A 72,089-nucleotide genomic window follows, 5' to 3' on the forward strand; every position below is an offset into this window, starting at 1 on the left:
GATGGTCCCCTTATGACCCGACATCTTGAGCTGTAGATAGACATAACACGGCCTTGCCATGAATTTAGCATAAACTGGGCCGTCCAAACAGGACAAGGTACGGACTTCTAATTTTAACCACTTCAAAGGTCACCGTTTTTTATCTTGAATCATGATCATCACCAAACACCACCTCCAGAGCTATCTTACCAACTGGGTAAGCCGATTTACCACGCACCACACCGTGAAAAACGTTGTTGGACGGTTTAAGATTCTTATCTGTTAACCCCATGCGCCGGAAGGTTTCATAATATAAGATATTGATATTGCTCCCTCCGTCCATGAGCACCTTGGTGAACTTATAACCTCCGACCTGTGGTGCAACCACCAAAGCTAGGTGGCCCGGATTGTCAACCCGGGACGGATGATCCTCCCGACTCCAAACAATAGGCTGTTACGACCAGCACAGATAACGGGGCACTGCCGGCTCAACAGAGTTTACTGCCCTTTTGTGGAGCTTCTGATCGCACTTGCACAGACTAGTAGTGAAAACATGATACTGTCCACCATTTAACTACTTCGGGTTGCTCTGATAACTCGACTGCTGCTGATTGCCCTGATTACTCTGCTGATTGTGACCACCTTGGTTGTTCTGGTTGCCCTGATTATTCTGAAATCCTGAGTTTGAACCGCCGCCACCATAACCCAGCCCGTGAGACCCTGGACCAAAAATGCCGGATGGACCCTGATCATACCGGAAGAGATCAGAGTTTTTGAATTCCCTCATGATGAAACAATCCTTCCAAAGGTGCATGGCTGGAACCTCCTTTGTCCCGTGCTTTGGGCAGGGCTGGTTCAACAAGCGATCCAGATTCATGCCTCCACCGTGCTGGGGTGGTTTACCCTTACGGCGCTGCATATTGCCCTGCATATTGGTGTTAGCCACAAAATCTGAATTGTCCGCTTTACGCTTACCATTGTTCCCGTGGCTCGCCTGGTTATGTTGTCCTTTTGTACCGGCATTCTTCTTTCCCTTTTCCTGCTTTTCTTCATCAGAATCAGGATCCTTGGTATTATCAGAAACAACATACTTAACCAGAGCTGCCATGAGTGTCCCCATGCCATTGCAGTGACGCTTGAGCCGTCCCAACTTCATCTTCAGTGACTTAAACCGGCAATTACCTTCCAAGGTCACGATTGCCGTATCAAGATTGATGCGGCCTGATGAATGCAGGATCTCCGAAACCCGGCGCACCCAATGAGTTGTTGATTCGTTCTCTCCTAGGACACAAACAACTAGATCCACAATGGACATGGGTTGTTTGCACGTATCCTTAAAGTTTGCAATAAACCGGGCCTTCAACTCGTCCCATGAACTGATCGAGTTAACGGGCAGGCTCTTCAGCCAGGTATGAGCCGTTCCTTCTAACATCATGGTGAAGTATTTTGCACACGCTGCTTCATCCACATCTAGCATCTCCATTGCCATCTCATAACTTTCAACCCACGCCTCGGGGGGTTGATTGGCAGTATAATTAGGCACTTTATGCGGACCCTTGAAATCTTTGGGCAGCCGCACATTACGTAGAGCCGGGGTGAGGCACGGTACACCCCAAGAGCTAAAGGCCAACCCACGCTCAACTGATGCCGCTAGCTGAACCGGACCGGGTTGATTCGCATACTGTGCCGCTAATTGTGCTGCTAACTCTGCTTCTCTTCATGCTCTACTATTGTTCACCACATCCTATGCATTCATACCGCCGTGTGCCGGATTAGGCCCGCGAGGGGCGTCACGGTGCCGTGCACTACTTGACACAGCCGGTTCGTCCATGTGCCTGCTATAACTCTTGCTCGGACGGGGGGTTGAATGTATTCTGTCTCGGCTATAGGAATAAGCCTGCTGCTGCACAACAGCGGTTTGAAGAAGATCCCTGGCCCGTCGTGTCTCAACCGCCACCAGTGAGTCACCCTCCATCAGAATAGCCGCCAAAAGCGATGCTGCAGCAATCATGTTATCCAAAGGGCTAGAGAAGTGACCTAGTGGCGTTGTTACATATTGCGGCGGGTTGTCCGTCCGTCGAGGCGGGTCCATCACCCAGTGGCTGATCTGGCACCGCCCCAGGTGCCTCGGTCCGGTTTACTACTGCCGGATTACTAGGCCCGGCTCCTGGCGTATTGAAGAGATTCATTCCTTTGTAAACCGGCGGCAGACAAGACCAGTACTTCCTCCTCATTACTTTGTTTGATGCGTTCTGATCCAACATAAGCCAGTAATTCTGCGCCTGGATCTGCTGTGATTGGGCATCTAAAGCGGCCCGCTCTTCAGTCATCCTGACCTCCTCAGCCGCCATGTCCGCCTTGGCCTGAGTTATCTGATCCTTTAGTTTTGTAAGATCCGCATTATGCTGATCTTGGGTCTCTGGGCTGACTGCCGTGGTCAACAATGTCGTCAAAGCATCCAGCAAACCGGCAAGAACTTAAGCCGGCCGACGTGCAGAGCCTCCTGCCGCGGCTGCCGATCCGGAGATCATTGCTACTTTAGATGAAGATTGCACGGTGGGTTGCGTACCGGCCATGAAGATTGCAACCCGGTTTAGCGGTTCAAAGGGGCCTGGAATACTGTCGCCATCGGAATATCCCCCAATCCGGCCATCTTGCAATTGGTACAGCGACTCGGTTTTGCTAGTGGATGATTCACCATCTAAGTAGATGGCCGTCTCACCGTCGGACACCGGTTCAGATTCCGCACCATGGATGAACCCTACGAACGCACACTTCATGGCAGGCTGAATCCGGGCAGGACTTGCACGCTAAGCCGTTTCAACGAGGTCGGTGGAGATGTCCGGCTCAGGGCCCGGTTCGCCGATCTTGCCGATGAAGACGTGAATTCCGCCAAATGGGAGCCAGTACCCGTACTCGACTGAGCCGGCCTCGGGGACCCAGCCTGTGTCATCGGTGTAGAGCTTGCCGCGACGACTCTTGGTCATCCGGCCAACCGCGTACCCTTTGAGACCTTCAAAGTTGCCCTTTAAGAACTCGAAACCGTCGTGCGATAGCCCCACGGTGGGTGCCAACTGTCGTGGAATTAACACGTCAGATGTCCTAGCAGAGGGACTTAGTCGTGGAGCCATCGCAACGTGATTAGCTTAAAGGGGTTAAACCGGAACAAAGGACACGGGAAGTTTATACTGGTTCGGCCCCTTACGGTGAAGGTAAAAGCCTACTCCAGTTGTTGTGGGATTGATTGATCTCGATGAGCAGGGAGCGAATCCTCTTTACCTATCTCTCGAGCTATTGTTTTCTGTCCCTGAACCGTCGCCGGGTCACCCATTTATATACACAGGTTGACGCCCGGCCAGTTTACAGAATCCCGAGGCCCGCTCATACAAGTGTCCGGCTCGGTCTCTTCCCTTCCCTAACTTAAAACACAATTTACACAACTATGGCGGTTTACAACTATGGGCCCTAACCCGCCTTTGGGCTCTGGGCCTCTAAGCTTTAACAGTAGAACACCATATTCCTTGTCTTCATGGGCTTCAATATAGATGAGCGTAAACCGGCCCCTCCTGGGCGGTTGTCGGCATTCTGGGAACGGGGTTCCTAGACTTGCCTGCCTGCGGCCTGTGGCGTGGCTCAAGTGGGGGCCCAGTGTAGCCCAGCTTCATCAGCTCAAGCTCAAGACCCTCGCAAGGGGCCAAGCCTTGCGGGGCGGACGCTAGGAATCTTCCTCAGGAGCAACCTCATCAGGCAGGCTCGTGAGGAGGCGGAGATATCAAGGCAAGGGTACCTCGCGAGGAGCCCGTGATGCAAGCCATGACGATCGAGACCAGGCGGGCGCCAGGCGGGCGCCGGCCTGTGTAGTGTCCTTGTTTCCCCTTCGGTGCAAAGGGGGCAAGCACAGGCCAAGGCATCAGACAAAGGTTACCATTTTGGTGCAACAAGACCAAGACCAGCAGAACGGCAGGACGGAGGTCATCGTGGAGCCCAGGACGACGTCACCGCTAGAGTCTTTGGCAGTCGAAGACCAACTTTAGTCAGGATAAGTGTACTAGATGTTCCCCTTCAAAATGGCCAATTGTTGGTGCCCTTCCTGCTCATTATTTGGGAAGAGGCCCAGGGCCTCCCTTCATAAATAGAGCTAGCCACCATAGGGCAGAGGGGCCGGATCGATCAGAGAGAGAGAGAGAGGCGATTGAACTCACCCAAGAAGTTCATCGCACCAGCTCAAGAACAGCCCCTCGCGAGGTTGTTCTCCCTTTGTATTGTTCATCATCAGCCCCTGAGGCAATCCACCACACCACACACTGGAGTAGGGTATTACACCACAATGGTGGCCTGAACCAGTATAAACCTCGTGTCCCTTGTGTGTTCTTCTATCTAGCCTAGATCCTTTGCGAGACTTTGAGATGTGAGCTGGTAGGGGAAAGATCTTTGTGCACACCCCAGAGTTCGAACCTCAAGGGTCTGCCGGAACCCGAAATCTGACATTTGGCGAGCCAGGTAGGGGTGCGCCAGAATCTTTCTTCCGCTGGTCGCATCCATGTCTGATGCTCGCCGAGCCCGCGCTGAGTGTCGAGCTGCTCTCGCCGCTCGAGTCGCCCCGACGGCTCCTATCGGCGGACGCCCCCGTCGTTTCCCGTCGCCTGCCGCCAACGCCGCCACCGGCCTGGCGGGGAATGAGCAGCAGGCCTCGTCCTTGCATCCTTTGGTGCGGCGGGAAGGCCGCACCACCACCCCGTCGCTGACTCCAGCCGGTTCGTCGTCCCACGCCCATCGCGCCCCCACGGACATGCACGCTGCACTCTTCCTGGCGCGTGAGCTCCTGCACTACTGTCCCGTCGACGACCTCTACGTGGATTAGCTTGCCCGCATCTCCGAGCTCGTCAGCGCCGCATGGGGCTCTCCTATGCCCTCTCTCTCGCTGCCTCGCCCTCCATCCTGCGCGGCAGGCATGGATCAAGAGGTGCCTCCACCACATCTTCCCCAAGAAGGCGCCCTGGCTCCAAGGCGTGCGGCCCCAGGACGGGACCCTCCGCTTCCGGCGCCTGCGCGACAAGAAAGGAGCTGCCAAGAAATCCCTCGCCCCCAAGAAGGTGCCCGCGTGCACCCAGCACCGGTGCGCCATGACCGCATCCCTGCACCGCCACATCAAGACCCTGCGCTGCTCCAGGCAGCGGTGCATGAGAATCCCTAGGAGCAAGCCCCACATGAGCAGAGAGCTCCGGTGGCCACTGCAGGCTGCCGCGCCTTCACCGCCGAGCTGCGTAGCGTCGCATGGCCCGGCAAGTTCAAGCTGGACCTGCCTCCTCGCTTCGACGGCACTGCCAACCCTGCAGAGTTCCTACAGCTCTACGAGTTGGGCATCGAAGCCACCAACAGGGACGAAAAGGTCATGGCGAATTGGTTTCCCACGGCGCTCAAGGACGGTGCCTGCACCTGGCTCCTGAACCTGGCTCCTGGCACGATCTCCTCCTGGGACGAGATGCGCACTCGCTTCATCGCCAACTTCCAAGGCACTCACGACCGGCCCCCGGCCATGAGTGACCTGCGCCGCATCAAGCAACAGCTAGGAGAGACCCTGCAGAAGTACATCCAACGCTTCAACAACGCTCGCCTCAAGATACCCAGGGTGACTGAGGAAGCCATCATCTCGGCCTTCTCCGATGGCGTGCGTGACATCAAGATGAAAGAGGAGCTAGCAATCCATGAAGACCTGTGCACATCCCTGGAGCTGTTCAACTTGGCGACCAAATGCGCCAGGGCTGAGGAAGGGCGCCTCTCCCTCCTCGAGCTTCCGGCTGCCGATCCAGAAGAGAAGAAGCCCAAGGTCAAGGACGTGAAGCGCAAAGGAGCAGCTATGCTCGCAGCGGAGCCAAACACCAAGCGAGGAAGGGATCAGCTTGAGTCATCCAAGGGCAGCCAGTACTGCGTGTACCACGACCTCCACACCCACAACACCAACGAATGCCAAGAGCTCAGGGCTGTGCGAGATGGGCGTATCGGCCGACGCCCGAGCGCAACGACCAGGGCTATGGCCGAGGAGGAGGAAGAGTTGGAGGACGATGGGAATACCATGGCCCTCGCCAAGGGTGGCGTGACCAACCTCGCGAGGACCGCTGGCAGGACCAGCCTCGCGAGGGAGGTTGGAGGGATCAGCCTCGCGAGGACCGCCCGCAAGGCAACGCAGGCCTCCCTCCTCTGCCACCACTGCCGAGGAGGAATGAAAGACCATCATCAGGACGAGGGGGCTGGGGGCTTCCAGGAGCCGCACGCAATCGCTTGCATCCTGGGCGGCACCCAGGCCCCAGCCTCACAGCGCATCTTCAAGCAGTTTGCTCGCGAGGTGAATGCAGTCCTCCCCAAGCTTGAGGCCACGTGCCCTCTCAGGAGGTCTGCATGCACTATCACGTTCAGCTCAGCGGATCAGCTCAAGTGCGCGGCATCGGCCGGAGTCCTCCCAATGCTTTGTTCCCCAGTCATCAGCAATGTGCAAGTCACCAGGACCCTCATCGATGGTGGAGCAGGACTCAATGTCCTGTCCGTCGAGACATTCAACAATCTCCAAGTGCCGTACGACCAGCTTCAGCCGACCAAGCCTTTCTCAGGAGTCACTGATGATTCCACTGTTCCGATAGGGCAAGTTCGCCTTCCTGTCACCTTTGGGCAGCGCAACAACTATCGCACAGAGCTCATTGACTTCAACTACCGCATGAGACCCAGAGTTCGAACCTCAAGGGTCTGCCGAAACCCGAAATCCGACATTTGGCGTTAGAAGGACGGGGCCCCTACCTGGCGCGCCAAATGTCGGATTTCGGGTTCCGGCAGACCCTTGCGGTTCGAACGCTAGGGTGCGCACGAAGATCTTTCCCCTACCAGCTCACGCCTCAAAGTCTCACAAAGGATGTAGGCTAGAAAGAAGAACACACAAGGGACACAAGGTTTATACTGGTTCAGGCCACCATTGTGGTGTAATACCCTAGTCCAGTATGTGATGTGGTGGATTGCCTCAGGGGCTGATGATGAACAATACAAGGGAGAATAGCCTCGCGAGGGGCTGTTCTTGAGCTAGTGCGATGAACTGCTTGGGTGAGTTCAATCGCCTCTCTCCCTCTCTCTCTGATCGATCCGTCCCCCCTTGCCCTGTGGTGGCAAGTCGTATTTATAGAGGGAGGCCCTGGGCCTCTTCCCAAATAATGAGCGGGAAGGGCGCCAACAATTGGCCATTTTGAAGGGGAACATCTAGTACACTTATCCTGACTAAAGTTGGTCTTCGACTGCCAAAGACTCTGGCGGTGACGTCGTCCTGGAATCCACGATGACCTCCATCCTGCCATTCTACTGGTCTTGGTCTTGTTGCACCGAAACGATAACCTTTTCCTGATGCCTTGGCCTATGCTTGCCCCCTTTGCACCAAAGGGGAGACAAGGACACTACGCAGGCCGGCGCCCGCCTGGCGCCCGCCTGGTCTCGATCCTCATAGCTTGCATCATGGGCTCCTCGCGAGGTGCCCTTGCCTTGATCTCTCCGCCTCCTCGCGAGCCTGCCTGATGAGGCTGCTCCTGAGGAAGCTTCTTGTCGTCTGCCCCACGAGGCTTGGCCCCTCGCGAGGGTCTTGAGCTTGAGTTGGATGAAGCTGGGCTGCACTGGGCCCCCACTTGAGCCACGCCTCAGGCCGCAAGTAGGCAAGTCTAGGGACCCCCATTCCCAGAACGCCGACAGTAGCCCCCGGGCTCAAGGCGCGCCCGGACTTGGCTTAGTAGAGAAGCGAATGGGCAAGTGCGAAGCGCCGCGGGCCCCAATAGCCTGCGGCCTTGGGCAGCGCGTGGCAATTGATTGGACGTGGGCATCTTCGCTTCCCCACGACGCCTCGGCAACCGCATGAGTTGACAAGTGCCTACATGCAAAAAATGGGTCATGATTACCTGTGATCGTGGTGGCCGACGGTTGGCCTTCTTCGGCTATAAGTATGGAATGGCGCGGGCCCTTCTAGTTCATCCCTTCCTGCTACCCCTTTTCTTCTTCTTCCTCGCCCTTGCTCCACCTTACGCTAATGGCGCCTATCCGCCGGTTTTCTGCAGAAGAGAAGGGAAAGGCCCCCCGAGAGGGTCCCGACCCGCTTCCGCCGAAGAAACAGCTAGTCCTCTGCCGTCGAGATGAGGGTGCTCGGCAGGAGGCGTCGAGGCCCTGGTACGAGCGGCCGCCGCCTGGGTTTCTGCTGTCCTTGTATGCCCGAATCGAGGGCCCTGGAGAAGAAGGCGTCGAACGACACCGACGGTGCCGCCGTCGATGCCGGCGAGTTACGGCGGTGCGCGTCGTTCCTCCTGGAGTCCACGTCGAGGGCTCCTCTCGCGAGCTTGTGCTTCATGCCGCCATGCCTCCCCGATCCTGGATTCGCCTTCCCCCTCCTTTGCCTTCGACATTCCGGTGAGGGGGCCTCTTGAGCTCTGGCGCCAGCACACTGACTGCAGTACCCCTCCGACCGGAGAGGAGGTTGAGGTTGTCGCTCCGGGCAAGGTCTACATGACCCGGGGCTGGGGCGAGATCGCCCGGGTCTGCCGAACTGGAGGCACCCTCGTGATTCATTTCGAATACGATGGCGCCTCCTTGATGTTCTTCAAGGTCTTCGACGCGGAGGGACGCCGGCTGGAGTGCTGCCCCAAGGAAGGCGGCCAGGGCGTCAGAGTGGCGAGGACCAGGCCTGCCAACCGCTTCCCTAGCAGCTCCTCAGGCAGTAGCAGAGGTGCCGAAGGGTCCAGCGACTCCGTCGAGCTTCACGCGACTCCGGAGACGAGCAACGACAGCTACGAGCCCCCGAGCTCGCGTCGCGCTCGGAGCAGGGCGACTGCATCAGGACACCGACGCCACTGATCTGGATGGGGTTGGCGCCGGCGCCTGACGGCCCACTATCGATGATGGCGTCTCCTGCAGAGGCGCGCGTAGTTAGCGCTCCTTAGGATTAGCACCTTTTGTTCCCTGCGAGGAATCAAAGTACCACCCCGCGGGGGTATGTAAGGCGCTGGCCATGTCTTTTGTGAATATTATTATCTTCATCATGAATCGATGCGAGATGCTTGTCATGTCCCGGCTCGGCTCCCCCTTTCTTTACTCACGAGGGCTTGGTGCTCTACGCCGACAGGTCCTGGTCCCCAGGCAAGCTACAACCGTTGCTGGTATGCCAGGTTGCGATGCCGTGGTCAAGGCCAGGAGGTGAGCGACCCAAGGTCCAGTAAGAGCCCCTGAGTCGCGATGCTCAGGAGGTCCCCTTTAGCACTCAAGCAGCCTCCGTTGGGCAAGAAAGGCAGGCAACGTTGCTGTGACAGAGCTGCAGTAGGCGAGGGTTTAGTGCTGAGTCGATCCAGTTTTCACATGACTTATCTTGTAGGTTGGGGGGTAGTTTTCGACGGGGTGCTGGGCCTGCGTGGCGGCAGCTGAGGTGTTGTTGGGTTAGGTCCTCGTGAGCTTCTTCCCTCTTCCCCACACTTTCCTTAATGCTCTACGTCCTCAGGTCCCGGCCTTCGAGTGAGCTCAGCCGTCGCTGGTATGACAGGTCGCGATGCCGTGGGTCAAGGCCAGGGGTGAGGGCTGGAGAGCCAGTAAGAGCCCATGAGTCGTGATGCTCAGGCGTCCCCCTTTTAACATGCAAGCGGATCGTCCCGGAGAGAAGGAGAGAAAGCTCGCGACGTCCCCAGTGTTACTTCTAGAGTGGGTCCTGCATATCAATCATGAGGGGAAACAAGGTCTGTCGTTACGGTTGCCAGCCAACCATTGGTCGCTCCGAGGGAGTGATTGGGGCACTGAGGGCCTGGTGAGGTGGCGCCTTACTGGGCTGCCGCGGCTAGAGCTCGGCCACTCAGATTTATTGGCGTTGCAGGGATGGACCCGTACGCAAGTGTCGTGCCAGAGCGAGCGGCTCCAAAGGTAGGTGTCAATTGAGCGGGCGATTAGGTCAAGCATGTTAAGCATGAAGGAGCAAATCCACTTAGATAGATGCAGAAAAAGCAAACACCACTGGGTCAGGCCCGAGCAGCTTGGGGATAATGCAGCCCGAGGGGCGCCCCCAACAAGGTAGGTAAAGAGCATAAGCAAAACAGATACATGCTGCAGGGACGGACCCACGCGACCTGGGAATGATGCAGCCCTGTGGGCGCTCCCAGCTGAAAATGGAACTTTGAAAGATGTCACCTGATACAGTTGAAGATGAAAGGATGCTGAAGTAGCGGACGACGCGCGGTGAGGAAGCCGACCCTCACGAGCCCTCGGAACCTGGAGCCTCGGGAGGCTCGGGGGCACAGGTGGATCTTCGAGGGCCATCTCCATCTCCGCCAGGACCGCGCAACGCCTGACCTCCTGAGCCTTGAGAATGCTCCTCAGCAGGCGCTGATGAGCGGCTACCGCGTTCGGCAAGCCGAGTGGCATGCGAGTGTAGTTGTGAGGTGGACCCTCACAACGCCCCACGCGCAAAGGCCAGAGGCGCTCCTGAGACGCGGCTCGGTTGAGCCCTGGTACGTCGATGCAGACGCGCAGCCCGCTATCCTCGCCTGGATGGGGGGCTGTGGCGGGTAGGCGGCGGCTGCCGCGCATGACTCTTGACTCCTGTAACTCCTGAATGTTCCTCGCGATGAATTCCTAAGGGTTTAGCGCTCCTTGCCTCATACCTTCCTGAGGGAAACGCGCTCTAAAGCACGCCTCCAAGTGGTGCCCGAGCGCCTCCCTCGTGACTTTGGCAAAGTCGGTGGCTCTCCAAGAAAGATCCCCCAAGCCCTGCCTGAGGAGGGCGTCGGGCATGCCTTCCTATGCGACAGAGGGTGGCGCCCCTTGAACGGGCACGGATCCTGACGCAACGCCTCTGGAGGTGCCTGCCTCCTGAGGGTTTGGGCCAGGCGAAGCCTTCTTCTTCTTTGGGACCGCCTCGGGAAGTCTCCCGCTCCTGCGATCTGGGTCTTCGATTGCCGCGGCTTGGAAGGCATGCTCAAGAGAACACACTGCATCCCTTTCCTCACAAGGCACTGTGATGACTCCACCGCTTCTTGGCATCTTGAGGACGTTATAGCCATGGTGAGTCACTGCCATGAACTTGGCCAAGGCTGGGTACCCGAGTATGGCATTGTATGGCAAGCGAATATGGGCGACGTCGAAGTCAATGAGCTCTGTGTAGTAGTTGTTGCGCTGCCCAAAGGTGACAGGAAGGCGAACTTGACCTATCGGAATAGTGGAACCATTAGTGACTCCTGAGAAAGGCTTGGTTGACTGAAGCTGATCGTACGACACTTGGAGATTGTTGAATGTCTCGACGGACAGGACGTTGAGTCCTGCTCCGCCATCGATGAGGGTCCTAGTGACTTGCACATTGCTGATGACTGGGGAACAAAGCATTGGGAGGACTCCGGTCGTTGCTGTGCACTTGAGCTGATCCGCTGAGCTGAACGTGATGGCGCACGCAGGCCACCTGAGAGGGCACGTGGTCTCAAGCTTGGGGAGGACTGCATTCACCTCGCGAGCAAACTGCTTGAAGATGCGCTGTGAGGCTGGGGCCTGGGCGCCGCCCAGGATGCAAGCGATTGCGCACAACTCCTGGAAGCCCCCAGCCCCTCGTCCTGATGATGGTCTTCATTCCTCCTCGGCGGTGGTGGTAGAGGAGGGAGGCCTGCATTGCCATGCGGATGGTCCTCGTGAGGCTGATCCCTCTAACCTCCCTCGCGAGGCTGGTCCTGCCAGCGGTCCTCACGAGGTCGGTCGTGCCACCCTTGGCGAGGGCCACAGTCTTCCCATCGTCCTCCACCTCTTCCTCCTCCTCGACCATAGCCCCGATCGTTGCACTCGGGGCGTCGGCCTATACGCCCATCTCACACAACCCTGAGCTCTTGGCATTCGTTGGTGTTGTGGGTGTGGAGGTCGTGGTACACGCAGTACCGGCTGCTCTTGGATGACTTAGGCTGATCCCTGCCTCACTTGGTGTCTGGCTCCGCTGCGAGCACAGCTGCTCCTTTGAGCTTCACGTTCTTGACCTTGGGCTTCTTCTCTTCTGGACCGGCAGCCGGAAGCTCGAGGAGGGAGATGCGCCCTTCCTCATCCCTGGCGCACTTGGTCACCAAGTTGAACAGCTCTAGGGATGTGCACAGGTCTTCATGGAATGCTAGCTCCTCTTTCATCGTGATGTCACGCTCACCATCGGAGAAGGCCGAGATGATGGCTTCCTCGGTCACCATGGGGATCTTGAGGCGAGCGTTGTTGAAGCGCTGGATGTACTTCTGCAGGATCTCTCCTGGCTGTTGCTTGATGCGGCATAGGTTACTCATGGCCGAGGGCCGGTCACGAGTGCCTTGGAAGTTGGCGATGAAGCGAGTGCGCATCTCGTCCCAGGAGGAGATCGTGCCAGGAGCCAGGTTCAGGAGCCTGGTGCGGGCACCGTCCTTGAGCGACATGGGAAACCAATTCGCCATGACCTTTTCGTCCCCGTTGGCGGCTTCGATGCCCAGCTTGTAGAGCTGTAGGAACTCCGCGGGGTCGGTAGTGCCGTCATAGCGAGGAGGCAGGTCCGGCTTGAACTTTCCGGGACATGCGATGCTACGTAGCTCGGCGGTGAAGGCACGACAGCCTGCAGTGGCCACCAGAGCTCTCTGCTGATGCGGGGCTTGCTCTTGGGGATTCCCGCGCATCGCTGCCTGGAGCAGCACGGGGTCTTGACGTGGCGGTGAAGGGATGCGGTCATGGCGCACCGGTGCTGGGAGCACACGGGCACCTTCTTGGGGGCAAGGGATTTCTTGGCAGCTCCTTTCTTGTCGCGCAGGCGCCGGACGCGGAGGGTCCCATCCTGGGGCCGTGCGCCTTGGAGCCAGGGCGCCTTCTTGGGGAGGAGGTGGCAAAGGCACCTCTTGATCCACGCCTCCCATGCAGGATGGAGGGCGAGGCAGCGAGGGAGAGGGCATAGGAGAGCCCCCTGCGGCGCTGACGAGCTCGGTGATGCTGGCGAGCCAGTCCTCGTAGAGGTCGTCGACGGGACGGTATGCAGGAGCTCACGTGCCAGGAGCAGCGCAGCGTGCGCGTCCGTGGGGGCGCGACGGGCGTGGGATGACGAACCGGCTGGAGTTAGCGACGGGGTGACAGTGCGACCTTCCCGCCACACCGAAGGATGCAGGGACGAGGCCTGCTGCTCATTCCAAACGCCGTAGGTTCGAGCCCTCAAACCGAGGGAGGTACGCGGGCACCCTCGCGAGTGTTTTCTGCCCTAATAGTTTGAAGCTTTCCTATCCGAGTCCGCTACGGGAGCACTCCTCCCAGTACGTGCCTCACGGGCATCGTGACGCGAGCACAGGACCTGGGTCGGTCGCCCCCACAACCGAGACCGGAAACTACCCCTCCTGACTAATCCTTGCAGGACATGAAGCGCACGGCGATGCCTCGACCTCGGGAGGCGAAGACCGCGACAAGCCTCCCCGAGCTAAGTAATTCCCACACGCGGGCACGCGACACAGAAACATAGCATAGAAATAGCAGAAACGGCACGATAATTAATAGCAACAGTTCAAACACGCCCCAGCGGGGCCCTATACTACCTTCTTTTTTGCGCAGGGAAGGAAGAAAAGCAAAATAGGCATGACTTGCTCGACACCAACTCACGGTGAGGGCTCGTACTGCCTCCGGAGCTCAGTTAGATCCCTTCTCTCGCTTCACCGGGGCGCGGCGGCAGACCGACCCGCTACCTTCCCCCAGGCGGGCGCGATGGCACGGAGGCTGGTCGCGGCCACCGCTGGAGGAGCTGCTGTCTGAAGGAGAGTCGCCGAGGCTTGGCGAGCCCCAAGCGCCGCTGCCCATGCGCCTGCCGCCACCTTCATCCTGATCAACGCCGGGGCTGGGCTCACGGCCGCGGTCATCATCTTCGGGGCAACACCCAGCACGGCGGCCGTCTTCCCCGAACACCCTCACATAGAGGGTGGCATCGCCGTCAAACTTGAAGTGGAGGGTGCACCGCCGGCTCAGGCCACGCGCGCAGGCAAATGTTTGCCAGCCGCAGGTCAGGGCCGCCTCCTCGGCGACAAAGACCTCCAGTGAAGCCCAGGAGGCCCTGCTGCAGCAACCATCCGCCTGAAGCTAGAGGCCGCCCGGAGCGCCGACCGGAAGTTCACCTACAAAGAAGCGGGGGAGCTGGAGCCAGGTGCTGGTCGGGGCCGCCGACCACAGGACGAACTCCGGCAGCACCTCCGCCGAGCGGAAGCGCGGCCTGGGGGGTCATGCAGCCACGGCGTACCTCTCATCGGCAGCCGGGCGCTCATCACCGCGCAGGGGACCGCCTCCACGACCACGGGAAGCCATAACGGGGGCCGCAGGATGCTTGCGAGGGCGGCCCCGGCCACGCTTGGTCAGAGCCTTTCCCTTCTCCTTGGCCGAGAACCTCTTCGGCGGAGCCATGGGGATGGCGAGTAGCCGGGATGGAGAGAAAGGAGTAGCAGGAAGGAATGGACTGAAGGGGCTCACACCATTCCGTACTTATAGCCAGAGAAGGCCAACCGTCGGCCTCCACGATCACAGGTAATCATCACCCGTTTTTGCATGCAGGGACTTGTCAAGTCGTGTGGTTGCTGAGGCGTCGTGGGGAAGCGGAGACGCCCACGTCCAATCAATCGCCACGCGGCACCCAAGGCCGCAGGCTATCGGGGCCCGCGGTGCTTCGCACTTGCCCCTTCGCTTCTCTGCTAAGCCAAGTCCGGGCGCGCCTTGGGCCCGGGGGCTACTATTGGCGTTCTGGGAACGGGGGTCCCCAGACTTGCCTGCCTGCGGCCTGCGGCATGGCTCAAGTGGGGGCCCAGTGCGGCCCAGCTTCATCAGCTCACGCTCAAGACCCTCGCGAGGGGCCAAGCCTCATGGGGCGGACGACAGGAAGCTTCCTCAGGAGCAGCCTCATCAGGCAGGCTCGCGAGGAGGCAGAGAGATCAAGGCAGGGTACCTCGCGAGGAGCCCGTGATGCAAGCCATGACGATCGAGACTAGGCGGGCGCCAGGCGGGCGTCGACCTGCGTAGTGTCCTTGTTTCCCCTTTGGTGCAAAGGGGGCAAGCACAGGCCGAGGCATCAGGCAAAGGTTACCGTTTCAGTGCAACAAGACCAAGACCAGCAGAGCGGCAGGATGGAAGTCATCGTGGAGCCCAGGACGGTGTCATCGTCAGAGCCTTAGGCAGCCATAGACCAACTTCAGTCAAGATAAGTGTACTAGATGTTCCCCTTCAAAATGGCCAATTGTTGGCGCCCTTCCCGCTCATTATTTGGGAAGAGGCCCAGGGCCTCCCTCTATAAATAGGACTTGCCACCACAGGGCAAGGGGGGACGGATCGATCAGAGAGAAAGAGAGAGAGAAGCGACTGAACTCACCCAAGCAGTTCATCGCACCAGCTCAAGAACAGCCCCTCGCGTGGCTGTTCTCCCTTTGTATTGTTCATCATCAGCCCCTGAAGCAATCCACCACACCACACACTGGAGTAGGGTATTACACCACAATGGTGGCCTGAACCAGTATAAACCTCGTGTCTCTTGTGTGTTCTTCTTTCTAGCCTAGATCCTTTGCAAGACTTCGAGATGTGAGCTGGTAGGGGAAAGATCTTCGTGCGCACCCCAGAGTTCGAACCTCAAGGGTCTGCCGGAACCCGAAATCCAACATTTGGCGCGCCAGGTAGGGGTGCGCCGAAGTTCTCCCTTCCGACAACCCGCTCTCCACCGACATTGCATTTCGCCGTCATGTCAGCACTGTGGCCAAGGGGCTCCGAGCCTTGGCCCCCGCCTTGCGAGAGGTGCAGTGGCCACACAAGTTCAAGCTAGAGATGCCGCCGTGCTACAACGGCGCGACGGATCCGCTGGTTTTTCTGCTGGCGTATGAGGAGGCCATCCTCAAGGCCGGGGGAGACGACAGGGTGATGGCCAACTGGTCTCCCATGGCCCTCGCCAGCGTTCCGCGCATGTGGCTGCTCCACCTACTGACGGCCTCTGTGACCTCCTGGGGGGAGCTACGCGACCTCTTCCTCGCCCATTATGTCGGGCCGGTGCCCCCGATTGTCGCAGCTCTCCTGGGCGGCTCACATGCACCACCTTCGAGCTGCCATGTCAAGCCGTTCACCCGCCAGATCGGCACCGCCTCCAAGCACCGAGAAGCCCCCCGGATGGGTGGCGCCCGAGGCCGATCTGACCTTCAACTCAGACGATCACCCCTCCAACCCCGCCGGTTCGGGTGCGCTCCCAATGTTGTGCACCCCCACCATCTGCCAAGTGGCCATCACCAGGACCCTCATCGATGGCGGTGCTAGCCTCAACATGCTCTCAGTGGAGGCCTTCAGCCTCCTCCACGTGCCACTAGAGCGGCTTCAGCCCAGTAGGCCTTTCTCGGGCGTCAGAGTCGGTTCCACCGCCTCCTTGGGACAGATTCGCCTCCTGGTGACCTTCGGCACCTACGATAACTTCCGCACAGAGCTGATCGACTTCGACATCGCCCCCATCGGCCTCCCCTACAACGCCATCCTCGGCTACCCGACCCTCGAGCCTAGTTCATGGCAGCAACTCACCCAGCGTACAACCTCATGAAGATGCCCGGGAGTAGCGGCGTCCTTACCATGTCAAGAGACAGAAGGGATGCACTGCAGGCGCTCAATCTCGCTTTCAAGACGGCCGCGGTGGCGTAGCCCGCCAGTACTGACGCCCTTGAGCCCAAGGGGGCTGCGCCGGCCAAGAAGAAGCAGTTATTCACCCAAGACAAGGCGAAAACCAAGCAGGTACCGGTCGACGAGGACGGATCCACTGACGCCACCTTCACCATAGGTGCCAACCTTGAACCCGAGCAGGAGGAGGCCTTGGTGAAGTTCCTGCGTGCAAACAAGAAGGTGTTCGCATGGGAACCTGATCAGCTAGCAGGGGTCCCGAGGGGTGTGATTGAGCATCACCTCAACGTGTGCCCCAACGTGCGCCCCGTAAAGCAGAAGGCGAGGCGGCAGTCCACTGAGAAACAAGTTTTCATCGTCCAAGAGACCCGCAAGCTGGAGGCAGAAGGGGTTATTCGCGAGGTCCGCTACCCAGATTGGTTGGCTAACCCAGCCGTCGTGCCGAAGAAGGGAGGAAAGGAACGCATGTGTGTCGACTTCACCAACCTCAACAAAGCCTGCCCGCAGGATCCATTTCCGCTCCCCCGCATCGACCAGATCGTCGACTCCACCGCTGAGTGTGACCTGTTGTGCTTCCTGGATGCCTTCTTGGGCTATCACCAGATCAAGATGGCGGTAGAAGACGTGGAAAAAATGGCTTTCCTGACCCCGTGTGGAGTGTACTGCTATACATGCATGTCATTTGGGTTGCGCAACGCAGGCGCGACCTTTCAGCGGTTGATGCATATCGCCTTGGGCCGGCAGCTCGGGAGGAACACTGAAGCTTACATCGATGACATTGTGGTGAAGTCTTGGGAGGCAAGAACCCTGATACAGGACTTGGAAGAAACCTTTGCGAGCCTCAATGAAGTGAACCTGCGGCTCAACCTGGAGAAGTGCGTGTTTGGAGTCCCCTCGGGCAAGCTCCTGGGTTTCCTCGTGTCCCACAGGGGCATCGAGGCCAACCTAGAGAAGGTCAAGGCAGTCGAAGACATGAGCCCACCGAAGACCCTCAGAGAAATGCAGAAGCTCATCGGGCGTGTAACCGCGCTAGGACGTTTCATATCCAAGCTGGGGGAACAAGCACTGCCCTTCTTCAAGCTGATGAATAAGAAGGGCCCCTTCGAATGGACTGAAGAGGCCGACAAGGCATTCCAAGATCTCAAGAGGTACCTTACCAGCCCTCCGGTGATGGTAGCTCCGCGCCCTTGGGAGCCCCTGGTGCTCTACCTTGCGGCCACCCCCTACTCCGCCAGCGCAGCCCTGGTGGCGGTTAGAGAGGAGCGTCAGACCAAGGCAGCAGCGACCGTCCGGGCTGAAGCAAAGCAAAGCCAAGACAGCCTCACAAAGACCGCGCCCGCAAAGGATCAGCCGCAGCAGGGGAACGCACCTGGAGCAGAGGAGGCCTCTCCAACGGACCAAGCGCTGGGGGCTCCCTCATCTCAGGAGGGGCCTTAACCTCCGGAGGACGCAAGCTGCGCCAGCACCCTCAACCTCGTTGAGCACCCCATGTACTTCGTCAGCATGGTGCTACAGGACGCAAGGGTGCGGTACCCCATGCCTCAAAAACTCCCCCTCGCGCTATTGGTAGCCTCACGCAAGCTGTGGCACTACTTCCAAGGCCATCCCATCAAGGTCGTCTCAACGTACCCCTTGGAAAGGGTACTCAGGAGCTCCAACTCAGCTGGAAGAGTCGCTGAATGGAACATCGAATTGCAAGCGTTTTAGTTAGAGTTCAGAACGACCAGAGTCATCAAGGTAGCCGCACTTGTAGATTTCGTGGCAGAATGGGCAGAGGCACCGGGCCTCAAGGCAGGCGAGGACCGATCACTTTCCCCGGGAAGCGAGGCACCAGACGGCTGGGTCATGTACTTCGACAGGGCATTCTCCCGACACGGCGCGGGGGCTGGCGCAGTGCTCGTATCTCCTACTCAAGACAAGCTCTACTACGCCGTGCAACTCTGTTTCCAGCACGGAGAAAAGGTCTCCAACAACATAGCAGAACACAAAGGCCTAATAGCTGGCTTGAAAGCCGCAGTCGCCTTGGGGGTAAAGCGCCTCGTCATCAAGGGCGATTCGTAACTCCTTGTCAACTTCTCCAACAAAATATACGAGCCGAAGGACGAGCACATGGAAGCCTACCTCGCGGAGGTTCGCAGGATGGAGAAACAGTTCTGGGGGCTAGAGTTGCAGCATGTGCCTCGCGACACCAATCAAGAGGCTGATGACATCACCAAGAGGGCAACCAGGCGACTGCCTCAGGAGCCTGGCGTCTTCGAGGAGCGACTCTTCAAACCCTCGGTGGCCCCATCACTATCGAGCACGACGCAACCCAGGGAGGAGCTCCCTCAGCCACCTGCCTTGGGAGCCCCGGCCTGCGGCCCGGCCTCAGGGGCACGCCTGCTCCTGGCGTTGGAGCCTCAGGAAGGATGTTGGATTGCAGAGCTCAAGAACTACTTGACGCAAGGGACCCTGCCGGAGAAGGAGGAGGACACGGAGCGTGTGGCGCGGCAGGCCACGGCCTACTGCATCAAGGATGGAGAGCTCTACCGGAGGCGACCAAATGGCGTGTCCCTACGTTGCATTTCCATAGAGCAAGGGAAGGAGCTGTTGGCGGACATACACGATGGAGACTGTGGGCACCACTCATCCTCACGAACCCTCGTTGGCAAGGCGTTCCGCAGAGGATTCTACTGGCCCACGTCACTCAGCGACGCCGTTGAGCCGGTGAAGGCTTGTGAGGCCTGCCAATTCCACGCCCAGCAGATCCAGCAGCCGGCGGGGAGTCTGCAGACTATACCCCTCTCATGGCCATTCACAGTTTGGGGGATGGACATTCTGGGCCCGTTCCCTCGGGCGCCAGGTGGCTATCGCTACCTCTACGTCGTCATGGACAAGTTCACCAAGTGGGCTAAGGTGGAAGCTGTCCGCACCATCCCAGCGGGCTCCGCATTCAAGTTCATCAAGGGCCTCGTGAGCCGATTTGGGGTGCCTAACCGCATCATCACCGACAACGGTTCACAATTCACCAGTAATCTCTTCAAAACGTATTTTGCTAACCTTGGAATGCAGATATGCTACGCTTCGGTAGCACACCCCAGGAGCAACGGCCAGGCCGAGCGAGCCAACGCGGAGGCCCCGAGGGGCCTCAAAACCAGGACTTTCAAGAAGAAGCTAGAGGCCTGTGGCAGGGGCTGGTACGACGAGCTCCAGTCTGCGCTATGGTCTATCCGCACGACTGCAGCCAAGCCGACTGGCGAGACCACGTTCTTCCTCATCTACGGAGCTGAGGCCGTCCTCCCTCATGAGGTCAGGCGTCGTTCCGCACGGGTCCTGGCGTTCGACGAGATGCAACAGGACGCCATGCGGGGGATGGATCTCGTGCTGGGGAAGGAACGTCGTCGAGAAGCCGTGCTGCGAGCGGCAAGGTATCAAGAGGCGCTGTGACGGTACCACTGCTGCAACATCCGCCCCAGAACTCTTGAGGTAGGGGACCTCGTGCTCAGACGGGTTCTCTCCAGGGAGGGGTTGCACAAGCTCTCTCCCATGTGGGAGGGCCCATTCAAGGTTGTTCATGTTTCCAGGCCTGGCTCCGCGCGCTTGGAGATCCAGGAGGGGGTACCCGTCTAGAACGCATGGAACATTCAACATCTCCGAAGGTTCTACCCCTGAGCGAGGCCCAGTGCCTATGGAAAAGGCCCGGTGCCTGTGAAGAAGGCCAATGCCTGTGAAGCTGCCGCATTTTGGAAAAGGCCCGGTGCCTGTGAAGAAGGCCAATGCCTGTGAAGCTGCCGCATTTTGGAAAAGGCCCGGTGCCTGTGAAGAAGGCCAATGCCTATGAAGCTGCCACATTTTGGAAAAGGCCCGGTGCCTGTGAAGAAGGCCAATGCCTGTGAAGCTACCGCATTTCAGAAAAGGCCCGGTTCCTGTGAACAAGGCCAATGCCTGTGAAGCTCAGCGGATCAGCTCAACTACGCGGCAACGGCTGGAGTCCTCCCAATGCTTTGTTCCCCAGTCATCAGCAATGTGCAAGTCACCAGGACCCTCATCGATGGCGGAGCAGGACTCAACATCTTGTCCGTCGAGACATTCAACAATCTCCAAGTGCTGTACGATCAGCTTCAGCCGACCAAGCCTTTCTCAGGAGTCACTGATGGTTCCACTATTCCGATAGGGCAAGTTTGCCTTCCTGTCACCTTTGGGCAGCGCAACAACTACCGCACAGAGCTCATTGACTTCGACGTCGCCCATATTCGCCTGCCATACAATGCCATCCTCGGGTACCCAGCCCTGGCCAAATTCATCGCAGTGACTCACCATGGCTCTAACGTCCTCAAGATGCCAGGAAGCGGTGGAGTCATCACAGTGCCTTGTGGGGAAAGGGATGCAGTGTGTTCTCTTGAGCGTGCCTTCCAAGCCGCGGCAATCGAAGACCCAGATCACAGGAGCGGGAGACTTCCCGAGGCGGTCCCAAAGAGGAAGAAGGCTTTGCTTGGCCCAAACCCTTAGGAGATAGGCACCTCCAGAGGTGTTGCGTCAGGATCCGCGCCCGTTCAAGGGGCGCCACCCTCTGTCGCATAGGAAGGCGCACCCGACACCCTCATTAGGCAGGGCTTGAGGGCTCTTTCTTGGAGAGCCACCGACTTTGCCAAAGTCACGAGGGAGGCGCTCGGGCACCACTTGGAGGCGTGCTTCAGAGTGCGTTTCCCTCAGGAAGGTATGAGGCAAGGAGGGCTAAACCCTCAGAAGTTCATCGCGAGGAACATTCAGGAGTTACAGGAGTCCAGAGTCATGCGCGGCAGCCTCCGCCTACCCATTGCAGCCCCCATCCAGGCGAGGATGGCGGGCTGCGCGTCTGCATCGACGTACCAGGGCTCAACTGAGCCGCGTCTTAGGAGCGCCTCTGGCCTTCGCGCGTGGGGCGTTGTGAGGGTCCACTTCACAACTACGTTCGCATGCCACTTGGCTTGACGAACACGGTTGCCGCTCATCAGCGCCTGCTAAGGAGAATTCTGGAGGCTCAGGAGGTCAGGCGTTGCGCGGTCCTGGCGGAGATGGAGATGGCCCTCGAAGATCCACCTGTGCCCCCGGAGCCTCCCGAGGCTCCAGGTCCTGAGGGCTCGTGAGGGTCGGCTTCCTCACCGTGCGTCGTCCGCTACTTCAGCATCCCTTCATCTTCAACCGTATCAGATGACATCTTTCAATGTTCCATTTTTAGCTAGGAGCGCCTAGAGGGCTGCATCATTCCTAGGTCGTGTGGGTCCGTCCCTATGACATGTATCCGTTTTGCTTATGCTCTTTACCTACCTTGTTGGGGGCGCCCCTCAGGCTGCATTATCCCCAAGCTGCTTGGGCCTGACCCAGTGGCGTTTGCTTTTTTCGCATCTATCTAAAATGGATTTGCTCCTCCATGCTTAACCTGATCCCTATGGTTATCATCTGTTGTTTATCATAGAGCTGTCCACTCTCATGCAAAGCGCTTGCGCGTTAAAAGGGGGGCGCCTGAGCATCGTGACTCATGGGCTCTTACTGGTCTCCAGCCCTCACCCCCTGGCCTTGACCCACGGCATTGCGACCTGGCATACCACCGGCGGCTGAGCTCACTCGAGGGCCGGGACCTGAGGACATAGAGCATTTGCATTCTAACCACCCTGCAGGAACACACCATTGATAAAGGCCCAGAGCCAGGCGCAACCCGCCTCGAGGTAGGGCCTCGTGAGTCCCGCGCTGGCTCACGGGTGCCCAGATACACCTCTCCTAGCCCTACTGTGCCGGCCACGTATCAGGGCGGGGCTGTACATGCCCCGGGGGCTCCTCCCGGAGGGGAGCCCCCCTCCCACGCACCAGTGGAAGCACCATGCTCCGCGCTGGCTGACGACACTGCCAAGGAGCGGCTATGCCCGTACACATACGAAAGCGCTATGCTCCGCGCTGGTGATAAACAACTGAGGGCGGCCCACGGCCGTACCAACCTCAGGGAGCTCGGAGCTCAGTGTTCGGCACCGTCGCAACGCCTCCCCTCGGGAGTGCCGCGCGAGGGGGCTGGACACGGGGGCTACGCCTGGGCCACGCCCGAGTGCACGCCACCCAGCCAGGTCACTCGGACCTGGTCATCACGCGCCCCTCCCCGAGCGGAGCCAAGGTATGAAAACTCGTTTGCACGTCAAGGGGGACTCCTGAGCATCATGACTCAGGAGCCTAACTGGTCACGTAGCCCCTCACTCCTTAGTCCCGTCCTGGTTTCTGGTCGGGGCTAACGGCGGCTGAGGTATGCGCGGGGCCGGGCCCTGCCGACGTAAAACGACAAATCCACTCGTATGCCTCCCTTCCCTATTTGCTGTTTGCGCGTCAAGGGGGACTCCTGAGCATCGCGACTCAGGAGCTTAACTTGCCACGTAGCCCCTCACTCCTTAGTCCCGTCCTGGTTTCCGGTCGGGGCTAACGGCGGCTGAGGTATGCGCGGGGTCGGGCCCTGCCGACGTAGAACACAAGCAAATAGGAGGGGAAAATGCAAATTCCAGGGAATTCAAAAGAAAATATTACAAGCCATAGAGTGTTTCACAACGCCAAACACAAGTTTAAACGCCTCCATGAGGCATGGTGCATGTTGCAGGAATTAAAACAGGACAGAAGCCGCGAAGGGATCACTTTCTAGTGGCGCTGCCGCCTGTGGTGGAGTCACGTTGGGCAGCTCCGCCTCTTGAGGCTGCGGAACTGGCGGCACCACGCCCAGGCAAGGTGCTGAAGGCGCGGAACCTCCCCAGCAAAGGCTCGGCTCACCCTTTCACGGCCTCAGCAGAGCAACGGCAAGGTCGCCGCTCACGGGTTCCAGAAGGCTGTCGAGGTCGACGTTGGGGTCGCGAAGGTACACGTGGCTGAGGACATGTGTCAGCGCTGCAGAAGACAAGGCACGCGCCTCGGCCTCGGCCGTAGGACCAAGGCCATCCATGACATCTTCAAGTGCACGGACCAGGAAGGGAAGCAGCTCGGCGGGGCCGTCCTCTGCACCAGCCAACGGCTTCTCTAAGCCGCCCTCATAAAGCGTCTTCAGCGCGGCACGAGCTTTCTCCTCTAGCTTCGTGAAGGCGACTCGATCCTCGGCCAGGACCTTCGCCTTGCCGTCTAGCTCGGTCCTCTCCGCCTTCAGCGCCTGCTCCAGCGTCTCCAACCGGCCGCGACGGTCGTCAAGCTCGGTGTTTCGGTCCTAACGACAGCTTCCTGAGCCTTCATCTCCTCCTCCTTCTCCTGGCGGATGCGGACCTCCTTCGCGAGCTCATCGCGCAGGCCTTGCAGCTCGACCTCCAGCGCCTTGCAGCTGCCCCAGGCATCCGCAATGTCGCCCTGGGCAGCATCGCGAGCGGCCTTGGCCTGGGAGGCGGCTTGCTTCTCCTCATCGGAGGCAGACGCAGCCTGGCTCAGCGCCGCTCGGACGGAGGCGACAGAGCGGGCCCAGCCAGAAGCTAGCTCCAGGTGTCCGACCACCAGGCGGGGGTCCGTGCTCCAAAGATCCTCCTGCAGCCGGCTCAGTTCGTTGGCAGCTTGGTCCAGGACGGCAGAGGGATCAGAAGAAACGGGAGCCGGTGGAATGGGCGGAGGGGACGGCAGTGTGATCACGGCTTGGGAGGAAGGAGCCCCCTGGGCCTTGGACACATCAGCGGCAGCATCAAGCGCAGGCACCTCCAGAGTCAGCGGAGCCACGGGGGCTGACTCCTCGCCAGAGTGTCCCTGCTGGGCTCGCGAAGACGATCGGGCAGGAGAGGCACGTGCCTCACTGCCTCCTTTCCCCGCGGATGAAGGCGCTGCCCCGGCAGACGAACTCGCCTCAAGCAGGGCCGCAGAAGCCCCCTTCAACCTTTTTGTTGGAGGTGCCGGCCTGGCCAAAGGAATGCAGATGTCAAGCCTTGGCAGTAGAAACAAAGCAAAGCACGGATCGAGCACTTAGTGGTCGTCGCTCGCGGACTCAAGCAGCCTCCGGCCAAACTTGAAGCCTGAGAGCCTACAGCTGGGGTTAGCCTTGGGAGGCCCGGAAGCAGAGGGCGCGTCAGGAAGGCCGGAGCTGGCCTCAAACCGCACCAGGACCAGAGCAGTCCCTGGGAGAACCAGCCCCGACCTGCCCTTCCTCGGGACCAAGGGAGAATCCTCCCCTCCTCGCCTGGCGCCGGCCTCGTCGTCGTCCGGCATGGAGCGGAGGGCGCGGGACCTGCGCTGTGGAAAGGACTCCCCCGACTCCTCGCCAGTCGCCTCAGAGTCAGACTCTTCTTCCTCCTCCTCTTCTTCCTCCTCACTCCCGCTGGAGTCGTTGGAGGATACGTTCACCGCCGCCAACGCCGCTAGATCCCCAGGAGCTTCTGCGGGCACCAGCCCCTCACCGTTGAAGGTGGGCATGGCGTTCACCACATGCTCCCAGTCGCCGCGAAGGAACAGGGGGATGGGAGCGCCCACCGGGCACGCCACATCTCCCCCAACCAAGGAGTGGAGAGCCGCGACCAGATCTTCGTCGGCCAGGGGCTGAGCTCAGGCGAAGGGCGGCGTCCGCTTCCCCAAGCCTCCACAATGGGAATGAGTGTTCCCGGAGTGGAGCCACCCAGTGCTCGAGGAACTCCCTCAGGAGCGTGGCCCCGGTCAGCTTCGCCGCCCCTAAGTTGCCTGGCCTGAGGTTCGCGTTCATCCTCTTCAGCACCACCTTCGCCCAGAGGTCGACAAGCTCCACGCGAGACCACACATCAACGGCCTTGGGTTGCCCCGTAGGTACCACCAGTCGGGGGTGGATGCGCCTGACATCCACCATGACCCACTTGCTCTGGAAGCCTTCGATCCTCTTCCCAGGCTTCAAGATGGCATTGGAGTTGGAGTATGCGATAAAGCTCGCGCATGCGGTGATATGGGCACGAGAAACCTAGAGGTAAAAGTAATGACGCAGCAAGGCCACTGAGGGCCTCACTCCAACGTGAGCCTCGCAATAGTAGGCGAAAATCGCCAGGAGAAGGACAGAGTTGGGGTGGAGGTGTAGAGCTTGCAAGTTGTATTTTCGAAGAACATCAAAGAAGAACTCGGAAAAAGGAGGCACCAGACCGGCGATGATGGTGCTCACAAAGAGCGGGTAGAAGGTGCTCCCTTGCCTTCAGGCTGGTCGAAGTCGGCCTTGAGCATAGTTGCTCCCCCGTTGCCCTGTGCCACCGTCATCAAGCGCGTGAGGGCGAGATTCTTCTCCGACACATTCGGGGGATCCAAAGCCAGCGAGTACCAGGCCTCGGTCGGGGTCTTGCGAGGCGCCATGGCTTGCCGGATGGGAAGGATTGAGATAGATCTGGAGGATTTTGGGAGCAGGAGGGAGAAGAGCGAGAAAGGGGATCTGGAGCAAGGAAAGCGAGAACAAAGCAAGAGTCTGGCCCATGCACCCCTTTTGTCAGATGGACGGTTGCCGAGGCATCGTGGGGAAGCGGAGATGCCCACGTCCAATCAATCGCCACGCGGCGCCCAAGGCTGCGGGCTATTAGGGCCCATGACGCTTCGCACTTGCCCCTTCGCTTCTCTGCTAAGCCAAGTCCGGGCATGCCTTGGGCCCAAGGGCTACTGTCGGCGTTCTGGGAATGGGGGTCCCCAGACTTGCCTGCCTGCGGCCTACGGCGTGGCTCAAGTGGGGGCCCAGCGCAGCCCAGCTTCATCAGCTCAAGCTCAAGACCCTCGTGAGGGGCAGAGCCTCGCGGTGCGGACGACAGGAAGCTTCCTTAGGAGCAGCCTCATCAGGCAGGCTCGCGAGGAGGCGGAGAGAAAAAGGCAAGGGTACCTCGCGAGGAGCCCATGACGCAAGCCATGATGATCGAGACCAGGCGGGCACCAGGCGGGCGTCGGCCTGCGCAGTGTCCTTGTTTCCCCTTCGGTGCAAAGGGGGCAACCACAGGCCAAGACATCAGGCAAAGGTTACCGTTTCGGTGCAACAAGACCAAGACCAGCAGAACGACATGATGGAGGTCATCGTGGAGCCCAGGACAGCGTCACCGCCAGAGTCTTTGGCAGTCGAAGACCAACTTTAGTCAGGATAAGTGTACTAGATGTTCCCCTTCAAAATGGCCAATTGTTGGCGCCCTTCCCGCTCATTATTTGGGAAGAGGCCCAGGGCCTCCCTCTATAAATAGAGCTAGCCACCACAGGGCAGAGGGGATGGATCGATCAGAGAGAGAGAGAGAGAGAGAGGCGATTGAACTCACCCAAGCAGTTCATCGCACCAGCTCAAGAACAGCCCCTCGCGAGGCTGTTCTCCCTTTGTATTGTTCATCATCAGCCCCTGAGGCAATCCACCACACCACACACTGGAGTAGGGTATTACACCACAATGGTGGCCAGAACCAGTATAAACCTCGTGTCCCTTGTGTGTTCTTCTTTTTAGCCTAGATCCTTTGCGAGACTTCGAGACGTGAGCTGGTAGGGGAAAGATCTTCGTGCGCACCCCAGAGTTCAAACCTCAAGGGTCTGCCGGAACCCGAAATCTGACAGCGGTTTACACTGAGTAGTTATATCCCCAACATTTACGGAGAAGGGAATCTACATATCCGAATTGCCAAGCTTGCCTTCCACGCAAAGGAGAGTCCCACCCGGACACGGGACGAAGTCTTCAATCTTGTATCTTCATAGTCCAACAGTCCGGCATAAGCATATAGTCTGGCTGTCCGAGGACCCCCTAATCCAGGACTCGCTCAGTTACCTCAATGGGAGTATGCATGTCCCCAACAATAAGAATATCATATTTCTTTTTGACAGTAGGAAGAGGGAATTCAAAACCTCCAATAGTAATCGTTGAATTTTTTCCAATAGAATTGATACTATGAACTTGAGGTTGTTTCTTTGGAAAGTGTACCGTATGCTCATTACCACTAACATGAAAAGTGACATTGCCTTTGTTGCAATCAATAATAGCCCCTGCAGTATTCGAAAAGGGTGTACCAAGGATGATCGACATACTGTCGTCCTCAGGAATATCAAGAATAACAAAGTTCGTCAAAAAAGTAACGTTTGCAACCACAACAGGCACATCCTCACAAATACCGACGGGTATAGCAGTTGGTTTATCGACCATTTCCAAAGAGATTTTAGTAGGTGTCAACTTATTCAAATCAAGTCTACGATATAAAGAGAGGGGCATAACACTAACACCAGCTCCAAGATCACATAAAGCAATCTTAAAATAGTTTATTTTAATGGAGCATGGTATAGTTGGTACTCCTGGATCTCCTAGTTTCTTTGGTACTCCACCCTTAAAAGTATAATTAGCAAGCATGGTGGAAATTTCAGCTTCCGGTATCTTTCTTTTATTTGTAACAGTATCTTTCATATACTTAGCATAAGGATTCATTTTAAGCATATCAGTCAAACGCATACACAAAAAGATAGGTCTAATCATTCCAACAAAGCGCTCAAAATCCTCATCATCCTTTTTCTTGGATGGCTTAGGCAGAAAAGGCATGGGTTTCTGAACCCATGGTTCTCTTTCTTTACCGTGTTTCCTAGCAACAAAGTTTATCTTATCATAATGTTGATTCTTTGATTGTGGGTTATCAAGATCAACAACAAGTTCAATCTCTACATCATTGTTATTACTAGGTTGAGCCTCAACATGAACATCATCATTAACATTATCACTAGGTTCATGTTCATTACCAGATTGTGTTTCAGCATCAGAAATAGAAATATCATTGGGATTCTCAGGTGTGTCAACAACAGGTTCACTAGAAGCATGCAAAGTCCTATCATTTTTGTTTTTCTTTTTCTTAGAAGGACTAGGTGCATCAATATTAGTTCTCTGAGAATCTTCCTCAACTCTCTTAGGGTGGCCCTCAGGATACAAAGGTTCATGGGTCATTCTACCCCCTCTAGTCATAACTCTAACAACATTATCATTATTTTTATTATTTAACTCACTGAGCAAATCATCTTGTGCTTTAAGCACTTGTTCTAATTGAGTGGTAACCATGGATGCATGTTTACTAATAAGCTTAAGGTCACCTTGAACTCTAGACATACAATCACTCAAGTGTTCAACCATATAAGCATTACGTTTCAATTATCTACCAATGTAAGCATTGAAGTTTCCTAGTTTAACAATAAAGTTATCAAACTCATCCAAGCATTGACTAGCAGACTTACTATGAGCAATATCACCTTCATCAAATCTATAAAGAGAATTTACCTTTACTACCTGTGTTGGGTTATCAAGACCATGTATTTCTTCAATAGGTGGTAAATTCTTAACATCTTCATCTTTAATACCTTTTTCTTTCATAGATTTCTTTGCCTCTTGCATATCTTCAGGACTAAGAAATAGAATAGCCCTTTTTCGGAGTTGGCTTAGTAGTTGGTTCAGGAAGTATCCAAGCATTATCATTAATCAATATATTATTCAATAGCAATTCAGCTGGCTCAACGGTTCTTTCCCTGAAAACACAACCAGCACAACTATCCAGGTGGTCTCTGGAAGCATCAGTTAGTCCATTATAAAGATATCAAGTATTTCATTTTTCTTGAGAGGATGATCATGCAAAGCATTAAGTAATCGGAGAAGCCTCCCCCAAGCTTGTGGGAGACTGTCTTCTTCAATTTGAACAAAATTAAATATTTTCCTTAAGGCAGCTTGTTTCTTATGAGCGGGGGAATATTTTGCAGAGAAGTAGTAAATCATATCCTGGGGACTACACACACAACCAAGAGCAAGAGAATTAAACCATATCTTAGCATCACCCTTTAATGAGAAAGGAAACAATTTAAGGATGTAGTAATAGCGAATTTTTTTCCTCATGAGTAAATAGGGTGGCTATATCATTCAATTTAGTAAGATGTGCCACAACAGTTTCAGATTCATAGCCATAGAAAGGATCAGATTCAACCAAAGTAATTAACTTAGGATCGACAGAAAAATCATAATCATTATCAGTAACATAGATAGGTGAAGTAGCGAAAGCAGGGTCATATATCATTCTAGCATTAAGAGACTTTTCTTTCAGCTTAGCTAACAGTTTCTTAAGATCATATCTATCATTGCAAGCAAAGAGGTCTTTAGCAGTTTCTTCATCCATAACATAACCCTCAGGCACAACAGGCAATTCATATCTAGGGGGAGAATCTTCATCATCACTTTCATCAATATTATCAGCTTCAATAATTTCATTCTCTCTAACCCTAGCAAGTTGTTCATCAAGAAATTCAAGTTGTTCATCAAGAAATTCACCTAATGGCACAGTATTATCAAGCAGAGAAGTAGTTTCATCATAAGCATCATGCATAGCAAAAGTGGCATCATCAATAACATGCGACATATTAGAATCAATAGCAGGTGCAGGTGTAGGTGTTGCAAATTTACTCATAACAGAAGGTGAATCAAGTGCAGACCTAGATGGCAGTTCCTTACCTTCCCTTGTAGTTGAGGGAAAAATCTTGGTTCTTTCATCTTTCAAGTTCCTCATAGTGATCAATAGATATAAATCCCAAGTGACTCAAGGAATAGAGCTATGCACCCCGGCAAAGGCACCAGAAAAAGGTCTTGATAACCCACAAGTATAGGGGATCGCAACAGTTTTTGAGGGTAGAGTATTGAACCCAAATTTATTGATTCGACACAAGGGGAGCCAAATAACATTCTCAAGTATTAGCAGCTGAGTTGTCGATTCAACCACACCTGAAAGACTTAATATATGCAACAAAGTATTTAGTAGCAAAGTAGTACAGAAGTAGCGGTAACGATGGCAATAGTAACAATAGCAGTTTTATAGTAATCGTAATAGTGGCAACGGAGAAGTAATGTAACAAAGATCAATATGTAAAAAGCTCATAGGCAACAGATCAGTGATGGATAATTACATCAGATTTAATTCATCATGCAACAGTTATAACATATGGTGACACGGAACTAGCTCCAGTTCATCAATGTAATGTAGGCATGTATTCCGAATATAGTCATACGTGCTTATGGAAAAGAACTTGCATGGCATCTTTTGTCCTACCCTCCCGTGGCAGCGGGGTCCTGTTGGAAATTAAGGGATATTAAGGCCTCTTTCTAATAGAGTACCGGACCAAAGTATTAGCACTTAGTGGATACATGAACTCCTCAAACTACGGTCATCACCGGGAAGTGTCCCGACTATTGTCACTCCGGGGTTTGCCGGATCATAACTTGTAGTAGGTGACTATAACTTGCAAGATAGGATCAAGAACTCACATATATTCATGGAAACATAATAGGTTCAAATCTGAAATCATGGCACTCGGGCCCTAGTGACAAGCATTAAGCATGGCAAAGTCATAGCAATATCAATCTTAGAACATAATGGATACTAGGGATCAAACCCTAACATACTAACTCGATTACATGGTAAATCACATCCAACCCATCACCGTCCAGCAAGCCTACGATGGGATTACTCACACACGATCGTGAGCATCATGAAATTGGTGATGGAGGATGGTTGATGATGACGATGGCGACGGATTCCCCTCTTCGAAGCCCTGAACGTCTCCAGATCAGCCCTCCCGAGGAAGATTAGGGCTTGGCGGTGGCTCCTTATCGTAAAACGTGATGATTCCTTCTCTCTGATTTTTTTATCCCCAAAAGTGAATATATAGAGTTGGAGTTGAGGTCTGTGGAGGTCCAGGGGACCCATGAGGCAGGGGGCGTGCCCCAGGGGGGTGGGCGCGCCCTACACCCTCGTGGACAGGGTGTGGGCCCCCTCTGTTTATTCTTTTGCCAATATTTTTTCTTAATTCCAAAACATGACTCCGTGGATTTTCAGGTCATTCCGAGAACTTTTATTTCTACACAAAAATAACACCATGGCAATTCTGCTAAAAATATCGTCAGTCCGGGTTAGTTCCATTCAAATCATGCAAGTTAGAGTCCAAAACAAGGGCAAAAGTGCTTGGAAAAGTAGATACGTTGGAGACGTATCACTCTCTCTCTCTCTCTCTCTCTCTCTCTCTCTTGATTATCAATACAATGGTCTCTTGGAGATCCATATGATGTAAGTCTTTTTGTGGTGTGTTTGTTGGGATCCGATGAACTTTGAGTTTATGATCCGATCTATGTGTTTATCCATGAAAGTTATTTGAGTCTTCTTTCATCTCTTATATGCATGATTGTTTATTGCCTCATATTTCTTCTCTGATATTTGGATTTTGTTTGGCCAACTTGATCTATTTATCTTGCAATGGGAAGAGGTGCTTTGTGATGGGTTCGATCTTACGGTGCTTGATCCTAGTGACAGAAAGGGAAATGACACGTATGTATTGTTGCTATTAAGGATAACAAGATGGGGTCTATTTCTACATAAATAGATCTTGTCTACATCATGTCTTCATTCTTATTGCATTACTCATTTTCCATGAACTTAATACACTAGATGCATGCTGGATAGTGGTCGATGTGTGGAGTAATAGTAGTAGATGCAGGCAGGAATCGGTCTACTAATCTTGGACATGATGCGTATATAATGATCATTGCCTGGATACCATCATGATTATTTGAAGTTCTATCAATTGCCCAACAGTAATTGTTTTCCCACCATTTGCTTTTTTTCTCAAGAGAAGCCACTATTGAAACCTACGGTCTCCGGGTCTCTTTTCATCATATTTTCCTTTGCTTTTATTTCAGATATATTAAACCAAAAATACAAAAATACCTTGCTGCAATTTATTTACTCCGCGATCTATTTATCCTATCTACCACAACTATCTCACGTTATCTTGCCTACTTGAGGCACCGTACCCGAAAGGGATTGACAACCCCTTTAACACGTCGGGTTGCGAGTATTTTTTATTTGTGTGTAGGTGTTGTTTACATGGTGTTAGGAGATTCTTCTACTAGTTTGATAACTTTGGTCTCATCACTGTGGGAAATACCAACCGTTGCTATACTGCATCATCCCTTCCTCTTTGGGGAAATACCGACATAGCAGACATCAGGCCCAACCACCACTAATAAACCTTTGTTTAGAAATAGAATTTGTTTATGTATCAATCAATGACAGGTGGGTCTCATTGCACTCGTCCAATGGATAAGATCTAATTAGTACCCTCCCCATGACATGCGGGACGCACTTGCGCTATTCATCTGTTGACCGGTCAAATGTGGACTGGGTCAACCGCTGCTGGCTGGACCCCACTGGCCCACTGTCAGCCTCTTTGGCTAGGTACAATAGTGGGCACACATAGCAAATTCCCTTTTTAATTTGAATTAATAGTAATTCCAGAAATTCATATAAATTTTGAAAAATTATAGAAAATAATCTGTAACCCAGACGAAAATAATTTATATATGAAAGGTGATCAGAAAAATATGAAGAATCTGAATGAGCCATCAACGTAACTATCACACCCTTCTAACATAATGAACCTTGAACATTTTCCCCTGGATCAAAATACCCAAAAAATACCAAGAGCTGGGGAAATATTACCAGATATTTTCCCTCTTATTTTAATTGCACCTAATGCATCCGGACACGGCCAACCCATTTTGCCATGCCATGTGATGACCCACAAGTGTAGGGGATCTATCGTAGTCCTTTCGATAAGTAAGAGTGTCGAACCCAACGAGGAGCAGAAGGAAATGCCAAGTGGTTTTCAGTAAGGTATTCTCTGCAAGCACTGAAATTGTAGGTAACAGATAGTTTTGTGATAAGATAATTTGAAATGGGTAACAAGCAATAAAAGTAAATAAGGTGCAGCAAGGTGGCCCAATCCTTTTTGTAGCAAAGGAAAAGCCTGGACAAGTTCTTATAATGAGAAAAGCGCTCCCGAGGACACATGTGAATTATCGTCAAGCTAGTTTTCAACACGTTCATATGATTCACGTTCGTTACTTTGATAATTTGATATGTGGGTGGACCGGTGCTTGGGTACTTCCCTTTCTTGGACAAGCATCCCACTTATGATTAACCCCTATTGCAAGCATCCGCAACTACAAATTAAGTATTAAGGTAAACCTAACCATAGCATGGAACATATGGATCCAAATCAGCCCCTTACGAAGCAACTTATAAACTAGGGTTTAAGCTTCTGTCACTCTAGGAAGTCGTCATCTACTTATTACTTCCCAATGCCTTCCTCTAGTCCCAAATAATGGTGAAGTGTCATGTAGTCGACTTTCACATAACACCACTAGAGGAGAGACAACATACATCTCATCAAAATATCGAACGAATACCAAATTCACATGACTACTAATAGCAAGACTTCACCCATGTCCTTTGGAACAAATGTAACTACTCACAAAGCATATTCATGTTCATAATCAGAGGGGTATTAATATGCATTAAGGATCTGAACATATGATCTTCCACCAAATAAACCAACTAGCATCAACTACAAGGAGTAATCAACACTACTAGCAACCCAGAGGTACCAATCTGAGGTTTTGGTACAAAGATTGGATACAAGATATGAACTAGGGTTTGAGAGGAGATGGTGCTGGTGAAGATGTTGATGAAGATTGACCCCCTCCAAATGGGAGGATCGTTGGTGATGATGATGGTGATGATTTCCCCCTCCCGGAGGGAAGTTTCCCCGGCAGAACAGCTCCGCCGGAACCCTAGATTGGTTCCACCAAGTTTCCGCCTCATGGCGGCGGAGTTTCATCCCCTAAGCTTGCTTATGATTTTTTCCAGGGTAAAAGACTTCATATAGCAGAAGATGGACACCGGAGAGCTGCCAGGTGGCCCATGAGGTAGGGGGGCGCGCCCAATGTGGCACCCCGACTCAGAGAAACCGGAACGCCCCGTATTCCAGCCAAGAGATCGAGGAGAAGTCTCTGGAATACGGCACTACTTGACATAGAACAAATCATCTCTTATTACAGGAATAAATACAAAGGTCTGATGTTACAACGGTTCACATCAGCACGGCGACACTACGCCTGCCTACTACACTTGCTCTATGCTAGCAGCGGAATAACTTGAAGCAGCGGAAATCTTCTAGCAGCGGAACAATGACGAAGGTGGTGAACTCCACTCCATAGGGACTCTGGCTGGGACACGATCTAGCTCACACAAACGGAAACCACGACAAGCAATCAAGCAATCACGGCATCACCTGCAATCTGGCATGACACACCAGGTCAGTAATTGGAATGTACTTGCAAGCTCACAACAACCAAAAACATCAAGGCAAGACAACAACATAGCATTAAGCAGGTTAATTATATTAACAACTACCATGATACAACAACAACTACTAAGCATGATATGAAACTACTACAATACTGATAAATCACCATCTCAGATCTCCATACTCATATCTCTCTTGGCTAACCGACCAAGCAATATACCATCTCGATCACCTCGTGATCAAAACCAAACGGTGAGCATTCATGGATCACAAACGGACCAACCTCGTGGTCTTGGATTGGGTTACCTTGTAACCAAACAGTGATCTTTTTGGCTATCACAACCATGACTAACACTTGGTCTCAAACGGTGATCTTCCGGCGATCACTACCATGACCAACACTTGGTCCCCAACATCATCATCAACATCCTGCCAATCTGTACTACTCAAAATATCAACATATAAATCACCTATAATTAATTCCGTCATGTGAGTGTTGATCGAACGGTGTGACCTAGTATGAACCCATGCCCATGACCGAGGACGCGGCTATCGATAGTTTAAACAAACACACTCTGCAGAGGTAGCACACTTTACCCACACCACGGAACCCATGGCCTTGCACTCCCATTCGGGTGGACCAACGGCGTTCCGACAAAACTGATCTACTGCCATGACACTCTCCCGGCCACTCCTACTCACTCCCCACTGGGCTAGTCCTGGGTGGCCCCGTGTCTACCAAAGACACCAACGGCCACCGTCGTGGCCAAAACAATAAACCGTCCAAACGGGGACATGTGCACATAACAACAACAACAGGCACACAAGGCTTATGTCCGCCTACCTGATCAGGGTAGCACGGGCCCATAACCTTCCCTCATAGCAGGCACCGACGAGAGACACGGTAATAACATCGCATTGGGGCCTTCCCATAAAGGCAAATGTGGTTGCACCGGAGAAAGCCTGGTTCGGTGGCACCTGACCAACTTAATGACGGAATTTGCCCCCAAAAATATAACTATGATAATTGATACTCCGATATCAACTATCAAACTATAATCCAAGTCATAGCAATATCCAACAAATAATTTGAGCATAATATCATCATATCAAAATACTCCGAGGATAGCATAACACTACTATCATGATGAATCCGAAAACAATAATCCTACTACTCCAATAACAAGAATAAAGCTATCCAGCTAAGATCCACATGTAAACTACATCTCCGAAAATAATACTCCAAGCAACGAAACATCAACTAGCATCATGAAAATAATCATACTAACCACTAATAACCCAAAGGTAGCATGACATCCAAAGTAATACTCCAAAATATACTAACAGATATCATCATGAAACAACCATAATATCAACCACTAATACTCCAGTGGAAACATGATTACTCATCAACTGCAAACATAACTCCTAGTAATCCAAACAATAGCATGGCAACAGCAAGATCAAAATAATACTCCGAGAAAATGCCATGCACAGAGTCATGTAGCTAAATCAATATTTTAAACAAGTTAAAATAGATTAAACAATGTCACTTCATTATCATAATGCAAATGGTGGATGTGGCTTGCCTGGGGTGGAAGAAATCATCAGGAGAAAGTGCGAGAAAGTACAAATCGTCGGAAAACATACTCTCTCGAAGGGGGCTGAATAAGAGCAAGGGCATAATGGTCATTTTCAGAATGTTAACACATGGTGAAAATAGTTCCATCAGAACAGGCTCGCCGAAATGAAGAAGTGGGCTTTGGATTCACCTGATTTGGAGCTACGGTTAAAAAGTTATAGCAGTTTTTCTGCCAGGGACCTATCTATAAAATTTTATCCACAAATAAGTCCTTGACTGGAAAAACAGAAAACATATTTGGCAGAATACGCTTTCACTTATGCTTACGTGGAAGGGGGGTCAACGCCGAGAGGCTTACAGGCGGGGCCCGCCTTATCCTCTCTCTCTCCTCGCGCCTGTCTTCTTCCTCCTTGCTGCCTCCCCGATCAGAGACAGAGGAGCAAGGGCAGAGAAGAGGCCGGCGCCGGCCTGGCCAACTCCGACCACCTCCGGCCGAGGTGAGGCCACCTGCGGATGCGGGAGACAATGCTGCACCCGACCAGGGGCTCACGCGCGTCGAGGAGAGGCCGTGGCCGCGGCTGTGGAGAGGAACAGTGGCGGCGGGGTGATGGTGGTCCAGCCGGCTCCGGCCACCATTGGCCGAGGCGAGGCCACTTGCATATGCGTGGCAGCCTGGCGAACCCATCCAGAGGCAAATGGGGCACCGGGGAGGGGTGGAACGGAGGGGAGGGGCGGCGCCATGAGGGGGACAGGAAGATTCGGGAGGCAGAGGTTGACGGCACTGCGGGCACTCTGGCGAGGGGGCAAGGGGGTGGGGTGAACCATGAGGAGGAGGAGGCTCTGGTGGACAGCTCGGGAGGAGGAGAGGAGGCCCGAGGAGGTCGGAACCGAGATGAACTCCGGCGAGGTCACGGTGGTCCGAGGAGGGAACGACGAGATTGGGCGATTCTGGTGACCAAAAGAGGCGAGGGAGGGATGAGTGAGCTGCGGGAGAGGTCGGGCACGCCTTATATAGGCTAGGGGAAGGCTCTGGATCATCACAAGCGAGCTCAACTAGTGCACTAATGGTGAACAGAGGCTGGGCACGACACGGGCATGGCGCTTGCGACGCATTTATGGCGAACCACGACGAGCCTGCTACGTCTTGAGCTTGCGTTGGTTTTCCTTGAAGAGGAAAGGGTGATGCAGCAATAGTAGCGTGAGTATTTCCCTCAGTTTTTGAGAACCAAGGTATCAATCCAGTAGGAGGCTCCTCAAAAGTCCCACGCACCTACACAAACAAACAAAGAACTCGCAACCAACGCAGAAAAGGGGTTGTCAATCCCTTCACGGCCACTTGCGAAAGTGAGATCTAATAAAGATAGTATGATAAGATAAATATATTTTTGGTATTTTATAATATAGATGCAAAAAAGTAAATGCAAATAAAGGTAGATTGGAAGCAAATATGATAAGAGATAGACCCAGGGGCCATAGGTTTCACTAGTGGCTTCTCTCAAGATAGCATAAGTATTACGGTGGGTGAACAAATTACTGTCGAGCAATTGATAGAAAAGCGAATAATTGTGAGATTATCTAGGCATGATCATGTATATAGGCATCACATCCGCAACAAGTAGACCGACTCCTGCCTGCATCTACTACTATTACTCCACACATCGACCGACTCCTGCCTGCATCTAGAGTATTAAGTTCATAAGAATAGAGTAACACATTAAGCAAGATGACATGATGTAGAGGGATAAACTCAAGCAATATGATATAAACCCCATCTTGTTATCCTCGATGGCAACAATACAATACGTGCCTTGCAACGATAACTCAATCATACATAAAAGAATTCAGAGAAGATTCAAATATTATTCATAGATAAACTTGATCATAAACCCACAATTCGTCGGATCTCGACAAACACACCGCAAAAAGAGTTTACATCGAATAGATCTCCACAAGAGAGGGGGAGAACATTGTATTGAGATCCAAAAAGAGAGAAGAAGCCATCTAGCTAATAACTATGGACCCGTAGGTCTGTGGTAAACTACTCACAACTCATCGGAGGGGCAAGGATGTTGATGTAGAAGCCCTTCATGGTCGATTCCCCCTCCGGCAGAGTGCCGTCGAAGGCTTCAAGCTGAGATCTCGCGGATACAGAAGGTTACGGTGGTGGAAATTGTGTTTCGTCTGCCCCCTGGATGTTTTCGGGGTACGTAGGCTTATATAGGAGGAATAACTACGTCGGTGGACGCCCGAGGGGCCCACGAGACAGGGGGCGCGCCCTATAGGGGGGGGGGGCGCCCTCTTATCTCGTGGGAGCCTCGGTAGCTTCTTGACTTGCACTCCAAGTCCTCTGGATCACGTTCATTCCAAAAATCACGCTCCCGAATGTTTCATTCTGTTTGGACTCCGTTTGATATTCTTTTTCTTTGAAATACTGAAATAGGCAAAAAACAACAATATGGGCTGGGCCTCCGGTTAGTAGGTTAGTCCCAAAAATAATATAAATGTGTAAAATAAAGCCCATAAACATCCAAAAGGGGTAATATAATAGCATGTAACAATCAAAAATTATAGATACGTTGGAGACGTATCAAGCATCCCCAACCTTAATTCCTGCTTGTCCTCGAGTAGGTAAATGATAAAAAGAGAATTTTTGATGTGGAATGCTACCTAGCATAATTCATAATGTAATTTTCTTTACTGTGGCATGAATGTTCAGATCCAAATGATTCAAAATAAAAGTTCATATTGATAAAAGAAATAGTACCACTTCAAGCATACTAATCAAAGTAATCATGTCTTCTGAAAATAACATGGCAAAAGAAAGTTCATCCCTACAAAATCATATAGTTAGGCTATGCTTCATTTTCGTCACACAAAGATGTTCCCGACTTCTATACCCCCGATGACAAGCCAAGAAATTGTTTCATACTTAAATAATCTCAAACTTTTTCAACCTTCATGCAATACATGAGTGCGAGCCATGGATATATCACTATGGGTGGAATAGAATATGATGATGGGGATTGTGTGGAGAAAAAAAAGGAGAAAGTCTCACATTGACGAGGATAATCAACGGGCTATGGAGATGCCCATCAATTGATGTCAACATGAAGAGTAGGGATTGCCATGCAACGGATGCACTAGAGCTATAAATGAATGCTCAACAAAAGAAAACTAGTGGGTGTGCATCCAACTTGCTTGCTCACGAAGACCTAGGGCATTTGAGGAAGCCCATCGTAGGAATATACAAGCGAAGTTCTATAATGAAAAATTCCCACTAGTATGAAAAAGACAACTTATGAGACTCACTATATGAAAAACATGGTGCTACTTTGAAGCACAAAAATAATATGAGACTCACTACATGAAGAGCAAGGTGCTACTTTGAAGCACAAGTGTGGAAAAGGAGATAGTAACATTGCCCTTTTTATTTATTTTTATTTTTTTCCTTTTTTTTCTTGGGCCTTTCTTTTTTTGGCCTTTCTTTTTTTTCTCTGGGCAATGTTCTAATAATGATGATCATCACACTTCTATTGATTACAACATATGAATTACAACTCGAAACTAGAACAAGATGTGACTCTATATGAATGCCTCCGGTGGTGTACCGGGATGGTGCAATGAATCAAGAGTGACATGTATGAAAAATAATGCATGGTGGCTTTGCCACAAATACGATGTCAACTACATGATCATGTAATGGCAATATGACAAAAGTAAAGTATGTCATAATGATGATGAACGGAACGGTGGAAAGTTGCATGGCAATATATCTCGGAATGGCTATGGAAATGCCATAATAGGTAGGTATGGTGGCTGTTTTGAGGAAGATATAAGGAGGTTTATGTGTGATAGAGCGTAACGTATCACGGGGTTTGGATGCACCGGCGAAGTTTGCACCAACTCTCAAGGTGAGAAAGGGCAATGCATGGTACCGAAGAGGCTAGCAATGGCGGAAAGGTAAAAGTGCGTATAATCCATGGACTCAACATTAGTCAAAAGAACTCATATACTTATTGCAAAAATTTAGAAGTAATCAAAAATCAAGTACTACGCGCATGCTCCTAGGGGGATAGATTGGTAGGAAAAGACCATTGCTCGTCCCCGACCGCCACTCATAAGGATGCACAAGCCAGGTACACTTCATGTTTCAAATTTGTTACACAACTTTAACCATACGTGCATGCTACGGGACTTGCTAACTTCAACACAAGCATTCTTTGAATTCATAATCACCCAACTAGCATGACTTTAATATCACTACCTCCCTATCTCAAAACAATTATCAAATATCAAATTGATCATAGCATCCAATTCACTTCCTATGATAGTTTTTATTATACCCAACTTGGATGCCTACCATTCTAGGAACAATTTTATAACCATAGCAAATACCATGCTATTCTAAAAGACTCTCAAAATAATATAAGTGAAGCATTAGAGACTAGTAATTTCTTCAAAATTAAAACACCACCATGCTCTAAAAGAATATAAGTGAAGCACTAGAGCAAAAACTATCAAGCTCAAAAAATATAAGTGAAGCACATAGAGTATTCTAGCAAATTCTAATCAAATAGGCTTCTCCCAAAAGGTGTGTATAGCAAGGATGATTGTGGTAAACTAAAAATCAAAGACTAATATAATACACGATGCTCCAAGCAAAACACATATCATGTGGCGAATAAAAATATAGCTCCAAGTAAAGTTACCAATGAACGAAGACGAAAGAGGGGATGCCTTCCCGGGGCATCCCCAAGCTTAGGTTTTTGGCTATCCTTGAATATCTTGGGGTGCCTTGGGCATCCCCAATCTTAGGCTCTTGCCACTCCTTATTCCATAGTCCATAAAAGCTTTACCCAAAACTTGAAAACTTCACAACACAAAACTCAACAGGAAATCTTATAAGCTCCGTTAGTGAAAGAAAACAAAACCACCACATAAGGTCTGTAATGAACTCATTCTTTATTTGTTTTGGTGTTAAACCTACTATAATCCAACTTCTCTATGGTTTATAAACTAATTTACTAGCCATAGATGCATCGAAATAAGCAAACAACACACGAAAAAACAGAATCTGTCAAAAACAGAACAGTCTGTAGCAATCTGCAACTAAGGCAAACTTCTGGAACTCTAAAAATCCTACCAAAATAGGAAGTCCTGGAATTTTTTTATTGATGATCAGCAAAAAGAATCAACGCAAAATCACGTTTCTGTGATTTAACAAAATTATATTCGTGCGCGCAAAGTTTCTGTTTTTCAGCAGAATCAAATCAACTATCATCATAGGTTATCCTATTGGTTCTACTTGGCACGAACACTAATTAAAAGATAAAAACACATCTAAACATAAGGTAGATGCAAGATTTATTACTAAAAAGGAGCAAAAACAAAAAACACAAAGAAAATTGGGTTGCCTCCCAACTAGCGCTATCGTTTAACGCCCCTAGCTAGGCATAAAAGCGAAGATAGATCTAACGGGTGCCATCTTTGGCACTAAATTCATAAGTAGCCCGCATGATAGATTCATAAGGTAATTTGACTTTCTTTCTTGGAAAGTGCTCCATGCCTTTCTTTAATGGAAATTGGAATCTAATATTCCCTCCCTTCATATCAATAATCGCGCCAATCGTTCTAAGGAAAGGTCTACCAAGAATAATAGGGCAAGAAAGATTGCAATCTATATCAAGAACGATAAAATCCACGGGCACCAAATTTTATTTGCAACAATGAGAACATCATTGATCCTTCCCATTGGCTTTTTAATGGTGGAATCCGCAAGGTGCGAATTTAAAGATGAATCATCAAGATCATGGAAACCTAGAATATCATATAAAGTTTTCAGAATCGTGGAAACACTAGCACCCAAATCACACAAAGCAAAACACTCATGATCTTTAATTATAATCTTTATAGTAGGTTCCCACTCATCATTAAGTTTTCTAGGTATAAAAACTTCCAAATTAAGTTTTTCATCATAAGATTGCATCAAGGCATCAACAATATGTTTGGTAAAAGCTTTATTTTGACTATAAGCATGAGGAGAATTAACAACGGATTGCAACAAGGAAATACAACCTTCTAAAGAACAAATATCATAATCAAAATCCTTGAAATACGAGATAGTGGGTTCAATGCTATTTAAAGTTGTGACCTCTCCAATCCCACTTTTACCAAATTTAGCATCAAGATCTAAAAACTCCGAATTCTTGGGACGCCTTTTAGGTAAAGTTGACTCATCATCAGTCCCATAATTATCAAGATTCATATTGTAAAACATAGATCTAATAGGAGACGCATCAATAACTTTAAGATCCTCATCAATATTTTCATCTAATTTTTCTGGTTTAGCGGCCATCTTATTAACTAAGGTGGCTTGCTTGTCAGAAATTTTGGCTATAGCATTTTCAAGCCGGGTAATTTGAGCGTTAACACCATAAAATTCTTTATTCATATCATCAAGCTCTTTGTTCATAAACCCCAAAAAACCTTTTTGTTCCTTAAGCTCTTTTCTAAAGAAATTATTGTGCTCAAATTGCAAATTCATAAAGCTTCAAATATTTGATTCAATCTCTTCCATCCTTCTGAGAAGGTGGTCAGGACCCTTAGGCGAAGCCATAAGGACAAACATGCACACAAGCAAGCAAAAAAAGGCAAGCGAAAAGAGATGAGGAGATTGGGAAAGAGAGGGTGAATAAAACGGCAAGGGTGAAGTGGGGGAGAGGAAAACGAGAGGCAAATGGAAAATAATGTAAATGCGAGGGAGATGGGTTTGTGATGGGTACTTGGTATGTCTTGACTTGAGCGAAGACCTCCCCGACAACGGTGCCAGAAATCCTTCTTGCTACGTCTTGAGCTTGCGTTGGTTTTCCTTGAAGAGGAAAGGGTGATGCAGCAATAGTAGCATAAGTATTTCCCTCAGTTTTTGAGAACCAAGGTATCAATCCAGTAGGAGGTTCCTCAAAAGTCCCATGCACCTACACAAACAAACAAAGAACTCGCAACCAACGCAAAAGGGGTTGTCAATCCCTTCGTGGCCACTTGCGAAAGTGAGATCTAATAAAGATAGTATGATAAGATAAATATATTTTTGGTATTTTATAATATAGATGTAAAAAGTAAAGATGCAAATAAAGGTAGATTGGAAGCAAATATGATAAGAGATAGACCCGAGGGCCATAGGTTTCACTAGTGGCTTCTCTCAAGATAGCATAAGTATTACGATGGGTGAACAAATTACTCTCGAGCAATTGATAGAAAAGTGAATAATTATGAGATTATCTAGGCATGATCATGTATATAGGTATCACGTCCGCAACAAGTAGACCGACTCCTGCCTGCATCTACTACTATTACTCCACACATCAATCGACTCCTGCCTGCATGTAGAGTATTAAGTTCATAAGAACAGAGTAACACATTAAGCAAGATGACATGATGTAGAGCGATAAACTCAAGCAATATGATATAAACCCCATCTTGTTATCCATGATGGCAACAATACAATACGTGCCTTGCAACCCTTTCTGTCACTGGGTAAGGACACCGCAAGATTGACCCCAAAGCTAAGCACTTCTCCCATGGCAAGAAAGATCAATCTAGTAGGCCAAATCAAACTGATAATTCAAAGAGACTTGCAAAGATAACTCAATCATACATAAAAGAATTTAGAGAAGATTCAAATATTATTCATAGATAAACTTGATCATAAACCCACAATTCATCGGATCTCAACAAACACACCGCAAAAAGAGTTTACATCAAATAGATATCCACAAGAGATGGGGAGAACATTGTATTGAGAACCAAAAAGAGAGAAGAAGCCATCTAGCTAATAACTATGGACCTGTGGTCTGTGGTAAACTACTCACAACTCATCGGAGGGGCAAGGATGTTGATGTAGAAGTCCTCCATGGTCGATTCCCCCTCCGGCAGAGTGCGGGCGAAGGCTCCAAGATGAGATCTCGCGGATACAGAAGGTTACGGTAGTGGAAATTGTGTTTCGTCTGCCCCCTGGATGTTTTCGGGGTACATAGGCTTATATAGGAGGAAGAAGTACATCTGTGGACGCCTGAGGGGCCCATGAGACAGGGGGGCGCGCCCTATAGGGGGGCACCCTATAGGGGGGCGCGCCCTCCTATCTCGTGGGAGCCTCGGCAGCTTCTTGACTTGCACTCAAAGTCCTCTGGATCACGTTCGTTCCAAGAATCACGCTCCCGAAGGTTTCATTACGTTTGGACTCTTTTTGATATTCTTTCTCTTCGAAATACTGAAATAGGCAAAAAAACAGCAATATGGGTTGGGCCTCCGGTTAGTAGGTAATCCCAAATATGATATAAATGTGTAAAATAAAGCCCATAAACATCCAAAAGGGGTAATATAATAGCATGGAACAATAAAAAATTATAGATATGTTGGAGACGTATCAGATCCATCGATGCAGGGAGACGCAAGGCATCACGAGGGAGCTCCAGGACATGAATGGAGATCGAGGCGACGAGGGAGACAATGGAAATAGGGGCAGGAAGAAGCTAGAGCGCGCAATCTGCATGACGCAAGCTTGATCACCACGCGCACTGGAGCAAATAGCTCATTTTGGCCGGACCAACCATGTCTAGTGGATTGACCCTAGTGACCTTAGTATAAATGAGGAAATAAATTGTTCCAGGGGCAAAGAACTGATTTCCAGAAGACCCCAAAGCAAACCAACAACCAAGTGTTTGTGCTATGCAGTGGGTACACCAGCTAGGTAACGCAGTAAAAACTTCGTCGGGTGATGATCGCAAACTAAGGTAATGCTGATCACCAAAAAGCGGGCTAAGAGAAGGAGTTTAGATGAGGGTTGCTGTAGAAAGTGCCATAATGGCCAGAAATGGTGATTTGGATGATGCACTCACATGGAGTATCAACTTGGGCCAATATTCGGTAAAGCTTGATTATCTGGACATATGAAGATGCTGTAAAAAGATCATGCCAAATGGACAAGCCAAAATGGCACTTGCTTCACAAACATCAGTTCTGTCCAGAAACTTGGAATAATTTTGGTGATCAATTGGCTTAATGAAATGATGCCAAATTTTGTGGAGAGATGTTTTATGGGTATAATAATGATTTGGTAATTTATCAGGATTTTTGAAGCAATATAAAATGCACTTGCTTCACAACCTGAAAATATTGCCAGAATCAAAGATTTGCTCCTGTGCTCACATAGATGATTGGATGGGGCTGCAAATGGGTGGAGGGTGTTAATATAAGCACATTAAGAAGTGTGAAAAAGTTCAACTCATTGGGTACTCCTAGCTAGTACTTCCTTCACAAAGCCTTCTGTCTGACAAAAACTTTGAAAATTCACTGAGGAAGATTGGCTAGGCAAATAAAGTTGAACTTGTGCATGAGGCAATTATTTGGACATATAATCATGCCCAAAAATGTTGGGAGCCACTAGGAAAAATATAAATGGCACTTCCTTCACAAAGTGTCATTCAGGGCAGAATAGAAAAAGGAATATTGGGGAATTATTCTTGGACTAGGACAGAAAAGTTTGGGCATATTTGAGCAATATATGACCCAAAGAAATTATGAAAATTATTTTGGGAATTTTGGATGTACAGAAATATAGGTTGCTTCACAACCTAGGGCAGATAGGGTTATTCCTTTAATAGAAGAAGGAATATTCCCTAGAAAAGAATTTTAGGGTTTGGTCAAGGAGTGAAGTGACTTGATCTTTGGCAAGGTTTTGAGAATGATGAGCCACTTGGGAGGGGGAATGAGGATGATTTCCCAGGTGACAAGGCCACAGAACCACTCCAAAAAGAAAAACAGAGCAAAAACCAAATAAACCAAAAGAAAAAGGAAAGGGCCAAAAACCAGGCTGTTACAAAGCTTCCCCCCTTAAAGAAATCTCATCCTCGAGATTTGGTTGCTCGGGGAGCAAGTATGACTTGGGGACACCGTTTCCAACTCGGGTATCCTTTTTCCTTTATTTATTGTTCCCACAAGAATTTCAGATGATCAACTTACCTTGCTCTGGAGTGGTTTGCTTCACCTTTCCCCAAATTCTGACGGATTTTTGTTCACATACCAAATTTTTTTGTTGACGTGAATTTTCTCATATCTGCGGTGATATCAAATGGATCTGAGTATAAATTTTCCTTTGGTCATGAAAACCTTTTTACTTGCCATGGGGTTGCTTCAAATAAATGCAGGCCTTCTGGGTTCAATAAATGCTTAGAATTAATCATGGCCATCTCCTGACGGGATCTGACTGCTCATAGGTGGCACTGATTTATCTTGATTTATTTCTTTGGCTCGAGCATGAGATATGTACCAACGATTTGACTGCCTTCTGTCGTGAGCAATATAATGGTGTATGGAGTTATAGCTGTGTCATACCTCAAATATTTACATCTTGAGATTAGCCCGACAGGGGCTGACGGACAAATGCTTTTCCCGACAGACTAACCATGTACTTGATTTCGCCGGTGAGTATACCGGGTCTGAGCTGATTGTTCGACTTTTGATTTTTCTCATGTCGTCGATATACCCATCGGTGGTAATGGGCTGTGATACGCTTTCATGTTGCCACTGAAGTCAAACTGTGGAGCTTGCAAAGAAATCTTGGTTCTGACAGAACAGACTTGGATATTCCACACTACCCATTTTAAGCGGGTCAGTGGGATATAAAAATCCTTGTAAATAGAGTAGGCCCTAGAGAGTATGCCTTTGGGGATCCATATGGAATAATGGCCTCCAACTGACTTGAGTATCCGGACCCTGATGGTCATGCAAAAAACCATCATACCTTTGTTGTCAGTCTCATCCTTTTTACGGTCATGATTTTCTTTGTCAGGATACCTTACTGAAATAACTTGGCCACACCTGTCCTTGATTCTTTGTATAACCATGGATGTGAGTAGTGCAATATTTTTGACATTATTCCTTGTGCTTGTTTTTCTGACCTGTGTCCGCACACATATGACATATATCCGGGTTTGTAGCTGTACGGAGCTCATTGCTGAGGCCAATCATACAAGAAGGTGACAGGGTTTTATGATATCTCCTTGTCAGTTGCGGGAATAATGACCTTGATGACCATCGTCAAGACTGTTGATTCTGTGATATCATCTCCAGATCTTATCGCTCCTTGCATCACATGAGATGTATCTCTGCTTATTTTCCTTTGCCTGACTGGGGAGGTTGTTGAATCCTTCCTTTTCTTAGGTATATCTGCTGGATCACTGTCGCATCTCGTATGAGTAACTAATATGACTTGGGATGCATGCTCACCATATATAAGAAGGATATGCCACCGAACACTCGATCCTTGCGGTAGGCATATGTTTTGACTGAATTGTACCTCTGACAAAATTATTGCAAGTCTGGTTCTTGAGCAGTACTGCCATATATTGGCAACTCTTCATAAAATCTCTGAGGATGGTGCAATATTGGGGTACTGATGCAGACTGAATGGCTTACAGAGAAGCCATCCGAGTAGCTTGCCGAGGAAGACTTGTTAACTTCTGCTCAAACTTTTGTCTGGGTATCGTGCAGAAGAAGGATCTATAGCTTACACACAAAGCTTGTCATGAGTACTGTGCTGGAGAAGCTTGAGTTCTGTACTTGAGAAGCTTCTCCTCAGGTTTGCTTGTTCAGAAAATTTCATTTCCGTCTGTCAGAAGCTGTTATCGAGGTATCTTGTTGAGAAAGACTGGGTATCATGGGCCGGGAATGTTTCACATATCATACTGAGGAAAAATTGAGGAGTCTTGCATCATAAATTTCTTTTGATAGCATGTGGAATAACACTGGGTTTCTTATATCCAAAACTTCATACTGATATGCAGACTGAAATCCATACACACGCCCATAATATTCTCAGGCTGATTATTTGCATGAGAAAAATGGTTTGACTATCTTCCTTGAGCATATCTCATTCTGACTTTATTTCGGATGATAACGTATTTGAAGCATCATGCATTGCTGAGCCAAAATTTTGTATATGATCCATACCTCTGTCTAAAAATATACCGTTGATCTTGTACCTGACTTGTCTTGTTGCTGGCTGGATCATTACTATTGTGAGGATTTTGTACTGATGTAGACTCGATGCTGATAGTCAACCCAATACACCATTGGTATTCTGAGCAGATATTAATGCTATAATGCAGTTGACTGGGTAGACCATAATGTTTAGCTGAGCTTATTCCAAATATTTGAAATCCTTATTGCTTCTTCAAGTCCGATGTCGGTGGATGAGCAACTCTTTATAGGGGAAAAATAATGTAACACCGGGGCCCAAAAAGAAAGAAGCAAAAGAAAACTCAACTAAACAAAAGCACACAACAACAATCAATTCACACACAATCAATGTCACCTATTACTGCTAGTCACACAATATGCATGCCTACTTAAGCACACAATTCTTGCGGGATCTTCGGTTCTACGATCTAGCATACTGTGACGATGTGCATGAGGATGAATAAATGTGTCGAAGAATTGGTGTAAACGGCGCTACACCCAGTGCTAGCTTAGCCAGGTGGCAACCTGAACTAGCTCGGAGGCGAGAACGCACTCGGTAACCATGTAGTGGGACACGACGGTCGCAACCACATTATTGTCAAGCGGACGGAAAAAGATCTGTACTCGTCCAAGAAATAGGCTAGCGGGGAAAAACTGAGGCTGCTGACATTGCCCTTTCTTGATAACTAAGATCATTAAGGGTTGCCAACACGACAAAATAAAAGAACAATCCGGGATAGAAGCATGTCCATCACCAAAACGATAGATGGGGCTGAAAGAAAAACATCGGCGTGATACCTGAGCACCATTTTTGCAAACAGTGTCAGGATCACTCGACATCACTCTGCTGGGACAGAAATGACACCAAACACCAAAAGAAAAAGGAACTGGAGAAATGCAAAGGTTGAGCTATTGTGGATCCGAACCGATGCCAGCTACACTCACCAGAAAAACCGTTATCACAAATACTAAGGCTATATGCATGCTATGCAACAAACAAATGCAGCAACCGAATGCAATCATCAAGCCAGACTCTATACTACCGATTTCTACCGGTTTCTACCGCTCGCGCTGACTAGGGCGTCCTACAGCCATATCTGCTCTGATACCAAGCCTGTGGCACCCCGGATCAGAGAAACCGGAACGCCCCATATTCCAACCCAGAGATCGAGGAGAAGTCTTTGGAATACGGCATTGCTTGACATAGAACAAATCAGCTCTTATTATAGGAATAAGTACAAAGGTCTGATGTTACAACGGTTCACATCAGCATGGCGACACTACGCCTGCGATAATACACTTGCTCTATGCTAGCAGCAGAACAACTCGGAGCAGCGAAAATCTTCTAGCAGCGGAATAACGACGAAGGTGGTGAACTCCACTCCACAGGGACTCTGGCTGGGACACGATCTAGCTCGCACGAACGGAAACCACGACAAGCAATCAAGCAATCACATCATCACCTGCAATCTAGCATGACACGAAAGGTCAGTACATGGAATCTACTTGCAAGCTCACAACAACCAAAAACATCTAGGCAAGACAACAACATAGCATTAAGCAGGTTAATTATATTAACATCTACCATGATACAATAGCAACTACTAAGCATGATATGAAACTACTACAATACTGATAAATCACCATCTCAGATCGCCATACCCATATATCTCTTGGCTAACCGGCCAAGCAATATACCATCTCGATCACCTCGTGATCAAAACCAAACAGTGATCATTCACGGATCACAAACGGACCAACCTTGTGGTCTTTGATCGGGTTACCTTGTAACCAAACGGTGATCTTTTCGGCGATCACAACCATGACCAACACTTGGTCTCAAACGGTGATCTTTCCGGCGACCACTACCATGACCAACACTTGGTCCCCAACATCATCATCAACATCCTGCCAATCTATACTGCTCAAAATATCAACATATAAATCACCTATAAGTCATTCCATCATGTGAGTGTTGTTCGAACGGTGTGACCTAGTACGAACCCATGCCCATGACCGAGGACGCGGCTATCGATAGTTTAAACAAACACACTCTGCAGAGGTAGCACACTTTACCCACACCACGGAACCCATGGCCTCGCACTCCCATTCGGGTGGACCAACGGCGTTCCGACAAAACCGATCTACTGCCATGACACTCTCCCGGCCACTCCGACTCACTCCCCACTGGGCTAGTCCTGGGTGGCCCCGTGTCTATCAAAGACACCAACGGCCACCGTCGTGGCCAAAACAATAAACCATCCCAAACGGGGACATGTGCACATAACAACAACAACGGGCACACAAGGCTTATGTCCGTCCTACCTGATCAGGGTAGCGCGCGCCCATAACCTTCCCTCATTGGAGGCACCGACGAGAGACACGTCAATAACATTGCATTGGGGCCTTCCCATAAAGGCAAATGTGGTTGCACTAGAGAAAGCTCGGTTCGATGGCACCTAACCAACTTAATGACGAAATTTGCCCCCAAAAATATAACTATGATAACTGATACTCAGATATCAACTATCAAACTATAATCCAAGTCATAGCAATATCCAACAAATAATCTGAGCATAATATCATCATATCAAAATACTCCGAGGATAGCATAACACTACTATGATGAATTCGAAAACAATAATCCTACTACTCCAATAACAAGAATAAAGCTATCCAGCTAAGATCCACATGTAAACACCATCTCCGAAAATAATACTCCAAGCAACAGAACATCAACTAGCATCGTGAAAATAATCATACTAACTACTAATAACCCAAAGGTAGCATGACATCCAAAGTAATACTCCAAAATATACTAACAGATATCATCATGAAACAACCATAATATCAACCACTAATACTCCAATGGCAACATGATTACTCATCAACTGCAAACATAACTCCTAGTAATCCAAACAATAGCATGGCAACAACAAGATCAAAATAATACTCCGAGAAAATGCCATGCACAGAGTCATGTAGCTAAATCAATATTTTAAACAAGTTAAAATAGATTAAACCATGTCACTGCATTACAGTGATGCAAATGGAGGGTGTGTCTTACCTAGGGTGGAAGAAATCACCGGGAGAAAGTGCGAGAAACTCGCCGAACGAATTGCCGGAAAACGTACTTTCTTGGAGGGGGCTGAATAAGAGCAAGGGCATAATGGTCATTTTCAGAATGTTAACACATGGTGAAAATGGTTCCATCAGAACAGGCTCGCCGAAACAAAGAAGTGGGCTTTGGATTCACCTGATTTGGAGCTACGATTAAAAAGTTATAGCAGTTTTTCTGCCAGGGACCTATCTATAAAATTTTATCCACAAATAAGTCCTTGACTGGAAAAACAGAAAACGTATTTGGCAGAATATGCTTTCACTTATGGTTACGTGGCAGGGGGGGTCAACGCCGAGAGGCTTATAGGCGGGGCTCGCCTTATCCTCTCTCTCTCCTTGCGTCTGTCTTTTTCCTCCTCGCTGCCTCCCCGATCAGAGACAGAGGAGCGAGGGCAGGGAAGAGGCCGGCGCCGGCCTGGCCAACTCCGACCACCTCCGGCCGAGGTGAGGCCACCTGCGGATGTGGGAGACGACGCCGCACCCGACAAGGGGCTCAGGCGCGTCGAGGAGAGGTCGTGGCCGCGGCGGTGGAGAGGAACAGAGGTGGCGGGGCGGTGGTGGTTCGGCCAGCTCCGACCACCATTGGACGAGGCGAGGCCACCGGCAGATGCGTGGCAGCCTGGCGAACCCATCCAGAGGAAAATGGGGCACCGGGGAGGGGCGGAACGGAGGGGAGGTGCGGCACCATGAGGGGGACATGAAGCTTTGGGAGGCGGAGGTTGACAGCACTGCGGGCACTCCGGCGAGGGGGCAAGGGGGTGGGGCGAACCTTGAGGAGGAGGAGGCTCTGGTGGACAGCTCGGGAGGAGTTGAGGAGGCCCGAGGAGGTCGGAACCGAGACGAACTCCGGCGAGGTCACGGTGGTCTGAGGAGGGAACGACGAGATTGGGCGATTCTGGTGACCAAAAGAGGCGAGGGAAGGATGAGTGAGCTGCGGGAGAGGTCGGGCACACCTTATATAGGCCAGGGGAAGGCTCTGGATCATCACAAGCAAGCTGAACTAGTGCACTAATGGTGAACAAAGGCTAGGCACGGCACGGGCATGGCGTTTGCGATGCATTTATGGCGAACCACGACGAGCCATCGATGCAGGGAGACGCAAGCATCACGGGGGAGCTTTAGGACATGAATGGAGGTCGAGACGACGAGGGAGACGACGGAAACAGGGGCGGGAAGAAGCCAGAGCACACAATCTGCATGACGCAAGCGTGATCACCATGCGCACTAGAGCAAATAGCTCGTTTTGCCCGGACCAACCATGTCTAGTTGATTGACCCTAGTGACCTTAGTATAAATGAGTAAACAAATCGTTCCAGGGGCAAAGAAGTGATTTGCAGAAGACCCCAAAGCACACCAGCTGCCAAGTGTTTGTGCTGTGCAGTGGGAACACTAGCTAGGCAATGCAGTAAAAACTTTGTCTGGTGATGATCGCACACTAAGGTAATGCTGATCACCAAAAATCAGGCTAAGAGAAGGAGTTTAGATGAGGGTTGCTGTAGAAAGTGCCATAATGGCCAAAAATGGTGATTTGGATGATGCACTCACATGGAGTATCAACTTGGGCCAATATTGGGTAAAGCTTGACTATTTGGACATATGAAGATGTTGTAAAAAGATCATGCCAAATGGACAAGCCAAAATGGCACTTGCTTCACAAACATGAGTTCTGTCTAGAAACCTGGAATAATTTTGCTGATCAATGGGCTCGATGAAATGATTCCAAATTGGGTGGAGAGATGTTTTATGGGTATAAGAATGATCTGGTAATTTATCAGGATTTTTGAAGCAATATAAAATGCACTTGCTTCACAACCTGAAAATATTGCCAGAATCAAAGATTTGCTCCTGTGCTCACGTAGATGATTGGATGGGGCTGCGAATGGGTGGAGGCGGGTAATATAAGCACATTAAGGAGTTTGCAAAAGTTCAACTCATTTGGGTACTCCTAGCTAGTACTTCCTTCACAAAGCCTTCTATCTGACAGAAACTTTGAAAATTCACTGAGGAAGATTGGCTAGCAAAATAAAGTTGAACTCGTGCATGAGGAAATTATTTGGGCATATAATAATGCCCAAAAATGTTGGGAGCCACTAGGAAAAATATAAATGACACTTCCTTCACAAAGTGCCATTCAGGGCAGAATAGAAAAAGGAATATTGGGGAATTATTCTTGGACTAGGACAGAAAAGTTTGGGCATATTTGAGCAATATATGACCCAAGGAAATTGTGAGAATTTTTTTTGGGATTTTTTTATTGACAGAAATATAGGTTGCTTCACAACCTAGGGCAGATAGGGTCATTCCTTTAATAGAAAAAGGAATATTCCCTAAAAAGAATTTTAGGGTTTGGTCAAGGAGTGAAGTGACATGATCTTTGGCAGGTTTTGAGAAGATGAGCCACTTGGGAGGGGGAATGCGGATGATTTCCCAGGTGACAAGGCCACAGAACCACTCCAAAAAGAAAAATAGAGCAAAAACCAAATAAACCAAAAGAAAAAGGAAAGGGCCAAAAACTAGGCTGTTACACCCAGGGGGTAGGGCGCGCCCCCCACCCTCATGGGTGGTGGGTGGCCCCCCTCAGGTATTAATTCTGCTGAATATTTTTTATTAATTCCCAAAATGACTTTCGTGGAGTTTCAGGACTTTTGGAGCTATGCAGAATAGGTCTACAATATTTGCTCCTTTTCCAGCCCAGAATCCTAGCTGCTGGCATTCTCCCTCTTTATGTAAACCTTGTAAAATAAGAGAGAATATCCATAAGTATTGTGACATAACGTGTAATAACATCCCATAATGCAATAAATATCGATATAAAAGCATGATGCAAAATGGACGTATCAACTCCCCCAAGCTTAGACCTCGCTTGTCCTTAAGCGGAAGCCGATATCGAAAAATATGTCCACATGTTTAGAGATAGAGGTGTCGATAAAATAAAATACGGACATGAGGGCATCATGATCGTTCTTATAACAACAACACATATATATATATCTATATATATATATATTACCATATGATTTCTTATGCTCAAGTAACAATCTATTCACAATGTCAAGTATGATTCAAAAACTTCATTGAGAACTAACAAACTATGATCTCGGTCATTGAAGCAATTACAATTTATCATAACATAGGAAAGAGTCAATACAAGATCTTTTCAGCAAGTCCACATACTCAACTAGCATTTAGTCTTTCACAATTGCTAACACTCACGCAATACTTATGGTTATGGAGTTTTAATCGGACACAGAGAAAGATAGGGGCTTATAGTGTTGCCTCCCAACCTTTTACCTCAAAGGTAATGTCAACAATAATAGTTCATGCTAACTTACATCTAATTGGATATATATATATATATATATATATATATATATATATATATATATATATATCAGGATCTTTCCAACACGAGGTGCTTGCCAAAGGATAAAATGTAAAAAGGAAAGGTGAAGATCACCTTAACTCTTGCATAATGTAAAAGATAGGCCCTTCGCCGAGGGAAGCAAAGGTTGTCATGTGCTTTTTGGTTGGATGCACAAAATCTTAATGCAAAAGAACGTCACTTTATATTGCCACTTGTGATATGAACCTTTATTATGCAGTCCGTCGCTTTTATTACTTCGATATCACAAGATCGTATAAAGCTTATTTTCTCCACACTAATAAGTCATACATATTTAGAGAGCAATTTTTATTGCATGCAACATGACAACTTACTTGAAGGATCTTACTCAATCCATAGGTAGATATTGTGGACTCTCATGGCAAAACTGGGTTTAAGGGTATTTGGAAGCACAATTAGTATCTCTACTTGGTGCAAGGAATTTGACTAGCATGAGGGGGAAAGGCAAGCTCAACATGTTTGAATGACCCATGACAATATACTTTAACTGAGATGTGAGAAAACATAACCCATTACGTTGTCTTCCTTGTCCAACATCAACTCTTTAGCATGTCATACTTTAATGAGTGCTCACAATCATAACACATGTCCAAGATAGTATATTTATATGTGAGAACCTCTCTTTATTTATTACTTCCTATTTAATTGCAACGATGACCAAAACTATGTTTGCCAACTCTCAACAATTTTTAATCATCATACTCTCTATGTGTGAACTCATTACTCTCCATAAGATCAATTTGAACTCTTTTATTTCTTTTATTCTTTTATGCACTTAAGATCATAGGAAGATAGTAAAGCCCTTGACTCAACACTAATCTTTATTATATATAGCTCACGGACTCGATTACATAGAGGGATCACAAAGCAAAACTCAAAAATAATTCATACCAAAACTTTATTCTACTAGATCAAGATATTACCAAAAGGATCGAACTAAGAAAAACGGTAAAGATAGGAGTGTGATGGTGATACGATACCGGGGCACCTCCCCCCAAGCTTGGCAGTTTCCAAGGGGAGTGCCCATACCAATGTAATTATGTCCTTGGAGGTGGTGATGATGGAGTTGTTGATGTTGTAGGCTTGTCGTCCGTCTTCCAAGGCATAGGCTCACCATCATAGAAGGATGATCGAGTCTCTGGGATCCTCAAATCTGCAGCCAAACTCATCCTCTTGAATCTATATTGATACTCATAGTTTTGGTTTTGCAGGTCATAGATCTGGGCTTAGAGGTGCTTGATTTTCTCATGAAGCTTGAAGATGGTCTCCTCAATGTTCTTGGCGTCCAGCTTGTGGTTGTTGGTGAACTCTGCGATCATCATCTGGTTGGCGTTGAGTCCGCATTCCACCATCCCTTGGCACTTGAAAACTTGTTGTTCCATTGTCTCGAGCTTTGTCTCCACGCTTTCGGTACTCCTTGGTACCTCCACATCGTGGATGTGTAGCACCCCCTCACGCATCGCAATGGTTTGAGGGTGACGCAGCACCTCTGTGAGGTAGGGGTTGATGACCCTCTCGAAAAACTTGTCCTTGGGGGCGCTTGAAGACGTCATGGTGCTATAGATCTGTCAGAATAACAGCTTGAAACAAAGACAAAAGATATTTGCGTGATACGGTGGTCAAAACCTTTGGGAGATTATATAATGAATTTTTACCAGCAAGAAAACGGAGTCCGGAGAGCACACGAGGTGCCCACAAGGTAGGGGGCACGCCCCAGGGGGGGTAGGGCATGCCCTCCACCCTCGTGGACGCCTCGTGTCCTTCCCGGACTACTTCTTATTTTCCTATTTTCTTAAATATTCCAAAACAAAGAAAAAATGCTATTAGAACTGTTTTGGAGTCGGTTTACTTACTGTACCACATACCTATTCCTTTTCGGAGTCTGGAACATTCTGGAAAGTGTCCTTTATGTATTCCTCCGGGTTTATGGTTTCAATAATATTAGTTTCAACATTTATAGGATTACCTGAGATATAATGTTTGATTCTTTGACCCTTCACCACCTTCGGATTTGTGCCTTCGAAGTTGTTGATTTTGTTGGCACCGGAATGATAGACCTCCTCGATAACGTAAGCCCCTTCCCATTTAGAGAGAAGCTTCCCTGCAAAAAATCTTAAACGAGAGTTGAATAGCAACACATAATCACCTATGTTAAACTCACGCTTTTGTATCCTTTTGTCGTGCCATCTTTTAACTTTTTCTTTAAACAGTTTGGCATTCTCATAGGCTTGGGTTCTCCATTCATCAAGTGAGCTAATCTCAAATAACCTCTTCTCACCGGCAAGTTTGAAATCATAATTGAGCTCTTTAATGGACCAATATGCCTTATGTTCAAGTTCGAGAGGTAAGTGACATGCTTTTCCATAAACCATTTATATGGAGACATACCCATAGGATTCTTATATGCAGTTTTGTAAGCCCATAATGCATCATCAAGTTTCTTGGACCAGTTCTTTCTAGATCTATTAACAATCTTTTGCAAAATTAATTTAAGCTCTTTGTTACTCAATTCTACTTGACCACTAGACTGTGGGTGATAAGGAGATGCAATTCTATGATTAACATCATACTTAGCAAGCATTTTACAAAAAGCACCATGAATAAAATGTGAACCACCATCAGTCATTAAGTATCTAGGGACTCCAAACGCCAGAAAAATAACTTCTTTAAGCATCTTAATAGAGGTGTTATGATCAGCACTACTAGTTGGAATAGCTTCTACCCACTTAGTAATGTAATCAACAGCAACTAAAATATGTGCATATCCATTAGAGGCAGGAAACGGTCCCATATAATCAAAGCCCCAAACATCAAATGGTTCAATAATGAGAGAATAATTCATAGGCATTTCTTGACGTCTACTAACATTACCAATTCTTTGACATTCATCGCAAGACAAGACAAACTTACGGGCATCTTTGAAGAGAGTATGCCAATAAAAACCGGATTGCAATACCTTATGTGTAGTTCTATCTCCAGTGTGGTGTCCTCCATATGCCTCGGAGTGACACTTGCGTAGGATCTATTCCTGTTCATGCTCAGGTACACAACATCTAATAACACCATCTACTCCTTCTTTATAAAGGTGTGGGTCATCCCAGAAGTAATGTTTTAAATCATAGAAAAACCTTTTCTTTTGCTGGTATGTGAAACTAGGTGGTATGAATTTAGCAACAATGTAATTAGCATAGTCAGCATACCATGGAGCAGTACGAGAAGCATTTATGACAGCTAATTGTTCATCAGGAAAGCTATCATCAATAGGTAGTGGGTAATCAAGAACATTGTCTAACCTAGACAAGTTGTCTGCAACGGGGTTCTCAGCGCCCTTTCTATCAGTAATATGCAAATCAAATTCTTGTAGCAATAGAACCCATCTAATAAGTCTAGGTTTAGCATCTTTCTTTTCCATAAGATATTTAATAGCAGCATGATCAGTGTGAATAGTTACTTTAGAATCAGCAATATAAGGTCTGAACTTATCACACGCGAATACAACTGCTAAGAATTCTTTTTCAGTAGTAGCATAATTTCTCTGGGCAGTGTCTAGAGTTTTACTAGCATATTGAATAACATTTAATTTCTTATCAACTCTTTCTCCTAGAACAACACCTACAGCATAATCGCTAGCATCACACATTATTTCAAAGGGTAAATTTCAATCAGGTGGCTGAACAATAGGTGCAGAAATCAAAGCTTTCTTAAGTACTTCAAACGCTTCTACACAATCATCATCAAAGACAAAAGGAATATATTTTTCCAATAAATTAGTTAGAGGCCTAGAAATTTTAGAAAAGTCCTTAATGAACCTCCTATAAAAACCGGCATGACCAAGGAAACTTCTTATACCTTTAATGTCCTTGGGACATGGCATCTTTTCAATAGCATCAACCTTAGCTTTATCAACTTCAATACCTCTTTCAAAATTTTTATGCCCCAAGACAATGCCTTCATTAACCATAAAGTGTCACTTTTCCCAATTCAAGACGAGACTAGTATCTTCACATCTCTGCAAAACTCGATCAAGGTTGCTCAAGCAATCATCAAAAGAGAATCCATAAACGGAGAAATCATCCATGAATACCTCACAAATCTTTTCACAAAAGTCAGATAATATAGCCATCAATGCATCTTTGAAAGGTAGCAGGTGCATTACATAAACCAAAAGGCATACGTATATAAGCAAAAGTACCGAAAGGGCAAGTAAAAGTGGTCTTTTCTTGATCCTCCGCTGACACAGGTATTTGAGAGAAACCAGAGTAACCATCTAGAAAGAAAAAATGTGTATGTTTGGATAGTCTTTATGGCATTTGATCAATAAAAGGTAAAGGGTAATGATCTTTTTAGTAGCTTTATTTAATTTGTGGAAATCAATTACCATCCTATAACCTATAATAATTCTTTGCGGGTTCAATTCATCTTTATCATTAGGGACGACAGTAATACCTCCCTTCTTAGGGACATAATGGACAGGACTTACCCACTGACTATCAGCAATGGGATAAATTATACCTGCCTCAAGGAGCTTTAGTATTTCCTTTCTTACCACTTCTTTCATCTTAGGATTTAACCGTCGTTGGTGATCAATAACTGGTTTGGCGCCTTCCTCCAATTTTATTTTGTGTTGACATAAAGTGGGACTAATGCCCTTAAGATCATCAAGAGTATATCCAATAGCAGCACGGTGCTTCTTCAGAGTTTTCAATAATCTTTCCTCTTCCTGCTCTGAAAGGTTAGCACTAATAATAACAGGATATATCTTCTTTTCATCAAGATAAGCATATTTAAGAGTATCAGGTAATGATTTAAGCTCAAACACGGGATCACCCTTGGGTGGAGGGGGATCCCCTAAGATTTCAATAGGCAAATTGTGTTTCAAAATAGGTCCCTATTTTAAGAATACTTCATCTATTTCCCTTCTTTCATTCATATACATATCATTTTCATGGTCTAGCAAATATTGTTCTAAAGGATCAGTAGGAGGCACGACAATAGAAGCAAGACCAATAATTTCATCCTTACTAGGCAATTCTTTATCATGGGGTTGTCTATGAAACTTAGCAAAATTAAACCCACGAGACATATCTCCTAAGCCAATCGCAACAACATCCTTTTCGCAATCAATCTTAGCATTAACAGTATTCAAGAAGGGTCTACCAAATATGATGGGACAAAAGTCATCTTGTGGGGAACCAAGAATAAGAAAATCAGTAGGATATTTAACTTTCCCACATAAGACTTCAACATCTCTAACAATCCCAATTGGTGAAATAGTATCTCTATTGGGAAGCTTAGTTCTAACATCAATTTCTTCTACCTCAGCAGGTGCAATATCATGCATAATTTCTTCATATAAGGAATAAGGTATTGTACTAGCACTAGCACCCATATCACGTAAGCCATGATAACAATGATCTCCTATTTTAAGAGAAATAACAGGCATACCTACAACATGTCTATGTTTCTTAGCATCGGGTCTAGTGATTCTAGCAGCTTGTTCACAGAAATAAATAACATGCCCATCAATATTATCAGCCAAGAGATCTTTAACCATAGCAATACTAGGTTCAACTTTAATTTGCTTAGGGGTGTATGTGTTCTAGTATTACTCTTATGAACCACAGTTGAATCTTTAGCATGATCCTTTATCCTAACAGGGAAAGGTGGTTTCTCAATATAAGTAGCAGGAACAATATGATCAGTATAAGTGATAGTCTTTTCTTCAACTGTAATGGGTGCAACTACCTTTACTTCAGTGGGAGGATTATATTTAAACCACTTCTCCTTAGGGAGATCAACGTGAGTAGCAAATGATTCACAGAAATAAGCTACTATCTCAGAGTCAAGTCCATATTTAGTGCTAAATCCACGAAAAGGATCGGTATCCATAAAAGATTTAACACAATCAAACTTAGGTGTCATAACTGACTCCTTACCATCATCAGAATCCCAATCTTCAGCGTTGCCTTTAATTCTTTCCAATAAATCCCATTTGAATTCAATAGTCTTCATCATAAAAGACCCAACACAAGAAGTATCAAGCATGGTGTGATTGATGAGAGAAAGCCGAGCATAAAAGTTTTGAATAATCATTTCTCTTGAGAGCTCATGACTGGGGCATGAATATAACATTGACTTAAGCCTCCCCCAAGCTTGAGCGATACTTTCTCCTTCGCGAGGCCAAAAATTATATATATAATTACGATCACGATGAACAAGATGCATAGGATAAAAATTCTGGTGAAATTCCAATTTCAATCATTTATAGTCCCAAGATCCCATATCATCACATAGCATATACCATGTAAATGTGTCTCCCTTCAAATATAAAGGGAAAACCTTCTTCTTAATAACATCATCGGGCATACCTGCAAGCTTAAATAATCCACAAACTTCATCCACATAGATAATTTCGTTTTCGATGCTTTTTCCCGCATTCTATCTACGGCGGCTCAGCATGGCCATATCCTCCCAGTGGTCTCTCATTTGATCCCCGATGGTGTCACTCACTTGCAATAAGCTGATGACACAATCATTATGGTAGAATTGAATGATACCTGTATTGCCCATCTCAAGTTCATCCTCTTATGCTTTGAGGTCGTCTCGGGCCTGAAAATTAACTTCTCCAAGAGTGAGGTCCTGGTCACTGGTGTTGATGATGTGGAGGCCTTGCAAGTGGCTAGGCTGCTTAATTGCTCCCTTGGCTCCTTCCCTTTTAAATATCTGGGACTCCCCATCTCTCTTGTTATGTTACATTCTAAGGATTTCGCTCCGGCTATTTCTAAGGTGGGAAACAGGGTTCTTCCCTGGTGAGGTAGATATAACACTAATGCTGGCAAAGTTGCTCTGATCAACGCCTGCCTCTCCTCCCTTCCTATGTTTCTAATGGGCTTCTATCTTTTATCGGCTGGCATTCATGCCGATTTTGACAAGCACAGGTGTGCCTTTTATTGGAATGCTGCTGACAATAGATGGAAATATAGGCTGGTCAAATGGAAACTCATGTGCAGGCCTAAAAACCTTGGGGGGTTAGGCATTATTAACACGTCGGTTATGAACAAATGTATTTTAATCAAATGGTGGTGGAAAATCATGTCTAGTGGGACCGGTTCTCTATGGTATTCGATTCTTAAAGCTAAATATTTCCCTCATTCTAGCCCGATGTTTCCTGGGCCCCAGCATGGATCTCAATTATGGAATGACCTTATTAGAGTTAGACCTCCCTTCCTGGAACATGTTAAGTTTATTGTTGGTAGTGCCTCCTCGGTTCGTTTTTGGCTTGACTGGTGGTGTGGTGATACCCCTTTGGCTGTTTGCTTTCCTGTTCTTTTTTCGTACTGCCCTAACTTGAATACCTCCATTGCAGAGGTATTGGCTAATAATTGGGACCTAGCTTTCCGTCGATCCTTGTCTCCTGAAGAGTTGGAAGACTGGCAAAGACTCTCTGCCTTATTCCCTTTGCTCTCGAAGGCGCCGGATTTGGTGGTCTCGCCTCATTCTTCCTCTGGCCGGTTTTCAGTTAAATCCTTGTATTCTAGGATTGTTGGAGGTGTCCCTTCCAACAGGTTCTCTTGCATTTGGCGGTCCAGAGCTCCTCCAAAAATTAAAATCTTCCTCTGGCAGGCCATCTCCCCACGGCTAACCAGATTCGTAAGAGAAACGGGTCGGGTTCAGAGTTTTGTGCCCTGTGTGGTGCCTTGGAGGACATGAATCATATCTTTTTTCATTGCGTGCTTGCTAAGATGGTCTGGAGTTGTGTCAGATCCTGGCTCCAGGTTACTTGGAACCCCTCCTCCTTTCCTGAACTGAGAAACCTTGCCAAGTCATTGGTTGGGGTGACTAAGAGGGTCTTCTGGGTTGGCCTGGGTGCGATATGTTGGTCTCTGTGGACGATTAGGAACAAATTTACGATCGAACATGTCTTTCCTTCTAAGGCTACTGACTGTCTATTTAAATCATGTATCTTCTTGCAGCAGTGGAGATCATTGACTAAGGAGGACGACCGGGGAGCGCTAGACATGCTCATCTCTAAAATTTGGGCCTCGGCGTCTTCTCTCTCTGGGCAGGGACCTGAAGCCTGATCTAGTCTGTCGGTGGCTCTTCGTCTTTGTTGTTGTCTTCATCATACTTTATTCCGGCCTACGTGCCGTGTCTAGCAGGGTGCCATGTATCCTTTATACTTTCGTGCTCCTGGGTTTGTTTGTGTTAGTGTGAACTTTGGTGGCTTCGTCCCCATGTTGGTGTTTGAGCTTGTGACTCTGCCATGTGGCTTTATCTATAAAGTCGGGCTATGGCCTTTTCTCTAAAAATAAAAAATAGATAAGGTGTAAATCGGGATGCAATGTTCCATCTCCTGCAAAGGGATTAGCTAGCAGTTTCTCTACCATACCCGAAGGAATTTCAAAGTAAACATTTTCAGTAGGTTCAGTAGGTTGAGGAGCAACTCTTTGCTCTACTGGTCGGGGTGAAGATACCCCGAACAAGCCCCTCAAAGGATTAGTTTCCATAGTAACAAGTGATAGTAAATTTCAGCACACTATATAAATGTTTCCTTACCAAGTTCCACTTACCAAAGGCGCTTCTCTCCCCGGCAACGGTGCCAGAAAAGAGTCTTGATGACCCACAAGTGTAGGGGATCCATCATAGTCCTTTCGATAAGTAAGAGTGTCGAACCCAACGAGGAGCAGAAGGAAATGACAAGCGGTTTTCAGTAAGGTATTCTCTGCAAGCACTGAAATTGTAGGTAATAGATAGTTTTGTGATAAGATAATTTGTAACGGGTAACAAGCAATAAAACTAAATAAGGTGCAGCAAGGTGGCCCAATCCTTTTTGTAGCAAAGGACAAGCATGGACAAGTTATTATAATGAGAAAAGAGCTCCCGAGGACACATGGGAATTATCGTCAAGCTAGTTTTCATCACGCTCATATCATTCACGTTCGTTACTTTGATAATTTGATATGTGGGTGGACCGGTGCTTGGGTACTGCCCTTTCTTGGACAAGCATCCAACTTATGATTAACCCCTATTGCAAGCATCCGCAACTACAAAAGAAGTATTAAGGTAAACCTAACCATAGCATGAAACATATGGATCCAAATCAGCCCCTTGCAAAGCAACTTATAAACTAGGGTTTAAGCTTCTGTCACTCTAGCAACCCATCATCTACTTATTACTTCCCAATGCCTTCCTCTAGGCCCAAATAATGGTGAAGTGTCATGTAGTCGACATTCACATAACACCAGTAGAAGAGAGACAACATACATCTCATCAAAATATTGAACGAATACCAAATTCACATGACTACTAATAGCAAGATTTCACCCATGTCCTCAGGAACAAATGTAACTACTCACAAAGCATATTCATGTTCATAATCAGAGGGGTATTAATATGCATTAAGGATCTGAACATATGATTTTCCACCAAATAAACCAACTAGCATCAACTACAAGGAGTAATCAACACTACTAGCAACCCACATGTACCAATCTGAGGTTTTGGTATAAAGATTGGATACAAGAGATGAACTAGGGTTTGAGAGGAGATGGTGCTAGTGAAGATGTTGATGAAGATTGACCCCCTCCCGATGAGAGGACCGTTGGTGATGACGATGGTGATGATTTCCCCCTCCCGAAGGGAAGTTTCCCCGACAGAACAGCTTCGCCGGAGCCCTAGATTGGTTTCACCAAGGTTCCGCCTCATGGCGGCGGAGTTTCGTCCCGTAAGCCTGCTTATGATTTTTTCCAGGGTAAAAGACTTCATATAGCAGAAGATGGACACCGGAGGGCTGCCAGGTGGCCCATGAGGCAGGGGGTGCACCTAGGGGGCAGGGCCCGCCCCCACCCTCATGGGTGGTGGGTGGCCCCCTCAGGTATTTCTTCCGCTGAATATTTTTTATTAATTCCCAAAAGGACTTTCATGGAGTTTCACGACTTTTGGAGCTGTGTAGAATAGGTCTCCAATATTTGCTGCTTTTCCAGCCCAGAATCCGAGCTGCCGCATTCTCCCTCTTTATATAAACCTTGTAAAATAAGAGAGAATAGCCATAAGTATTGTGACATAATGTGTAATAACAACCCATAATGCAATAAATATCGATATAAAAGCATGATGCAAAATGGACGTATCACCATGCATTGTGTTGCATTTGATTGCTCTGTTATTTATCTGTTTCCCCTATCTCTATTATTTCAGTAGACCCCGAGGTTGTTGTTGCCCCCATGTATCACTACGTCATCGACGACCCTTCCTTCTCAGCAGAGCTTCTAGGCAAGCAACCCCCTCCTGTGGGAGTCCTAGACTAGGGGTCCTCAGGTGTCTGGTCTATTGATGTGGGCCGGATTGATGAGCCGTCAAGATATAAGGCAGAAGATTATCTCTCATTTCCGATGGGGACTCCCGTATGCGTGGATGGCAAGTATACGTGTCCGAATATCTTATTCCTTTCTGTAAAACCGACTTTGGACAACCCTAAGCTCCTCCGGTGTCTATATAAACTGGAGGGTAGATCAGAGGCAGGATCTCAACATTGCTAGGCTAGCTGATCTAGGGTTAGCCGAATTGATCTCGAGGTAGATCAACTCTTGTAACCCCTATACCCTCGAATATAATCAAGTAGGAGCAGGGTTTTACCTCCATTAAGAGGGCCCAAACCTGGGTAAACAATGTGTCCTTTGTCCATAGTTACCACTGGTCCTTAGACATACAGCTTGGGCCCCCCTATCCGAGATCTGCTGGTTTTGACACCGACATTGGTGCTTTCATTGAGAGCTCCGATGTATCGTTGACAGAAGGATCGATGGTGCACCTCTTCACCAACAACGGTTTTGCGTCTAGGGAAATCTTTCTTCCTGGACAGGTCTTTGTGTTCAGAGGCTTTGTGCTTCGTGCCAACTCAATCGGCTGCCTCAAGCAGGTCCATAGTTATGCCCCGGCCACCAGATCAGGTTTGGAAACCCGAACTACATTGCTGACATCCGAGGAGACCTAGTCTTTGACGGGTTAGCGGCCTCTGCTGCCACTCCATGTCCCTGCCAAGAAGACTCCTCAGATCCCCTATTAGATACCGTCCAGGGGTCAACACCCATACCCACCTCGACCTTAGATCTGGGGCAGGTCTCATCGTTCGAAGACGGGGGAATGAGCCCCACCGGACTTCTGCCCCTTGTGGAACTCCCGACCGAAGACCCAGATGCAATCTTAGACTTGGCTCTGGGCAACCATCTTGAACTGCCGAGGTCTGCACTCAGCGGGTCCGATCAGGCGTCACATGCCAAACTTAGCCCAATAGATCCGCAGTTTCCGGTCCCGCTTCCGCTCTTAGATGAAGCATTGGGTTGATGCAGTCTCTCGCCATCATAGAGGCCTTACCTATGAACTGTACCCAGCTTGATCTGGGGGCTGAGAGCGGGCAATTTTATGCCCCACCCACCACCCACTTAATAGCCACTGTCGAGGACTTATCCGACATGTTGGACTATGCGTCCGAAGACATCGACGGCATGGACGACGATGCCGACGCTGAACCAAGCCATGTCCCACCTGTCATGGGGCGTCGGACGACCACCTCAACCTATGATGTGTACATGGTGGATGAGGGAGTCCTGGATTAGGGGGTCCTCGGACATCCGGACTATATACTTATGTCGGACTGTTGGACTATGAAGATACAAGATTGAAGACTTTGTCCCGTGTCCGGGTGGGACTCTCCTTTGCGTGGAAGGCAAGCTTGGCAATTCGGATATGTAGATTTCCTTCTCTGTAACCAACTCTGCGTAAACCTAGCCCCCTCCAGTGTCTATATAAACCAGAGGGTTTAGTCCGTAGAAGAACAACAATCATAATCATAGGCTAGCTTCTAGGGTTAGCCTCTACGATCTCGTGGTAGATCAACTCTTGTAATACTCATATCATCAAGATCAATCAAGCAGGAAGTAGGGTATTACCTCCATAGAGAGGGCCCGAACCTGAGTAAACATTGTGTCCCTCGCCTCTTGTTACCATTAGCCTTATACGCACAGTTCGGGACCCCCTACCTGAGATCCGCCGGTTTTGACACCGACATTGGTGCTTTCATTGAGAGTTCCACTGTGACGTCCAAAAAAGTTTTGATGGCTTGCCTTGTTATCGAGGACAACATCACCTCTAGGGGATCCCTGGCTTTAGGCCAAACCCTCCGACTAGGCGGCTTCATCATGACCGCACGTTCGGCCGCCGTGCCGATGATGACTTCTCGGGTCATCGAAAATAGCCTCCACGTCAGCTCGGAATACGCCGAGCAGATGGATCCAATGGAACTCTCCTCCTTGAACGAGCTCCTGGGTCTTAGATTGGGTCAGGGTTCGGACTTAAATCCACCCACCCACCCAGATACAAGCAATCTTTCCCACATTAGACAACAATCCCAAGAGACAGTACACCACTTTTGGGCCAGATTCCTCCTTGTAATGAGCAAGGTCAAGGATTGTCGTGAGGAAGATGCAATCTCATTCTTTTGCAAAATTTGCACGGACAAGGGAATCCTCAACGCCATAAGTCGCCGTGACATATCACACTTCGCTGACTTGGTGGCCATAGTACAAAAGTACTGTGCGATGGAAAGCGCCTGGAAAACCTAGGCAAAATTCTGGGATCCTCTGGCTCTCACTAAACCCATCGTCCAAACTAAAAGGGTGCACTCTCGCAAGTCACCCGATCCAATTACAAAGAAACCAAAGCCCACTACAGGGCGTGGAACCGTATTGGAGGGATGGCTCAATGGGCCATGCAAAATTCACACCACACCAGATACCATACCAACACACAGCCTTAGAGCATGTTGGATACTTCGGCAGGTGGCCAAGAGCAGCGAGGATCTCCTCATTAACAATACCGCAGAAAACAAGAATATAGTGTTGATAGTCTTGAAGACTTTCGCCTCAAATAATAGGTGCAAGAGAGCACTCTGCGGCCTCGCCGAAGTTTGCCGCGTTGCAGCAATAAATCCATGGAACGACATGGCCATAACCTTCAATGTCAGTGACAAACCTCAATTCCGAAAAGTCCGAACACCAGCCGCTTTGGTCCTTAGTCCAACTGTGGACGTCTTCTGGCTTACTAAAGTGCTCATGGATGGTGGCAACGGATTAAACCTCATCTACGAGTAAACTCTCAACAAAATGGAAATAGACAAGAGCCGCATTGAGCAAAGCAACATTACCTTCAGAGGAATTATCCCTAGTCGTGAGGCACGATGTGCGGGAGAAATCACACTTGATGTGGTATTCGGCACGCCGGAGAATTACAGGTCCGAAGAGATAACATTCCAAGTGGCCCCGTTCAGTTGTGGATACCACGCCCTTTTAGGACGGGACGCATTTGCGAGCTTCCAAGCCATACCCCATTACGGGTACATGAAGCTCAAGATGCCCAGGCCCAACGGAATCATCACTCTAGCCAGTGATCCGGACGTAGCACTCCACGCCGAAAATAAAACCGTCGCCCTGGCCCTTGAGGCATTATCCTAAGCCCTCACAGCCGAAGAACTAACTGCACTGCGCTCCACAATGGACAGGGACGACGTGATACTCGACAAACGATCCAAGTCCACCTCTTTCAAACCAGCAGACGAAATAGTCAAATTCCAAGTCCACCCAACGGACTCTACAAAAACAGCATCCATCGGGGCACAGCTGAACCCCACAATAGACGCTGCACTGCGGGTGTTCTTACGCGAGAATTGGGACATCTTCGCCTGGCACCCTTCATGCATGCCAGGGATCCCACGTAGGCTGGCCGAGCATAGCCTAAACATATTGAAGGGATACAAGCCGGCCAAGCAGACTCTACGGCGCTTTTCAGAACCTAAACGACAAGCCATGGGAGAGGAGCTAGCCAAGTTACTCTAAGCCAGATTCATCAGAGAAATAAAACACCCGCACTGGCTAGCAAACCTGGTGATGGTACCAAAGAAGGACAAATCCTGGCCCCTATGTGTCGATTTCAAGGACCTCAATAAGGCTTGCCCCAAGGATCCCTTCCCTCTCCCCTGCATCGATCAAATCATCGATGCTACCGTAGGACACGACTCATTGTGCTTCCTCGACGCATACTCCGGATACCATCAAATCAAGATGGCGGAGTCCGATCAAGCCGCAACGACATTCATCACTCCATACGGCCCTTTTTGTTTCAACACCATGCCTTTCGGGCTCGAAAACGCCGGTGCAACGTACCAACGCATGATTCAGACATGCCTAAAAAAACAAATCGGCAAAACAGTTGAGGCATACATGGATGATGTGGTCATCAAGACTAGACACGTCGAATCTTTAATAGACGACCTGAGGCTCACGTTCGACAACCTCCGAACATATGACATCAAGCTCAATCTGGAAAAATGTGTTTTCGACATTCCTGCCGGAAAGCTCTTGGGCTTCATCGTTTCCAATAGAGGAATTGAAGCAAACCCGGCTAAAATCCGAGCTTTGTCATAGTTGGCTACCCCAACAGACCTCAAGCAAATCCAGAAATTAACCGAATGCGTGGATGCCTTAAGCCGCTTTATCTCCCGATTGGGAGAAAAGGCACTACCTCTTTATCGCCTTCTTCGACGCACCAAACACTTCGAGTGGATGGATGCGGCTACAGCCGGACTGGAAGAAATAAAGGCCCTCTTGGCCAGCAACCCAATCCTGGGAGCGTTGAGCATTGGTGAACCCATGCTGTTATATATAGCGGCAACGCACCAAGTTGTAAGCGCAGTTCTCGTCGTTGAACGAGAGGAGGACAGACATAAGTTCCCGCTTCAAAAGCCGGTATACTACGTATCCACTGTCCTCACACCATGCAAGTCACGGTACCCACATTATCAAAAGATAGCATACGCGGTCTTCATGGCATCCCGGAAACTACGACACTACTTTCAAGAGTGTTCAATCACGGTGGCCTCCGAAGTACCACTCAACGATATAATAAATAACTGCGATGGGCCGGATTGCTAAGTGGGCCATCGAGCTCCTCCCGTTCAACACTATAAATAAACCACGGCGAGCCATTAAATCGCAAGTACTGGCTAACTTCATCGCCGAATGGACAGAAGCCGAACTCCCTAAAGAGTACTGTGCATACTCCAATTGGATCATGCACTTTGATAGCTCTAAGGTGATGGATGGTCTAGGAGCGGGCATGGTCCTGACATCCCCCACTGGAGATACAATCCAATACATACTGCAAATACTATACACAGACTCCAACAATGCAGCCGAATACGAGGCTCTGTTGCACGGTCTTCGGATGGCAGTCTCCATGGGCATTCAACGCCAAGAAGTGCGTGGGGATTCGAACCTTGCAATATCCCAACTAAATAAAGAGTTCGACGCCAAGGACCCAAAAATGGCGGCTTATCGTAATGCCTTCCTCAAAATGTCAGCTCGGTTCGAGGGGTTTGAATTTCATCATGTGGTCCGAGAAAACAATCAAGCGGCGGATATCCTCGCCCACATCGGCGCTAAGCGCGACCCTGTCCCACCTAATATCTTCTTGGAAAGGCTGTTCAAGCCATCCGTGGTGTGGCAAGGGGATACCGGCAATACTAGTCCAGATCCAACCACAACCCCAGAGCCCGAACACTCTGACATAATCGAAGGCTCCGCCACCAAAATAACACCTTCGGCCCACGTAATCATGGTTGTCATCACCCCCTGGACCGAACCCTTCTTAGCCTACCTAAATAGGCAAGAACTCCTCGAGGACCAAAATGAGGCACGTTGCATTGTGCAGCGCTCTAAAGCCTACAAGGTCCATGAGGGAGAGCTTTATAAGAAAAGCGCTACCGGAGTACTCCAAAGATGTATATCCAAAGAGGAAGGGCGACATCTCTTGGACGAAATTCATGCTGGACTAGGCGGCCACCACGCCGCAGCTCGGGACCTTGTAAGCAAGGCCTTCCATACAGGTTTCTACTGGCCGACAGCCCTAGCAGACACACAGGACCTCGTCCAACATTGTGTTGGTTGCCAGCTCTTCGCCAACCAAAGCCATATGCCACCTACTGCACTCCAAACAATCCCCATAACTTGGCCCTTTGCGGTCTGGGGGCTCGATATGGTCGGACCCCTTAAAGGAGGAAGCCATAAGAAAAAATACCTATTGGTCATGGTGGATAAATTCACCAAATGGATAGAGGCCAAACTAGTTAAAATGGCCGAATCTGGACCAGTGATAGACTTCATATAAGGGGTCGTGCACCGCTACGGTGTCCCCCATAACATCATCACCGACAATGGCTCCAACTTCACAGCCGAGGAGGTAAAAACTTGGTGCGGTAACATGGCGATTAAGCTCGATTACGCCTCCGTCTATCATCCCCAAACTAACTGTCAAGTCGAATGAGCAAATGGTCTTATTATGAGCGGCATCAAACACAGACTAGTGCGATCCCTGAAGGAATCAAACACGCACTGGGTCGAGGAGCTCGACTCCGTACTATGGGGACTGCGGCAACGCTAAATTGCACTACCGGATACACACCATTTTTCATGGTGTACGGTGCAGAGGGGGTATTGCCCTGCGATATCGTTCATGACCCACCTCAAGTATGCATGTATGAAGAGAGAGAAGCCAAGCTTGATCGGCAGGACAATTTAGATGCCCTGGAGGAGGATCGTGACGTTGCAAAAGCCCGTTCCACATTCTATCAGCAATAGGCTCGAAGGTATCAAAGCAGAGAAGTACGTGCCAAAACCTATAACGTTGGCGGACTAGTTCTACGCCTACTGGAGAAGAAAAAGGACAAGCTCAAGCCCAAGTGGGAGGGTCCCTTCATCATTAATAATGTTCTCACTGGAGGAGCGTACTGCCTGCGTGATGCATCAGATAATCGACTTGAGCCGAACCCATGGAACGCGGCCAGACTCCAAAGATTCTACTCCTAGCGCCGAACTCTGTGTTCATCTCCTTCCCTCCGCCTTTTTTAAGTTATATCCTCTTTCTTTCTTTCTTTTTTATGGCCACAAAAGCTTTAAGTGTGACTCGACTACACACTCTTGACGCGCTATGCGCGCTCACTATACCTGGGGGCTTCTTATACATAAGCTTAATATAATTACCTTCAGGGCATCATGCCCACTGCATATGTGTCACTTTTCCATATGTACCTTTTCTTCACCATTATATGCATCGATATGACTTAAGTTTTGGCCAAGCTGGGTTGCCTGGCTCTTGTGTTTATGCCCTACGTTCTCGTTAGTTCGGCTAGGGCATAAGGGGAGCACCTCTGCGATTGTTACTGTCGGGTACGCCGGACGTGTA

The sequence above is a fragment of the Triticum aestivum genome, chromosome 1B, assembly GCF_018294505.1.
Source record: "Triticum aestivum cultivar Chinese Spring chromosome 1B, IWGSC CS RefSeq v2.1, whole genome shotgun sequence".
In the NCBI taxonomy this organism is placed as follows: domain Eukaryota; kingdom Viridiplantae; phylum Streptophyta; class Magnoliopsida; order Poales; family Poaceae; genus Triticum; species Triticum aestivum.